The sequence below is a fragment of the Euprymna scolopes genome, chromosome 46 (assembly GCF_053919585.1).
Source record: "Euprymna scolopes isolate OS-2025 chromosome 46, ASM5391958v1, whole genome shotgun sequence".
Lineage (NCBI taxonomy): Eukaryota > Metazoa > Mollusca > Cephalopoda > Sepiida > Sepiolidae > Euprymna > Euprymna scolopes.
This window is the reverse complement of record NC_136527.1, coordinates 55,346,306-55,418,394: the sequence shown is the minus strand read 5'-3', so window position 1 is coordinate 55,418,394 and position 72,089 is coordinate 55,346,306. Positions and strand designations below refer to the sequence as shown.

Genomic DNA, 72,089 nt, shown 5'->3' with positions numbered 1-72,089 from the left:
AAACATGAGTTTATGAGTCCCTGTAGCTAGGAGAGCTTTATGTGATTCTACATGGGGTTAACATCATTAAAAGGCTTTTTTAAATATTCATTGTTAAACATGAGTTTATGAGTCCCTGTAGCTAGAAGAGCTTTATGTGATTCCACATGGGGTTAACATCATTAAAAAACTTTTTTAAATATTCGTTGTTAAACATGAGTTTATGAGTCCCTGTAGCTAGGAGAGCTTTATGTGATTCCACATGGGGTTAACATCATTAAAAAACTTTTTTAAATATTCATTGTTAAACATGAGTTTATGAGTCCCTGTAGCTAGGAGAGCTTTATGTGATTCCACATGGGGTTAACATCATTAAAAGGCTTTTTTAAATATTCATTGTTAAACATGAGTTTATGAGTCCCTGTAGCTAGGAGAGCTTTATGTGATTCCACATGGGGTTAACATTATTAAAAAACTTTTTTTAAATATTCATTGTTAAACAGTAGTTTATGAGTCCCTGTAGCTAGGAGAGCTTTATGTGATTCCACATGGGGTTAACATCATTAAAAAGCTTTTTTAAATATTCATTGTTAAACATGAGTTTATGAGTCCCTGTAGCTAGGAGAGCTTTATGTGATTCCACATGGGGTTAACATCATTAAAAAACTTTTTTAAATATGCATTGTTTAACATGAGTTTATGAGTCCCTGTAGCTAGGAGAGCTTTATGTGATTCCACATGGGGTTAACATCATTAAAAGGCTTTTTTAAATATTCATTGTTAAACATGAGTTTATGAGTCCCTGTAGCTAGGAGAGCTTTATGTGATTCCACATGGGGTTAACATCATTAAAAGGCTTTTTTAAATATTCATTGTTAAACATGAGTGTATGAGTCCCTGTAGCTAGGAGAGCTTTATGTGATTCCACATGGGGTTAACATCATTAAAAGGCTTTTTTAAATATTCATTGTTAAACCTGAGTTTATGAGTCCCTGTAGCTAGGAGAGCTTTATGTGATTCCACATGGGGTTAACATCATTAAAAGGCTTTTTTTAAATATTCATTGTTAAACATGAGTTTATGAGTCCCTGTAGCTAGGAGAGCTTTATGTGATTCCACATGGGGTTAACATCATTAAAAGGCTTTTTTTAAATATTCATTGTTAAACATGAGTTTATGAGTCCCTGTAGCTAGGAGAGCTTTATGTGATTCCACATGGGGTTAACATCATTAAAAGGCTTTTTTTAAATATTCATTGTTAAACATGAGTTTATGAGTCCCTGTAGCTAGGAGAGCTTTATGTGATTCCACATTGGGGTTAACATCATTAAAAGGCTTTTTTAAATATTCATTGTTAAACATGAGTTTATGAGTCCCTGTAGCTAGGAGAGCTTTATGTGATTCCACATGGGGTTAACATCATTAAAAAACTTTTTTAAATATTCATTGTTAAACATGAGTTTATGAGTCCCTGTAGCTAGGGGAGCTGTATGTGATTCCACATGGGGTTAACATCATTAAAAAACTTTTTTAAATATTCATTGTTAAACATGAGTTTATGAGTCCCTGTAGCTAGGAGAGCTGTATGTGATTCCACATGGGGTTAACATCATTAAAAAACTTTTTTAAATATTCATTGTTAAACATGAGTTTATGAGTCCCTGTAGCTAGGAGAGCTTTATGTGATTCCACATGGGGTTAACATCATTAAAAGGCTTTTTTAAATATTCATTGTTAAACATGAGTTTATGAGTCCCTGTAGCAAGGAGAGCTTTATGTGATTCCACATGGGGTTAACATCATTAAAAGGCTTTTTTAAATATTCATTGTTAAACATGAGTTTATGAGTCCCTGTAGCTAGGAGAGCTATATGTGATTCCACATGGGGTTAACATCATTAAAAGGCTTTTTTAAATATTCATTGTTAAACATGAGTTTATGAGTCCCTGTAGCTAGGACAGCTTTATGTGATTCCACATGGTGTTAACATCATTAAAAGGCTTTTTTAAATATTCATTGTTAAACATGAGTTTATGAGTCCCTGTAGCTAGGAGAGCTTTATGTGATTCCACATGGGGTTAACATCATTAAATGCTTTTTTAAATATTCATTGTTAAACATGAGTTTATGAGTCCCTGTAGCTAGGAGAGCTATATGTGATTCCACATGGGGTTAACATCATTAAAAGGCTTTTTTAAATATTCATTGTTAAACATGAGTTTATGAGTCCCTGTAGCTAGGAGAGCTTTATGTGATCCACATGGGGTTAACATCATTAAAAGGCTTTTTTTAAATATTCATTGTTAAACATGAGTTTATGAGTCCCTGTAGCTAGGAGAGCTTTATGTGATTCCACATGGGGTTAACATCATTAAAAGGCTTTTTTTTAATATTCATTGTTAAACATGAGTTTATGAGTCCCTGTAGCTAGGAGAGCTTTATGTGATTCCACATGGGGTTAACATCATTAAAAGGCTTTTTTAAATATTCATTGTTAAACATGAGTTTATGAGTCCCTGTAGCTAGGAGAGCTATATGTTATTCCACATGGGGTTAACATCATTAAAAGACTCTTATAACACCCTAAATATTTCTTGATATCTTTTAAGTATCAGTGTGTTCCTACAACACAGAGTAAAAGTTATATGTACTGCAAAAATCATGTTAATTTGGAAAATTATGCAAATGTAAGTCATGTCACACATTATGAGTAAGGTTAGAAAAACACTGAAACGCTGTAATATGTGGAGTGATTGAAAAATCAGTTTTGGCAGAATATAGATGAATGGAAAAGGGAAACCAGCTACATTTATATGGGATGAAGTAAGAATTGTAGATAAAGAAGAACAGTGAAGAATAAAATGATTTAAAGAACATCACATAATCTGCTGATGATCAACTACTAAGCATACATAGTATAGTGTTTAACATGATATGGCAACCTTAATTATTAATAATAGATTATATATTACTGAATGTATTAAATGAAGGTTTTATTCATAATTCTGGATAGATTTCTGAGTTCAAGAGAAAGGTTGGCAAGTTCGAGAAAATACACCTGAATAAGATCGGAGGTAACACAAAAACGCTGTGAAAATAAACCCAAGATAAGAACAGTATTCCAAAGAGTTAAATAATATGAATCCTCATCTCTAAATTGAAGAAACGTAAAGATTTTTAGCTAAATATTTGAAAAAAAATTTGTTACGTAGCATTATTTCAAAAACTATTGTCATTTTATTTTGAATTTCATTAACATAATTTTATTTGCCACATGTGATGTATTTTTTTCAAATTTATTTTGATTCCAGAATCTGCAATAATTAAAGGAATCCATTACTGGATAAAAAGGACCTTTTTCCATTGATGATTTAAAAAGGTTGAAATATAAATTTCTTCATATGAATTTTCTAAAGTTGAAACTTATTACTCGGCCTATCATCATACACTCCATTTCATACTTTTGTGGAATCAGATGCAAGCAAACATGGGAGACAAATCGCATTCTTGTGAAGTATGTGGTTTTTCTTTTACACGAAAGTCACATTTATTGAGTCATATGAACACACATACAGGAGAGAAACCACATTCTTGTGAAATATGTGGTTCTTCTTTTGCACAGAAGTCAAGTTTGTTGCGTCACATGAAAACACATACGGTAGAGAAATCACATTCTTGTGACGTATGTGGTTCTTCTTTTGCATCGAACTCAAATTTATTAACTCATATGAAAACACACATGGGAGAAAAACCACATTCTTGTAAAGTATGTTTTTGCTCTTTTGCAGAGAAGTCCAAATTGTTGCGTCATATGAAAAGACATACGGGAGACAAACCATATTCTTGTGATGTATGTGGTTTTTCTTTTGCATGGAAATCGAATTTGCGGCGTCATATCAGAACACACACGGGAGAAAAACCACATTCTTGTGAAGTATGTTGTTCTTCTTTTGCAATTAAGTCAACTTTGTTAAGTCATGTAAAAACGCATACGGGAGAGAAACCACATTCTTGTGAAGTATGTAGTTCATCTTTTGCATGTAAGTCAAGTTTACTGAGTCATGTAAAAACACATACAGGGGAGAAATCATATACTTGTGACGTATGTGGTTCTTCTTTTGCATGGAAGTCAAATTTAGTGACTCATATAAGAACACACACGGGAGAGAAACCACATTCTTGTGACATATGTGATTCTTCTTTTGCACAGAAGTCAAGTTTGTTACGCCATATGAAAATACATGTGGAAGCCTTACATAGAAATATAGGACAAGTAGGAAAATGTGGCAACCCTAGTTGAAGTAAGCGTCCCTAATGATGCTGGCCTTAACAGAGTAGAGAGGGAGAAAATAACAAAATACCAAAGATTATGTTCGACATGAAAAGAAACTAAAATCTTAAGAAGGTGTCAATCTTGCCAGCAATTATAGGAGCAACCGGGCTAATGAAAAAGAATTTCAAAAACTTTCTGCAAAAGAAATACAAACAATAGCCCTTTAAATTAAATCGTTTGAATAAACTAAACTGATGGGAGAATGATTGGCATCCAGTATAATGCCCCATCCCCAGAAAAAACAAATTGATCAGAAAATCAAAACAAAAGAGACAAACCACATTCTTATGAAGTACGTGGTTCCTTTGGACAGAAGTCAGATTTATTGTGTCATATTCTGATAATCTTCCGAATTCCAAACCTTAAAGTTGTATACCAGCATCATGAAGCAAGAGTCAGTAGGACAACCTCTATCACATAGTCAGCAAATTATTTTTTACAAGACCATCTTACAAATATGATAGAATCAGAAAACAAGTCTGCTATGGAAATCACCAAAACGAGTCTTTTAAAATATTCCAGAACTTTCATTACAGAAAATTGGTATAATGACCCAAACAAGAGCATGACAAACAAACTTATTCACCCAGCACTTTATAAATAAGGAATGTTTTATAGACTAGCTTAAAAGAGGATAGTGCCACAATTAAAAACGGAGCAATTAAAGCTGACATAAAAAAATGAGATAAGAAGGAAAAATAATCAATGTTAGAAGTTGATTCCCCCAATATTATTTGGTTAAACAGAGAAGAAATATAAGGAAATACCGGGGTTTTATGTACGACATAGAAAAAAACTGTAATCTTTAGAAAATCTGTATTCCAGTAATTATAGGAGGACCTTAAATCAGACAAAAGAATTTTAAAAACTACCTGGCAAATATACCTGGTGTACCAAGTGCAAGAGAGATTTGCATAGAAGGAGTATTTATTTTGTCATATACAAAAATATAATGAATACAAAAGAACTTTAATAGAATATGCAAATATCTATGTATCTCTCATAAAGTTAGAGTGTGAGCCCTAGGTAGGGAACCTTTAATTTTTTAGTACTTCGCCTTATCAGGTTAATTTGACACTCTGTTTTTAAAACGTCCAATTCAAAAAGTTAACATTCTGTTATCAAAATTTCCAACTCCAGAACTTACACTTTGTTTTCAAAATGTCCAAATCCACAAGATACTCTGTTGTCATAACTGTTAACTCTGCAACTCGACATTCTGTTGTCAACACGTCCAACTCCAAAACTCAACACTTTTCAAGTTTACTTGCACATGCCTACATACGTAGAACATTTTCTTTTAACTTGTCCTCTATTCGGTACATGTCTTTTTTTAATTCATCTTTTTCTTTTGCATGGAAATGTCGACATTCTGCAGCGATGTCATGACCGTTACCCATAAAACTAATTTTGTTTACTTTAGTTAAAATAATGAAAATTTATATTCTAATATTTTGTTCGTTTATTTCATGTTTTTGCTATGGCTTACACAAAGCATGGGGGGGCTAAAACTGATGGCAAGCGCATCGAGGACATACAGGTGGAACTAAGTGCGTCCTCTGTGTAAAACAGAAAAAACAATCTCAAGATAATGTAGAAACACAATCTTTTTCATCTGCTAAGTGTTGTCCACTAGCCGATTCTACTAATTGGGAACTCCTAGAAATAGGCTGATGATCTCGGGTGTAATGTGGCAAATGCTAAGCGATTCTAACCTGAAGACGCTGGGACGTCTTATCTATATAGACGGCACCACAGTGACATTGAAATTTATAAACAATATTGCTTGACTGTTAGATAGGCAAGACGTCCTCAGTTCCACCTGTCTGTCCTCAAGGCGTTTTCCATCAGTTTTAGCCCCCCCCTTACTTTGTGTAAGCAGAGAAACCTTCGGTTACAGTTGGAACTATTTGGCGGAACACATCCCATCTAAGGTTCTTTGTTTTTCGTGTTTGTCCCTTTCACTTATTATTACGAAAAAAAAATCTTTTCCTTCTTACAGAGGTTTATCCTTGAAAAGTCTGTCAGACGAAACGCACTTCGGGTCTTGTTCTTTTGCGTTTCATGATTTATTTTATAACATTTTTTCTTGGGTTTTATTGCATTTCGTGATTTTTTTTAATGGACTCTGTTGTCATAACTATTAACTCTGCAAATTGACATTCTGTTGTCAAAACCATTAACTTCGCAATTCGGCATTCTGTTGCCAACACGTCCAACTCCAAAACTCAACACATTTCAAGTTTACTTGCACATGCCTACATACGTAGAACATTTTCTTTTAACTTGTCCTCTATTCGGTACATGTCTTTTTTTTTATTCATCTGTTTCTTTTACATGGAAATGTCAACATTCTGCAGCGATGTCATGACCGTTACCCATAAAACTAATTTTGTTTACTTTAGTTAAAATAATGAAAATGTCTATTCTAATATTTTGTTCGTTTATTTCATATTTTCGCTATGGCTTACACAAAGTAGCTGGGGGGCTAAAACAGATGGCAAGCGCCCCGAGGACATACAGGTGGAACTTAGTGCGTCCCCTGTGTAAAACAGAAAAAAAACAGTCCGAAGAGAATGTAGAAGCACAATCTTTTACATCTAGTGTTGTCCAATAGCCGATTCTACTTATTGGGAACTCTTGGAAATAGTCTGATGATGTAATGCGGCAAATGCTGAGCGAGACTAACCTGAAGATGCTGGGACGTCTTATCTATATAGACGGCACCACACTGACATTGAAATTTATAAACAATTTTGCTTGACTGTTAGACGTCCTCAGTTCCACCTGTCTGTCCTCAAGGCGTTTGCCATCAGTTTTAGCCCCCTTACTTTGTATAAGCAGAGAAACCTTCGGTTGCAGTTGGAACTATTTGGCGGGACACATTCCATCTAAGGTTCTTTGTTTTTCGTGTTTGTTCCTTTCACTTATTATTACGAAAAAAATTTCTTTTCCTTCTTACAGAGGTTTATCCTTGAAAAGTCTGTCAGACGAAACGCACTTCGGGTCTTGTTCTTTTGCGTTTCATGATTTATTTTATAACATTTTTTCTTGGGTTTTATTGCATTTCGTGATTTTTTTTAATCGACGTATGTATTTTTTAACGTTCGATTATGGTTCATTTCTTTTTCATCATATATATATATATATATATATATATATATATATATATATATATATATATATATATGTGTGTGTGTGTGTAAGGGGGTGGAGTATATGGGGTGTCGGACAATTAATAGCATTAGTGAATGAGGAGATGGAGGATTGCATTATATCCAGGGTAGAAATTAATATTATAATTGGTGAGGTAAATTTAACTAAATTGAACAACACACATATGACACACGATAATTGTAGGTGTGTCAGAAGTTTTGGTAATTTTTGACACCTAACACAAAACTGCGAATACAATATAAAATACTCGTAATTTCTCTTATCAAAGTTGTTTATTTTCTTTATATAATATACTTCAAAAATAAACTATTATCAAAGTGGGTTGTTTATTTTCTTTATATAATATACTTCAAAAAAAAACTATTAAAGTCGTTTAAAAAATAATAAAAATATTATTTTTTACTTTATAAAAACAGTCTACAAAGTGCCTGCTCGTATTCAGTCAGCCATTTTGTTTACGTAATGAAATCAATTGAATTTTATGAGTTTTTCAATTTTTTTCACTTTAAAAATATATCAAAATTTTTCTATTGGTTTAATTTTTCGATATTTTCAGGTTCAATGTGAAATTTTATGATCTTTCCAATAAACCGAATATAATATTCTAGATAAGTGTTTTTTAAAATTCACTCACTCCCCCACCATTTATAAATGTATATTCAAATGAAAATAATTAATTTTCTCACCTCAAATTTATATATCACAAATTGAAGATAAAAGATCAATAAATAAAATAAGCTAATTTAAAACAAAAAAATACAGTTATTTGCAAATTTAACTGTAAAGTCCAAAGTTTAAAACCATAAAAAACACATTGAATTTTGTTTAAGTGAAACCTTCTAATCTTATTATATTGCACAGAAAGTTTCGTTTAATTATGACAATTATTTCTATTTCATTCAATGTTTTTTTAGATATTAGAAAAAAGTCACTCCATAAAGAAGAAATAAAATATATTTAAAAAAACCCATGTATTTTTTAGAGAGAAAAAAAATCAAAATTTCGTCAACTTGTTTTCCTATAATCGACGAAAAATAATAACTGAAATGTGAGCCGATTTTTATGTACGGTAACCCATCGGGACCAACTTCAAAAATGTCATAATAATTACAAAGGGGAGATGAGTCACATGTCATAAAGCAAAGATCAGCCAACCAAAATTAATTCTTATTTCTTTTAAGCAAAGCGAACAAGCCACCACGCACGGACAGTGTTTTGAATTTCATTCTCTGCTTTTCGTATTACAATTTATACAAGTTTTATATATATCAATATTTTCATTTGATATATTTTGACTCTGAGTCAAGACGACGACGACGGTGGTGTTTCGTTTTTTTTTTATCCTTCAAAATGTCTGCTGGCAAATTTTAATTATTTTCTTGTTAAAAAAATATTGAAAACTTCTTATCCTGAATTTTTAATCCGTCCAAGAAAATTTAGATTTTCTTATTTTCTTGTTTAAAAAAAGATGTATTTAAAACCTTTTATTCCGAATTCAAAATGCCTGCTGGAAATTGTAATTATATTCTGTTTTTAAAGGAATTTTCAAACTTATCTTAATTTTGTTCCTGAATTTAAATTAAAATCAATTTATTTTTTTTAATTTCAATGAATTTAAATTAAAGTCGATTTTAATTTAAATTTATTGAATTTTTTTAAACAAGAAAATAAGAAAAGCTATGTATATTACGCTCACCAAGTGCTAATTAAAAACGTAAACAGAATTTTTGACATGAAAAACTGAAGGAAACAAAATTTATAGCAAAACATGTTTATATCAACAATTTTCTAAGAATACAAGTTATTTTCAATAAGTAAAGGTTCTTTATTAAAAGTCGTGTTTGATACAGAAAGCAAAGTAATCACAGATCTTAGAGATGTATAAGTTAATATGTTCATAGTGTGAATAATATGCACATGTAAATAATATATGTATGTGAGTGCATGCTACATTATATGTGTGTGTATTTACCGTGTTCTTTTTAGTTCGTTACATTTATTAAGCCATGTATTCCGATAGTCTGTGAAATAATCATAGTGTGAATAATATGCACATGTAAATAATATATGTGTATGAGTGCATGACACTGGGTATTTACCTTGTTCTGTTTGCTTCGTCACATTTGTTAAGCCATGTATTCCGATAGTCTGTGAAATAATTATTTGAGGTGATGTATCATCTGATTTTTACCTCAGCAATTTGTTTTTGAAAGCGTTTTCAGATGATACGGCTTGATTAATGAATGTCTGCGTTTTCTACAAAAACGGTCTCCAGAGATGCATTAAACTATGCGAGAAATATGAAACTCTGTGATGTTATCTGGAAAAAACTAATAACTGTGCTAATTTTCGTCGTTCTACTTATATGAGAAATTAGACGAGGTCGTTACGAAACCGATCGTGTGAACGATCTTATTCGAGTCACCAACGATATGACATTTGGTGTTAAATCATTTCTTTAGCTCTTTCTTTTGTTGAAGGAACGAAAACATGAAATAAACTTAACAAAATGTTAGACATTTTCATTAATTACACTTTGGATTAAATAGTTTTATTTTGCACTTGTTATTTTTTCATGTACACACGTAATTTGCAATTAAAAATATGTTTTTCTTCAATGACAATTGTAGATTGGTTGTGACGTGCACATTTGCTATAAAAGAAATCAATTAAACACTACTGTATATTACGCTCACCAGTTAGCAAGTGCTAATTAAAAACGTAAACAGAATTTTTGACATGGAAAAACTGAAGGAAACAAAATTTATAACAAAACATGTTCATATCTACAATTTTCTAAGAATACAAGTCATTTTCTATAAGTAAAGGTTCTTTATTAAAAGTCGTGTTTGATACAGAAAGCAAAGTAATCACAAAACTTAGAGATGTATAAGTTAATATGTTCATAGTGTGAATAATATGCACATGTAAATAATATATGTGTATGAGTGCATGACACTGGATATTTACCTTGTTCTGTTTGCTTCGTCACATTTGTTAAGCCATGTATTCCTATAGTCTGTGAAATAATCATTTGAGGTGATGAATCCACGAGCGTTTATGAACTGTTGAAAAGCCTGGGCCGCATTTCTCAATCTGACAGGCATTCTAATGCATTAAAAAAATCTGAATGGAGTTGGGATGGCGGTCTTGAGGATGTCTTCAGGGTCAAGAGGCCGATTTGTGAGAAAATTGATTTTCCGTTGAGCGAATTGAAAAATCATGCAAGTGAGGTATCTGATAGTTATCCGGTACTTTCGGCTGTTATTGCTCTATAATCACCACAAGGGCGTCAATCAACCAAAGTGTTCTTAGGAAAAATGTGAACCACTTGCTTTGTGACAGACTAATGATGCCTAAATCCAGCATGTGTTGGGACTCTTGTTTTGCTCTCTTTAAGTGATTTGGTCAGAGTCTGCACAGGCAGGCGCTTATGGGCGGACCTTGCGTTTGTATATACTATGTATATGATGAGTGACGTCATGATTGACAGTATCGTCCATGGGGACACGCTGCGTAATGTTTGGAAAATGTTAAAGTATTTTTAGTGCATGTGTCGTTTGCGTTTTTTAGATACGACGGCTTATTTTTCGCTGATCCTGCCTTGCACTGATAGTCTAGTATTGTTATTTATTCTACCGCATTTGACGTCGACAAGTATACCACAACAGTGTAGGAAATCTGACTCTAGAATCGTAAATGGGATCTTTGCCACTGTAAATATCCATTGATATGTGCCTTTCAAACATTATCGATTTGTGACCGTATGTTGGAATGGGGGAGTGGTTCCCAGCTTGTAAAAGGACCGGTGTCTGTCTGTGTGTTGTTTCTTTATTAGTTTGCTTGCGATAACGCTCACTTCTGTTCCTGTATCGATGAGAAAATGTATGCTGTAATTCCTGTCAGTGACGTAGAAAGTCCAACGCATACAAAGCCAAACGTGTCAGTATCTCTTAGCCATGCTGGTTCCTGTTGATTTAGATGTTTGTGTAAAAAGGATTTTTGTCGACTCAGCGTCTGATTTCTAAACTCCTCTATGAGTTTAACTTTATTTTAAACATCTCTTTGACGTCCGTGTTGTCTTTATCGACTTCAGGTAAGAGGAATTGGCGGGGTTTGAGGTTGGTTGACTGAGAAGAATGACGCTGTGACTTCTATTATTTTCTCAGCAAGGTTGACCAAGCCTTTGACCGGTGTTGTCTCCTGAGTGGGCGTGAGTATCATTTGAACTGCAGGCGGCAATCTATTGATAATTAGTTGCTTCAAAATATCCGTTCAAGTGGGTTTTCGCCTAATAGATGCTTCGTTGTTTTTAAGAGTTGAGACAGCTTCTTATCGCCTTGGTCCTATTCCAGAGACGCTTTTGTTGTCAATCCGACTTTCATTTAATCAATTGTACCTTAAAAATGTCGTATGTAACTAATCCAGGTGGGACCACGATTAAGTCGCGCACTTCAGACAGTACCTTTTTGTGATAGTGAAAACATGATGTGCTTGAGCTTGGTAAAGCATGCAGCAAAAACATGAAGCATTTATAAGAAGTTGTGCAAAAAGCAGGCAGAAATGGCTGCATGGAGAGGGGCAGAGACAACGTGCTGGTGCAAAACCTTGTATAACGACGGAGACGCAGAACAAGAAGTTACAACACAGTGCCAAGACACTCCAAGTTGAAGTTTCGCCTCCTTTAGGCATGGAGTCAAGAAAAAGAATCAAATGGCCGCCTGCCAACAAGGAAGCGTTGCCAAATTTGGACAATGATATTTGCGAATTATTGCAACTAACCGGGTAAGGAAGCGTTCAAAATCAGTTAAAATATATAAACACAATTATAACTAACATGGCATCTGAAAGTTTTGGTTATGTACTTTAACTTTAGTAATTTAAAAGTCATCCGTTACTTATGATAGTTTTGTTGTAGTTTAACTTTAAGTTAAAATCCACCAGTCCAATACGACAGTTTTAACTTTTTATATATTTTTGTTTTAATCAATTTAGTTAAATGACGCAATAAAAGTATCAACTCGATAAGAACATATTTTATTTATTCGAAAACAAGATTGCTTTTCCTTCGCTGACTGACAAATAGCAAGAAGAACAGAAATTTTAAATTCTGCCAAGAGAACAGTAGTACAAATCTTTACAAGGACTTGTAAGATTGTAGGATGAAAGGTCGGGATGACGATCTGATGAGTAAGAATCCGAAATCAGTATTTGAATGTATTTTGAGAAACCAGATTCGATAAATATTGAGTTTAATATGAAACAATTTAAAGATTATACTTGTAGTTAAACTATGCGTATATATTAGTTTACAGTGGAATTGGTTTACAATATCCCGGCTTGCATAAATAAAAAAATATATTAATAAACGTGAAGTTGAACACCCTTAAATAAGTGAAATATAACCTTTAATTTTGTTTAGTTAAAAATCATAAAATAAAATTAATCAATAAAATGAAAATTAAGAAATCTCTCATATTTAGATAAGTATACACAATTTTGATATTTCAGGATGACATCACAAATGATGAAGATCTGAAATACACAGATTGGTAGAACTAAGTAAACGGAATATTTACAGTCACATAACATAACAAGTATAGCTGTGGTACATATTTCCCTATCTCCCCCAAATCATTAGTACAATCCCCGAGGGATGGAACAAGGACTGATTGTAGATGACTGTCAATATACGTAGGTGAACACACAAAAAATTCACATTGCAGGAGATAGTTTGGTGTCCTTATCCTAAATGTTCCTGTGTTGCATGCTGGGATGCATCAGTGTTGAGTTCTCATTATGAACCAGTATTACCAGTGAGCAGTCGTTTGACGGTTTTGACACCAATCCAAGGCCAACAATTGCTGTGTGGGAAAGCAACGAATGATAGGCAATGTACATCCCAATTTTGTAGGAATTGCTTGGTGAACTCGGATATTTCTATCAGAAGACACCTCGTCCGGTATACCAAATGTGACGAATGTTCGAGAGAGTCTATTAGACTATAAGTCACACCTGCGGTTCTTTCAACTATGGGCCAATTGGAGTATTTGTAAACAATGACTAAGTAGCTGATACCTTTAAAAGTGGAAGACGTCAGCACATACACACCGAAATTGGCTGGATAGATACGTGGTGTCGGTTCTATAATGGGTCGAGAGGGCCCCATCTGGTTGCAGTAATTACAGTTGTTTCGGGTGGTCATGACAGCAGGGGGTGATCATCCTGTGACAGAATATGTATGCTTCATAGATGAGGTTCCTTGCATCGAGGACGTCCGGTCTCGGATCAGAGGGGACGGTAATATGCTGCAACAACAGCTGATTTAAGCTGAGAAATGAGAGTTGGGCAAAATCCGAGATGTTCATAATCGTCAAGGGGGACTTATGTCGTGATGTTCATAAATGGTTGAGATTGTAAATTTTTTTCGGTCAACACGTTGTAGATGGTTCAAGGTCAAATTTGCGTGTGTTGTGGTGTCAAATATAGCTTTATTCCACACAAAGGATGTCAAAAAACGGCTGCTTCATGTTCTATGCATGTTTTTACGATGTTTGTTGTTGCCGGTGATTTCCGTTTTTGTTCAGGCATGTAGTGATCTTTACGAACACATTCTTTGCATCACATGACTGTAAGTTGGACATTCTTTTCTTCAGACACTTGCAAAGGATTTTTTGCCATGTTCAGTCTTTCCACAGTAATCGCATGTTTTGGAGCTGTTTGTCGTATTAGTGTTATGGATAGCAACACTGTTCTGTCGCCCGTAAGTACTGGCAGCAGCTGCAGCACCATGAGAATCATGTAGTCGGGATGCTGAGCACTTTCCGACTCCTTTAGCTTTGACGAATTGAAAAACCTTCTCTAGAGACTGACTTGGGTTTTTGTCACCAAAGTGGTCCAGCTGAATACCTGTATTCTCAAGGGCACGAAAGAGTACATCTCGGAGGAGGGTTTTCATGTAGTTCACCTCTTCACCAAACACACGTGTAGTTCAACTTTTCATCAAACACTTAATGACAAATTTGCACACTTCAGCTTGTCCTTGTAGATGATTAACAAAGAAGCAGATGATTTCGTCATGATCCTGGTACATGTTGTGTAGAGTAACACGTGACACCATGGTGTTCTCCTCTGACTACAAAAAGTCGTATAACTTTCAGCACATCAGCTTCTCATTTATCAGTTAATTACTCGTCTGCAGTGTGAGTCAAGTCTTTGCGTATGGATTATTAGCAGTTGAACAATTAGGTACTTTCCTGTGATTTTGGTTGACGCGATATAGTTTCTCAATCTAGTGATGAAGCAGGACCAGTCTTCATTTGAATGATCTAGGGATACAGTAGGCCACTTCACTTTCTCGACGCTTGCAGCCTGCAATAGGGCATTGTGCCAGTTCATTGTACCACAAGCATTGTGTGATCGGTATACTGGTTGATGCGAAGGAGTTTGTAGGATGGCTCTGCACTTAGAATCAGGCCAAGTCAATCTTCATCATCGATAAGTATAAACTATTTTGATATTGTTTCAGGATGAGATCACAAATGATGAAAATCAGAAATACAGATTGGTAGAACTAAGTAAACGTAATAATTGTAGTCACATAACATAACCAGTATAGCTATGGTACATATTTCTCTCATATTAAAAAAAACATCAACACACACACAAACATATATATATATATATATATATATATATATATATATATATATATATATATAGAGAGAGAGAGAGAGAGAGAATATGATAAAAATGGCACATTTATAAAGTATATTGTTCACTTAATAATCGATAAAAACGTCACATTGATTAGATAATTACCTAATTTTTGGTAGATTTTTAAAGAAATACTCCGTCAAAACAAACCTTTTGTCCCTCGCTGAACTAAATAAATTTAAAATAAAAACCTAATAATTTGTGCACGTTTTCATCGTTCCTTATTTCTATTCATTATTATGAGTATTCGTTTATTAAATGTACTTATCTCCTTTGTATTTTTACGTATTCATCAAAACATGTCCTTTGTTTTTAGTTTGAGAAAAATATGTTTGACTTAACCATTATATATGATGCGTTTTCTTGTTCGGTGAAGTGTGTGAGGGAAAAGGGCTGCTAAACTCAGGTACGTGTAAAATGAATGGCCGATCCCCAAAATGCATAAACATTTGATCCTTTCATTTTTAAATTCACCAAAATTCAGAAAATGAACCAATTTTTATGAAATTTTCAGTATTTATTAACCATCATAAAATATACTTTTACAAAAGTTAAAATTTTAAAACTAAATAAAACTAAATAAAAATGACTTAACTCTAGAGGTTATTTAGGAAACAAAACCTATACTTCTTCATCGTTCAATGAAGGAGAAATCTTTCTACTGGAGCAATTTTAATTTTTATTCTGATTTAAAGTGCCTCTATTTGGGGAGCCTATGCATATATATATATATATATATATATATATATATATATATATATTGCTTATGAAAAAAAAAACACTTGCAAAATTCATTGTGCACTTAAAAATCAACGTTAAAACACATTGAAATTTACGAGACTAAAAAACAATTTATGCCTGTCGAGTCTACCATACTTTGTTCAAGTTATCATCAAAATGTCATTTGGCCACGATAAATGATTGAATATGGATAAAAGATGCAATCATTTGAAATGCAGGTACTTATATTATAGTTTTTTTTGTATATCTTTATAGCAAATAATCCTAAATCTTATTTATACAAAAACAAAAAATAATAAACAAATTTATTGCTCGAAAAACCTTTAAAAACAAATATTTAATTATGTTATCGCTCTAGACAAAAATGTCGGCTTTTGTACTTTTGAGGAACATAAAAATTTTAAATTCTATTAAATATAGTAGAAATATTTTACATTTTCTGGGGGAAAAAAGTTACTCATAAATAAATGATTTTAATAAATTTAATTTCGTTTTAAAAAACGACAACTTGTCTATACTAAAATGTTGGTGAGGGGGATGCTATTTAATTTTTTTATGCACAAACAAGTGTATTTTTTAAATTCAATATCTTAAGATTATACTTTACTAACTATCTTTGAAATAGTCTCAGAAAACTAATATTTATCTTTCAGTGAATTTAGATGAATGTGTCAGTTTCATTTCTCCTAAACTGCACAAGCACCAGATTAACTTTAGGCTTTAATCTTTCAAGCACAATTAAAAAATAACCAGGAATTTTAAGTAAATAAATAAATAAAAATACGAACATGCGGCTTAAAAAACTATCAGTTTCCGCCATTAAATTGCACGCGAATTAAAGAAATAATAAAGATGAAACTTGTAATCTGTTCTCTCTCATGTAAATATTAAAATGTTAAATAAAATAAAACTAATTTTATCTGTGATATTCAGTAAATATAAACCTTGATTCCAGTAAAGCAACTGGCCCTGATGGTATTCCAATTATAGTACTCAAAAAACTTCAACCTGAACTAGCGCCCATACTTACAAAACTGTTTAAACGTTGTCTTAAGGAGAATAGTTTCCCATCTCCCTGGAAAATCTCATCAGTATGCCCTGTATTTAAGAATTCAGGTGATCGCTCATCCCCCTCTCAGTACAGGCCAATAAGTCTCCTGTGCGTCATGAGTAAGTTGCTAGAATCTGTATTAAATACAGAAGTAATCAAACATCTCAACAAAAATAACCTTCTTAGTGACACTCAATATGGTTTCCGTTCTGCTAGATCTACAGCAGATGTCCTTACAGTTATATCGCATAGGATTAGCAAATCTCTCGACGGTGGCAATCTTTCTAGGGCAATTGCTCTTGACATATCTAAAGCCTTTGATAGGGTATGGCATAAAGGTTTACTTCATAAGATCGCTAGCTATGGTATAGCTGGAAAAGTCTTCTCAATTATTAAATCATTTCTTTCTGATAGATTCATAAGAGTAGTAGTTGAGGGGCAAAAATCAGAAGCTCACAATATTAATGCCGGTGTCCCTCAGGGATCCATCCTGGGCCCAACTCTTTTCCTGATCTACATTAATGATCTTCCAAATCATATCCTTACATCATTTGTAGACATTTATGCTGACGACACTACCATTTATGGTACCACATCTAAGACAGTAAACGAGCAAGTTCTCTCCAATTCTCTCTCCTCTGATCTTGAGCACGTAGTACAATGGGGAAAGGAGTGGCTGGTTACTTTTAATGCATCTAAAACCAAGCTTCTCTCTTTACATCATCAACATTCTAATCCACATTTGTCATCAATTGAAATGAATGGCTCTCGTCTTCAGGAGGCCTCAAGTTTTGACAAGCTTCTGGGCTTGACCATTACTCCTGATCTTAAATGGAACACGTATATCAAATCTGTTGCCAAGGCCGCTGGAAAAATGGTGGGATCTTTCTATCGATCCAGTAGATATCTCACTGCTGATGCTATTCTCTATCTATATAAGAGCCAGGTACGTCCAAGGATGGAATACTGTTGCCACATCTGGGCAGGAGCTGCTAGAAAGAACTTGTCCTGCCTTGATAGAGTTCAAAATAGACTTCGTAGCCTCGTAGGAGATGTCCTTTTCTCCTCCTTGCAACCTCTATCTCACAGAAGAGATGTTGCGAGTTTGTCTCTGATGTATCGTTATTTTCATGGAAAGTGTTCAACTGAGCTTCAATCTATGGTCCCCCCTCGCCAAACTTTCACAAGAAACACTCGTCTAGCTGTAAACACTATCAATAATTTCCCCCACTCTTTATCTGTGCCTAAACCTAAACGTAGATTCCATGAACAAAGCTTCTTTCTTAGAACTGCACGCCTGTGGAATTGTCTTCCGTTTTCCTGCTTTCCGGCTGACTACAATATGGTTTTGTTCAAGTCTAAAGTAAATAAGTTCTTGATGAGCCGTTCCATATAAGTTATTAAATTTACCAAATTTTCATTACTAATGATTACTATATTGACCAACTTCTACTGTACACTCTTTAACCCTTATACTTGAGTGGCCTCTGGGCCTTGATAATGTGGTGATGCCTTTGTAAAAAAAAAAAAAAAAAAAAAAAAAAAATATCGGCTCTATTTCGAAATGATTTTTTTTATTTTTGCTCTTCAAATTTTTTTTCCCCTCTTCAATTTTGTTTTCTGCGAACTTGCTCTTCCGTTCGTCATCTTGAATGTTAACTTGAGCTTGTAAAGTCAATCACATTTGAAAAATCGTTTCCTTTATAAAAGCAGATAAAGTAAATCGAAAGCAGATTATAAAGCAAAAATGTAAGTATTACTACATGAACTTAGTATCGATTTTTCACATTTGCAGAATACGTTAAAAATGTAAGGGAGATAACTACATTTACTGAGCGAATAATCCTGAAATTTTGGTAAATTTATACAAACACCGTGACAGCGAATTAACCCTAACCCTAACCCTAACCCTAAACCCTAACCCTAACCCTAACCCTAAACCCTAACCCTAACGCTGTCACGGTGTTTGTATAATGGTAAATTTATACAATATATATTTCGGTGTTGATTGTTTTTTTGTTATCAATATTGACTTAAACATTTAAAAAAAAAACATAAAAAGACAACGGCCAATGTCTAGAATACCTTTAAACGTTTTGGTAAATTATTACTTACTTTCCATAATCGTTAGGCACTTCCAAACGACTGGGAAGAATGGAACACATAATCCCGTAAAGTCAAACTTGTCTTAACTATACGAAATATGGAACAGCAGAAGCGACTTCATGATTTTTAAAACCTTTGTTTATCTTCTTCAAACTGCAATTAATAATTAATCTTTTTTATAATTTTGTTAGGTTTTAAGATTTACACAGTTTAACGATTAATAATATTTTAAACATTTTATATTAAATATAAAATACGGTTTTACTAAATATGTACGACTGTTCATTTGGTTAATTTTTTTTATTCTTTATTTGGTAAAATGAGACAAACTAGATTGGTCTACAAAATGTTTATTTTTTTGCAATAATATTTTTCAATCGGTTTTAATCTTGCCATAAAATAGTTGGCAAGAGGCATGTTTATATTATAATTTTATATTAAAAAAAAATTAAACACCGTTAATTAAAAGTCTATGTTGTAACCGAACATTTTATAAGAATGGAATTGTAATAGTTTTATTTTTTTTATTATTAAGTTTAAGGTAGTTTGTTTTTCTTGGTAATTCAACTTATAATAGTAGATATTAATTAACGACGCTGTAAAAACAATTTTCAGAATATATATTTTTTTTTAATTTAGGCAATATCTTCATTTTTAATGTGTTTTGTAAACTGCACAAGCATCAGATTTACTTTAGTCTTAAATCTTTCAAACACAAAAAAAAAAAATAACCAGGAGTCTTAAATAAATAAATAAATGAATAAATAAGAAAAGGCGGCTTAAAAAACTATCAGTTTCCGCTATTAAATTGCACGTACAACCAATAAGAGAATTAATAAAGATGAAACTTGTAATTTGTTCTCTCTCATGTAAATATTAAAATGTTAAATAAAATAATATTAATTTTATCCGTGATATTCACTAAATAGATGTTAACTCGAGCTTGTAAAGTCAATCACATTTGAAAAATCGTTTCCTTTATAAAAGCAGATAAATTTAATCGAAAACAGATTATAAAGCAAAAACGTAAGTATTATTGCTACATGAATTTAGTACCAATTTTTGCGCATTTGCAGAATACGTTAAAAATGTAAGGGAGATAACTACATTTCCTACACGAATAATCTTGAAATGTTGATTTAGTCTTGAAATATTTTCAGTGTTGATTGTTTTTTGTTATCAATATTGACTTTAACATTAAAAAATAAAACATTAAAAAAAAAACAACGGTCAGTGTCTAGAATTACCGTTTTGGTAAATTATGACTTATTTTCCATCTTTATAATCGTTAGGCACGTCCAAACAATTGGGGAGAACGGAGCAAATAATCCCATGACGTCAAACTTATATATGGGGCAGCAGAAGCGACTTAATGATTTTTAAACTGCAGTTAATAATTAATCTTTGTTATAATTTTGTTTGGTTTTAAGATTTACACAGTTAAATGATTAATAATATTAGAAACATTTGTATATTAAATATGAAATACAGTTTTACGAAATATGTACGACTGTTAATTTGGTTAATTTTTGTATTCTTTATTTGGTAAAATGGGATAAACTAGATTGGTCTAAAAGATGTTTATTAAAAGTCTATGTTGTAACGGAACATTTTAAAATAATGGAATTTTTATGTTTTTAATCTTTTAAAAATGAATTAATTTTTAGGAAGTTTCTTTTTCTTGGCAATTCAACTGATAATAGTATATATTGATTAGAAAAAAAACCGCGATTTAAAAAGAAATATAGTAATATAAAATTTATATCAATTTTTTATTGCAACTTCAAGTTTTTGTTCAGTACGAATTTATCGTTTACCAAAGAAAAAATAATTTTATAAATTTTAAATACTTTAAACTAATGTTCTTTATAGTTTACAAAAAGAAAAAATAATTTTATAAATTTAAAATACTTTAAACTAATGTTCTTTATAGTTTACAAAAAGAAAAAATAATTTTATAAATTTGAAATACTTTAAACTAATGTTCTTTATAGTTTACAAAAAGAAAAAATAATTTTATAAATTTTAAATACTTTAAACTAATGTTCTTTATAGTTTACAAAAAAAATATAAATCTTAAATGTTTTTCATTGTTTAATGATTTTTATTTTCATCTTTTTTCAATTTTCTCAGTGGATTATTAATCTATTATTTTATTTTCAATACTTAAACATAAAAAACAATGATCAATGCCTAGAACCTGACGTAAAGCAAAAAAAAAAAACTCCATCAAAATCTTTACAATGAAACTTTTATAGTCTTTTGGGAAATGAATATATACTTCAAAAGTGGCACAGAGAATTATATTTCATGATATGATGAAATTACTTTTGCCAAAAGTGGGGATCATTTTTTTTTAATAAATTTGATGTAAAATGAGCGGTACCGGTGCATGTATTGATCCATGCTGAAATATTTTTAGAAAGTCATTCTTAACATGGGAAGAGGAGGGTGTTTTGTTCCTATTCTGTACTTTAACCTTAGAATTTAATAAAAACATATCAAAAAACTTTAATTAAACTTGAAAAAACTAATTTATAATAAAAAGTGATACCCCACTTTTCAAAAAGAATATTTTTCATATCATGAAAACGATTTCTTTGCACCACTGTTAAAGCATATATTCGTTTTCAGCACCCCTGAAAACTTATAACAGTGGTAATCGTACAAGTTTTTTTTTGGGGGGGGGGCAAAGAATCTAGACATTGACCAGAACAACTTTATAGTTTACCATGAAAAAAAAATATGAATATTAAATGATTTCCACTGGTTTAAAGTAAAAACAAAATGTTCGACGCATGCATGGAAGTGGTATGCTCATGTGTACTTGTCACTAATCTAACAGATTTTCCAAAAACAGATTTCAATATTTACAATTTTTAAGTTGTGTTCTGTTTCTAATACAAAGTTCTCGTAAATCGATCCCCCCTTTTGGAAACATCGACTTTTTCAACCAATTTTGTGAATTTAGCCTTTTTTTTATTTTTTAGCCTATTTGATATTTAGTCGTTTTCTCTTTTCTTTAATTAAATGTTTGCATTCTTGACTAGTGCTTTCAATCTGAGGGTTCGATGTATCAGAAACTGTGTACACATGTAAGTATACCAAAGAGTTTTCCTGTTAATTAATTTGGAAATGTAGTTATCAAATTTTATTTTCGTTTGTTTTAAGAATGCTGATAATTAAAAAAATTTTGTTGTATTTTTAAGTTCCCTCAAAAATACTTTCAACAGACCTTACAAATAACTTTGACTAAATTAAAAAATAATCATGATTTTTAAACAAATTACAATATTACGGTTCTGAATTTTTTTAGATGAGGAATGATTCTTTGCGTTGTTTAGATTATTAAGACTACTTTTCTCATTTTATGTATTATTTATTGTGCAAACATTGTAAAAATAACACTTAAGATGAGAACAATAGTCCAAATAATTCAAATGATACGAACAAATCACAATATATATATATTTTTCTTTACATGTATTTTTTACATGTTGAAAACTTGTTTTTGTTTTTCCTTGCAATAATTGAGATTCCATAATTACTGGATTGTGATATGACCCTTTAATTTTAATTCTGTTTTGAAAAGTGAAGATAACATAAAATTAATTTATTTTGTATTTTGGGGACATAAACTTTGACAGATGAAAAGGAAGTTATTATAAATGGGGCTTTCATAAGTAGATGTTCTGAATTTGTGTATGGAAAATCGTAACTTACTTGGCTAGCATGTGTGTGTTTCAAATGCTTGGTCATGTTACAGAAGAGAAATGAAAGAAACAAAGCCTAAAATGGTTGAGGGTCACTTGTGCAATGCAGACGGTTTTTATTTTTGAATAAAAACGTGCTAAAAGGGGCATTGTTTCTCAGATTAGCATGAGGAGAAGCTGATCATTTTCTGACATGTGCAAAATCATTAAACTGGTTTCTGCTCCCCTCCAAGTTTCCCTTCAAATCATAAGAAACTAACAAAAATTCTTTCTTTTCCCTTCCTCTTTCCACAGCCAACTTTATGTCTGCTTAAAAAATGAAGAACAAGAGAAAGAAGAGAAAATTAAGAATATGCAATCAAGAATGCAAATTGGACAATTCTCTTGCAGTAGGTCAATCATTATGAAATTGAGTTACTCACTGAATGTCATGGAAGCTACATGATTGATTATGGTTGGAGTCTAATGGTATATGAAACGTGTTGAGGTTATTGTTGGACTCTAAGGGTATATGAGACGTGTTGAGGTTATGGATGGAGTCTAATGGTATATGAAACGTGTTAAGGTTGTGGTTGGAGTCTAAGGGTATATGAAACATGTCAGTGTAGGCAAATATTGTTTACTTTCATATTTTACCTCTCTTAGCCATCACCAAAATTATGTGATTAAAAACAAGAAAATACATTAAGACGATTCTAATTAAAATACATGACTACTTTTACAAAACTTTAAAATTGACGTCCACTGTGGTTATTGGTGATTAGTCCTAGAGTGATATGATCACTGTTAAAATGGACCAATATTCTATAAGATATGTTATTGATATTCTTAACCAACACAATAGCATTCAAATTAGCTCCTATAGAATAAGGGAATACAGAAGAGATTTATTCGGTTTAATATTCAATCAAAATGACCGAGTAGTGTGCTAGGGGGAAATAGAAAATGATTTTGGTGCATTGCTACCATTGATCATAAATAATGTTTTAGTTTAAATTTTGAACAAAAATAAAAGAGAATTGCAATCCTTTCTCACCAGAGTTTCTGCTGAAGACTAATGCAAGGAATGCCGAAAAGATTGCAGGCTGTCAAATTACAGAAGGGCTATACTACTAAATATTCATTGTGTTTGTGTTGTATTTGTGTTACACTAATGATCTTAATTTATAATAAAATACAATTTTTCATAGTGCGGAGTTTTTAAATTGATGTGAACACTAGGATACTTTCAATTTAGCTTCACTTTGCAGCTTTTGATAAAAACGATGAGTACGGACTTTTTGTGTTTTCACTATATATATATATATATACATATGTGTGTGTGTGTGTGTGTGTGTGTGCGCGCGTGTGTGTAGTGATAACATCCAGAAACAAAAATGTTCATTCACTTTCTACTAGGATTGTCTGCCAGGCCCGTAGTGCTATGGTTAAAGTATTTGGTTGAAATCAGTTGTAACTTACATACTTCTGAATGTTTCAGTTTCACTTTTCAGTGAGATTTAAAATATATTATTGTTTAAGGCTTTTAAGCCAGTCATCAACACGAAAGCATGTTACTCGCATGTACTAAATAAAGGGTGCTATTCAAAATTCAGTACAGATTTCTGCATTCAAGAGAAATGTTACCCAGATCGACAAAGTACACCTGAATAAGATCGGAGGTAACGTATGAACGTTGTGAAAATAACACCCAAGATGACACTCAAGATGAGAACAGTATTCTGAAGAATCTAAATAATATGAATAATCAATCCTCATCTCTAAAAAATGTAAAGATTTTAGTTAAATATGTGGAAATAAAAACACATTAATTTTATTAACTAACCAGTATTGCATAAAACTCTACTCATTTTTTACTTTCATTAATAATAGATGTTTTTGATCTTTTTAATAAAAAATATAAGAAATTTAAGTTAACTACATGAAATATAATTTTTAAAATTTATTTTATATTTTCAGAATTTACAGTAATGAAAAAAAAATTAATGGATAAGGAGGACCTTTCTTTATTGGTGATTTAAAAAAGGTATTAAATAATTTTACTTTTTTTCATATAAATTTTCTAAAGTTAAAATTTACTAGCCTGCCTATGATCATAAACTACATTGTATATACATTTTTTTCATCATAGGAGGGACTAGGCTTATGAAAAAGGATTTAAAAAGTACATAGCAATCATACTCAGTGAACCAAGTGCAAGTGAAATACAAACGATTGCACTGAAAGGGACGGCTAGAATCCTGAAAAGATCTCTTGGTTGGACTCACTAAAATAGGGGTAAATGTCAGACATCTGGTTGGATGTCCCATCCCCTAGAAGAAAAAGTTTAAGAAAAATGAAAACAAGAGAAAAACCACATTCTTGTGAAGTATGTGGTTCATCTTTTGCACGAAAGGCCAATTTGTCGTGTCATATTCTAACACATACAGGGGAGAAACTACATTCTTGTGAAGTATGTGGTTTTTCTTTTGCACTTAAGTCAACTTTGTTGCGTCATATGCTAACACATACAGGAGACAAGCCACATTCATGTGAAGTATGTGGTTCGTCTTTTGCACAGAAGTCAACTTTGTTGCATCATATGCTAACACATACGGGAGACAAACCACATTCTTGTGAAGTATGTGGTTCTTCTTTTGCACAGAAGTCAAATTTGTTGAGTCATATGACAACACATACAGGAGACAAACCACATTCTTGTGAAGTATGTGGTTCTTCTTTTGCACGGAAGTCGACTTTGTTGCGTCATAGGCTAACACATACGGGAGAGAAACCACATTCCTGTGAAATATGTGGTTCTTCTTTTGCACTAAAGGCATCTTTGTCATGTCATATGCTAACACATACGGGTGACAAACCACATTCTTGTGAAGTATGTGGTTCTTCGTTTGCACTAAAGGCAAATTTGTCGAGGCATATGACCACACATACAGGAGACAAACCACATTCCAATGTAGTATGTACTTCTTTTGAAGTGAAGTCAAATTTATAGTGAGGATGCTAAAAAGAGCTCTCGGTCGGTTTCAGTAAAAAGCATGGAAATATTTGGAGCTAGTTTCCCTGCCTCGTATCCAGCATTTGAAAGAAAGAAAATAAAAAAGAGAAAAACCAACATTTTTGTGAAGTATGTTGTTCTACTTTTTCATGGAAGTCAAATTTGTTTCATAATATGAAACCAAATGAGAAAATGACAAAATATCAAGGAATTTTGTATGACATAAAAATGAAACTGGAATCTTACAAATGCATCAATCATACAAGTTATTATAGAAACTGGACTAATGAAAAAGAATTTCAAAAAATATCTAGCAAATATACCTGGTGAACCAAGAGCAAGAGAAATACAAACAGGTAAAGGGACAGAATCTTAAAAAGATATCTTGGTTAGAGTAACTAAACCAATGGAAGAATGTTTTGCATCCGGCAGAATGTTCCATCCCCAGCAAAAACAAAGTGATAAAATTATGGCAAAAGAGAGAGAAAGAGACAAGCCACATTCTTCCTGTTGAGGCATATGACAACAACTTGACTGCCTACTAGACACTATTCTCGAGTCTCTCTGTACAGGGGTTTGAGGTTACTTTCCTAGAAATAAATGCTGACCAAATATTCAACATTCTATTCCAGCTTCATTAAACAAGAAACAGCAGAACAACCTCTATCACGCAAGTGGCCAACCATTTTAATCAAGACTGTATTACAAATATGACAGAATTAGAAAACAAGTCTGCTACAGAAATCACCCAAAAGAAACTTGGTTAATGAAAAAGAATTATAAAAACTATCTGGCAAATATGGGGAACTAAGAGAAATACAAACAGGTAAAGGGACAGAATCTTAAAAAAACTAAACCAATGGAAGAATGTTTTGCATCCGGTAGAATGTTCCATCCCCAGCAAAAACAAAGTGATAAAATTATGGCAAAAGAGAGAGAAAGAGACAAGCCACATTCTTCCTTTGCACAAGAGTCACATCTGTTGAGGCATATGACAACAACTTGACTGCCTACTAGACACTATTCTCGAGTGTCTAAGGTCTCTCTGTACAGGGGTTTGCCAAAACAACCTGGTCTGAAGTTACTTTCCCTAGAAATAAACGATGACCAAATATTCAAAATCACATTTTGTATTCACTGGCCAAATAAGATCTTCTCCCTATGGCTAACCCACATTAGCTTTTACGAGGAATGGTGAACCTTCTCCAAGTGATGTTACCTCAAGTTATAGCACAAAGCTGGATACTCCACCAGACTAGACAAATGCTTGTCCTAGAATCCAGAAAGACCAAGAGACCAAAATGAAAGTGTACTACAATGTATGAAAATGGTAAATTGGAGAGAGGAAAATTATGTTCTCACTTTATTTACTAATCCAGTGATTGAGAGATAAGGAAGTTTAATAGAACATTCGAATATCTGTCTCATATAGAGTTCAAGTGTTAGCCCCAAACAAGGGCAATCGCCACTTTGGTGTAGGGGGTTACTATCAGGGGAACAACTACTGGGGTACTATGTAGGGATTTGGGCAGCAATATGTCGGTTAACGTTAAACTTGAACTTCTGCACGTCAGTACTGTTGGGGAAGCAGGGACCTGGAATGGAATTCCAGAGTCTAGCGGTTCTGGGGAAGAAACTATTGAAGTTAAAAGATCTTTTACATCTAGGGATCTCTACAGTGTGGGGGTGGGATTTAGCAGCCTGTCGGTTTTGTCGAGGGTGCTCATTTTATGAAATTTTCAGTATGTATTAACCATCATAAAATATACTTTTTAAGTTTTAGTGAAAATGTATTATTTTTTGTAAACAGAAACACTTTTCCTAAAGTTAAAATTTTTAAACTAAAAAAAAATAAATAAAATACCTTAACTCTAGAAGTTATTTAGGCAACAAAACCTATACTTCTTCATCGTTCAATGAAGGAGAAATCTTTCTACTGGAGCAATTTTAATTTTTATTCTGATTTAATGTGCCCCTATTTGGGGAGCCTGATTATATATATATATATATATATATATATATATATATATATATATATATATATATATATATATATATAATTAAATATTTGTTTTTAAAAGGTTTTTCGAGCAATAAATTTGTTTATTATTTTTTGTTTTTGTATAAATAAGACTTAGGATGATTATGCATATATATATATATATATATATATATATATATATATATATATATTGCTTATGAAAAAAATTAAACATTTGCAAAATTCATTGTGCACTTTTAAACCAACGTTAAAATACATTGAAATTTACGAGACTAACAAACAATTTAGGCCTGTCGAGTCTACCATACTTTGTTCAAGTTATCATCAAAATGTCATTTGGCCACGATAAATGATTGAATCTGGATAAAAGATCGAATCATTTGAAATGCATGTACTTATATTATAGTTTTTATTGTATATCTTTATAGCAAATAATCCTAAATCTTATTTATACAAAAACAAAAAATAATAAACAAATTTATTGTTCGAAAAACCTTTTAAAACAAATATTTAATTATGTTATCGCTCTAGACAAAAATGTCATTCTAAATCTTATTTATACAAAAACAAAAAATAATAAACAAATTCATTGTACGAAAAAACTTTTAAAACAAATATTTAATTATGTTATCGCTCTAGACAAAAATGTCATTCTAAATCTTATTTATACAAAAACAAAAAAATAATAAACAAATTTATTGCTCGAAAAACCTTATAAAACAAATATTTAATTATGTTATCGCTCTAGACAAAAATGTCATTCTAAATCTTATTTATACAAAACAAAAAAATAATAAACAAATTTTTTGCTCGAAAAACCTTTAAAAACAAATATTTAATTATGTTATCGCTCTAGACAAAAATGTCGGCTTTTGTACTTTTGAGGAACATAAAAATTTTAAATTCTATTAAATATAGTAGAAATATTTTACATTTTCTGGGGAAAAAAGTTACTCATAAATAAATGATTTTAATAAATTTAATTTCGTTTTAAAAAACGACAACTTGCCTATACTAAAATGTAGGTGAGGGAGGTGCTATTTAATTTTTTTGGCACAAACAAGGTGTATTTTTTTAAATTCAATATCTTAAGATTATACTTTACTAACTATCTTTGAAATAGTCTCAGAAAACTAATATTTATCTTTCAGGGGATTTAGATGAATGTGTCAGTTTCATTTCTCCTAAACTGCACAAGCACCAGATTAACTTTAGGCTTTAATCTTTCAAGCACAATTAAAAAATAACCAGGAATTTTAAGTAAATAAATAAATAAAAATACGAAAATGCGGCTTAAAAAACTATCAGTTTCCGCCATTAAATTGCACGCGAAGTAAAGAAATAATAAAGATGAAACTTGTAATCTGTTATCTCTCATGTAAATATTAAAATGTTAAATAAAATAATACTAATTTTATCCGTGATATTCACCAAATAGATCGGCTCTATTTCGAAATAATTTATTTTTTTATTTTTCCTCTTCAATTTTGTTTTCTGCGAACTTGCTCTTCCCTTCGTCATCTTGAATGTTAACTTGAGCTTGTAAAGTGAATCACATTTGAAAAATCGTTGCCTTTATAAAAAAAAAACAGATAAAGTTAATCGAAAGCAGATTATAAAACAAAAACGTAAGTATTACTACATGAACTTAGTATCGATTTTTCACATTTGCAGAATACGTTAAAAATGTAAGGGAGGTAACTATATTTACTAAGCGAATAATCCTTAAATGTTGATATATCGTGGAAACTTTTTCGGTGTTGATTGTTTTTTTTTTTGTTATCAATATTGACTTAAACATTAAAAAAAAATAAATAAATAAATAAAAAGACAACGGTCAATGCCTAGAAAACCTTTAAACGTTTTCGTAAATTATTACTTACTTTCCATAATCGTTAGGCACTTCCAAACGATTGGGAAGAACGGAACACATAATCCCGTGACGTCAACCTTGTCTTAATGATACGAAATATTGAACAGCAGAAGCGACTTCATGATTTTTAAGACCTTTGTTTATCTTCTTCAAACTGCAATTAATAATTAATCTTTGTTATAATTTTGTTAGATTTCAAGATTTACACAGTTTAATAATTAGTAATATTATAAACATTCTTATATTAAATATGAAATACAGTTTTACTAAATATGTACGACTGTTCATTTGGTTAATTTTTTTTATTCTTTCTTTGGTAAAACAAAACAAACTAGATTGGTCTACAAAATGTTTTTTTTTTGCAATAATATTTTTCAATCTGTTTGAATCTGGCGATAAAATAGTTGGCAAGAGTAATCTTTATATTATAATTTTATATTAAAAAAAATAAACACCGTTAATTAAAAATCAATGTGGTAACCGATTATTTTATAATAATGGAATTTTAATAGTTTTAATTTTTTTTTATTAAGTTTAAGGTAGTTTGTTTTTCTTGGTAATTCAACTTATAATAGTAGATATTAATTAGAAAAAAAACGCTATTTAAAAAGAAACATAGTAATTAAAAATTGATATATATTTGTCAGTTTCATTTGTCCGTTTCTAACGACGCCGTAAAAACAATTTTCAGAATAACTTTTTTTTTAATTTAGGCACGTAGTTCTTTTTCAATATCTTAATTTTTAATGTGTTTTGTAAACTGCACAAGCAACAGATTAACTTTAGTCTTAAAATTTTCAAACACAATAAAAAATAAATAAAAATACGAAAAGGCGGCTTAAAAAAACTATCAGTTTCCGCTATTAAATTGCACGTGCAACCAATAAGAGAATTAATAAAGATGAAACTTGTAATCTGTTCTCTCTCATGTAAATATTAAAATGTTAAATAAAATAATACTTATTTTATCCGTGATATTCACCAAATAGATCGGCTCTATTTTTAAATGATTTATTTTTTCCTCTTCAGTTTTGTTTTCTGCGAACTTGCTCTTCCGTTCGTCATCTTGAATGTTAAGTAGAACTTGTAAAGTAAATCACATTTGAAAAATCGTTTCCTTTATAAAAGCAGATAAAGTTAAAAAAAAAACGTAAGTATTACTACATTAATTTAGTATCGATTTTTCACATTTACAGAATTCGTTAAAAATGTAAGGGAGATAACTACATTTACTAAACGAATAATCTTGAAATGTTGATTTATTCTTGAAAAATTTTCAGATTTGATTGTTTTTTGTTATCAATATTGACTTTAACATTAAAAAATAAAACATTAAAAAAAAAACAACGGTCAGTGTCTAGAATTACCGTTTTGGTAAATTATGACTTATTTTCCATCTTTATAATCGTTAGGCACATCCAAACAATTGGGGAGAACGGAGCACATAATCCCATGACGTCAAACTTATATATGGGGCAGCAGAAGCGACTTAATGATTTTTAAACTGCAGTAAATAATTAATCTTTGTTATAATTTTGTTTGTTTTTAAGATTTACACAGTTAAATGATTAATAATATTAGAAAAATTTGTATATTAAATATGAAATACAGTTTTACGAAATATGTACGACTGTTCATTTGGTTAATTTTGTTATTCTCTATTTGGTAAAATGAGATAAACTAGATTGGTCTAAAAAATGTTTATTTTTTGTGCAATAATATTTTTCAATCAGTTTTAATCTGGCCATAAAATAGTTGGCAAGAGTCATGTTTATATTATAATTTTATATTAAAAAAAATTAAACACTGTTAATTAAAAGTCTATGTTGTAACGGGACATTTTAAAATAATGGAATTTTTATCTTTTTAATCTTTTAAAAATGAATTAATTTTTAGGAAGTTTCTTTTTTCTTGGCAATTCAACTGATAATAGTATATATTGATTAGAGAAAAAAAAACGCGATTTAAAAAGAAATATAGTAATATAAAATTTATATCAATTTTTTATTGCAACTTCAAGTTTTTGTTCAGTACGAATTTATCGTTTACCAAAGAAAAAATAATTTTATAAATTTTAAATACTTTAAACTAATGTTCTTTATAGTTTACAAAAAGAAAAAATAATTTTATAAATTTTAAATACTTTAAACTAATGTTCTTTATAGTTTACAAAAAGAAAAAATAATTTTATAAATTTTAAATACTTTAAACTAATGTTCTTTATAGTTTACAAAAAGAAAAAATAATTTTATAAATTTTAAATACTTTAAACTAATGTTCTTTATAGTTTACAAAAAGAAAAAATAATTTTATAAATTTTAAATACTTTAAACTAATGTTCTTTATAGTTTACAAAAAGAAAAAATAATTTTATAAATTTTAAATACTTTAAACTAATGTTCTTTATAGTTTACAAAAAGAAAAAATAATTTTATAAATTTTAAATACTTTAAACTAATGTTCTTTATAGTTTACAAAAAGAAAAAATAATTTTATAAATTTTAAATACTTTAAACTAATGTTCTTTATAGTTTACAAAAAGAAAAAATAATTTTATAAATTTTAAATACTTTAAACTAATGTTCTTTATAGTTTACAAAAAGAAAAAAATATAAATCTTAAATGTTTTTCAGTGTTTAATGGTTTTTTTTCATCTTTTTTCAATTTTCTCAGTGGATTATTATCATTAATCTATTATTTTATTTTCAATACTTAAACATAAAAAACAACGATCAATGCCTTGAATCTGACGTAAAGCAAAAAAAAAAAAAACTCCATCAAAATCTTTACAATGAAACTTTTATAGTTGGAGTCTAATGGTATATGAAACGTGTTAAGGTTGTGGTTGGAGTCTAATGGTATATGAAACATGTCAGTGGAGGCAAATATTGTTTACTTTCATATTTTACCTCTCTTAGCCATCACCAAAATTATGTGATTTAAAACAAGAAAATACATTAAGACGATTCTAATTAAAATACATGACTACTTTTACAAAACTTTAAAATTGACGTCCACTGTGGTTATTGGTGATTAGTCCTAGAGTGATATGATCACTGTTAAAATGGACCAATATTCTATAAGATATGCTATTGATATTCTTAACCAACACAATAGCATTCAAATTAGCTCCTATAGAATAAGTGAATACAGAAGAGATTTATTCGGTTTAATATTCAATCAAAATGACCGAGTAGTGTGCTAGGGGGAAATAGAAAATGATTTTGGTGCATTGCTACCATTGATCATAAATAATGTTTTAGTTTAAATTTTGAACAAAAATAAAAGAGAATTGCAATGCTTTCTCACCAGAGTTTCTGCTGAAGACTAATGCAAGGAATGCCGAAAAGATTGCAGGCTGTCAAATTGCAGAAGGGCTATACTACTAAATATTCATTGTGTTTGTGTTGTATTTGTGTTACACTAATGGTCTTAATTTATGATAAAATACAATTTTTCATAGTGCGGAGTTTTTAAATTGATGTGAACACTAGGATACTTTCAATTAAGCTTCACTTTGCAGCTTTTGATAAAAACGATGAGTGCGGACTTTTTGTGTTTTCACTATATATATATATATATATATATATATATATATATATGTGTGTGTGTGTGTGTGTAGTGATAACATCCAGAAACAAAAATGTTCATTCACTTCCTACTAGGATTGTCTGCCAGGCCCGTAGTGCTATGGTTAAAGTATTTGGTTAAAATCAGTTGTAACTTACATACTTCTGAATGTTTCAGTTTCACTTTTCAGTGAGATTTAAAATAGATTATTCAAGAGAAAAGTTATCCAGATCGACAAAGTACACCTGAATAAGATCGGAGGTAACATATGAACGTTGTGGTAATAACACCCAAGATGACACTCAAGATGAGAACAGTATTCTGAAGAATCTAAATAATATGAGAAATTACAGTTAACCACATGAAATATAATTTTTTAAATTTATTTTATATTTTCAGAATTTACAGTAATGAAAAGAAATTAATGGATAAGGAGGACCTTTCTTTATTGGTGATTTAAAAAAGGTTTTAAATAATTTTACATTTTTTATATAAATTTTCAAAGTTAAAATTTACTAGCTTGCCTCTGATCATACACTACATTGTATATACATTTTGTGGAATCAGATGCAATCGAACATGGCTGATAAAGCATTTTCTTGTGAAGTATGTTGTTCTTCTTTTGGAGAGAAGTCAAGTTTGTGGCGTCATATGCTAACACATATGGCAGACAAGCCACATTCTTATGAAGTATGTGGTTCTTCCTTTCTAAGTAAGTCATATTTGTTGAGGCATATGATAACACATACTGGAGGAAATTAAAAGATGTTTCAATTATAGCAGTCATCATAGGAGCAACTGGGTTATGAAAAGGAACTTTAAAAAGTACATAGCAAGCATACCCGGTGAACCAAGTGCAAGTGAAATACAAACGATTGCACTGAAAGAGACGGCTAGAATCCTAAAAAGATCTCTTGATTGGACTCACTAAAATAGGGGTAAATGTCAGACATCTGGTTGGATGTCCCATCCCCTGGAAGAAATAGGTTAAGAAAAATGAAAAAAAGAGACAAAATACATTCTTGTGAAGTATGTGGTTCTTCTTTTGCATGTAAGTCAACTTTGTCGCGTCATATGCTAACACATACGGGAGACAAACCACATTCTTGTGAAGTATGTGGTTCTTCTTTTGCACAGAACTCAACTTTGTCGCATCATATGCTAACACATACGGGAGACAAACCACATTCTTGTGAAGTATGTGGTTCTTCTTTTGCACGTAAGTCAAATTTGTCGCGTCATATGAAAACACATACGGGAGACAAACCACATTTTTGTGAAGTATGTGGTTCTTCTTTTGCACAGAACTTAACTTTGTCGCATCATATGCTAACACATACGGGAGACAAACCACATTCTTGTGAAGTATGTGGTTTTTCTTTTGCACAGAAGTCACATTTGTTGAGTCATATGAAAACACATACAGGAGACAAACCACATTCTTGTGAAGTATGTGGTTCTTCTTTTGCACGGAAGTCAACTTTGTTGCGTCATAGGCTAACACATACGGGAGATAAACCACATTCTTGTGAAGTATGTGGTTCTTCATTTGCTCTGAAGTCAACTTTGGTGCGTCATATGATAACACATACGGGGGACAAACCACATTCTTGTGAGGTATGTGGTTCTTCTTTTGCACGGAAGTCATATTTGTTGATGCATATGACAATCCATACAGGAGACAAACCACATTCTTGTGAAGTATGTGGTTCTTCATTTGCACGGAAGTCAAATTTGTCGAGGCATATGACCACACATACAGGAGACAAACAACATTCCAATGTAGTATGTAATTCTTCTTTTGAAGTGGAGTCAAATTTATAGTGAGGATACTAAAAAGAGCTCTCGGTCGGTTTCAGTAAAAAGCATGGAAATATTTTGAGCTAGTTTCCCTGCCTCATATCCAGCATTTCAAAGAAAGGAAATAAAAAAGAGAAAAACCAACATTTTTCTGAAGTATGTTGTTCTACTTTTTCATGGAAATCAAATTTGTTTCATAATATGAAAACACATGAGGAGAAAATTACAAAATATCAAGGACTTTTGTATGACATAAAAATGAAACTGGAATCTTACAGATGCATCAATCATACAAGTTATTATAGAAACTGGGTTAATGAATGTGAATTTCAAAAACTATCTGGCAAATATACCTGGTGAACCAAGAGCAAGAGAAATACAAATAGGTAAAGGGACAGAATCTTAAAAAGATCTCTCGGTTAGAGTAACTAAACCAATGGAAGAATGTTTTGCATCCGGTAGAATGTTCCATCCCCAGCAAAAAAAGTGATAAAATTATGACAAAAGAGAGAGATAAAGAGACAAGCTACATTCTTCCTTTGCACAGAAGTCACATCTGTTGAGGCATATGACAACAACTTGACTGCCTACTAGACACTATTCTCGAGTGTCTAAGGACTCTCTGTACAGGGGTTTGCCAAAACAACCTGGTCTGAGGTTACTTTCCTAGAAATAAATGCCGACCAAATATTCAACATTCTATTCCAGCTTCATGAAACAAGAACCAGCAGAATAATTTCTATCACGCAAGTGGCCAACCATTTTGATCCAGACTGTTTTACAAATATGACAGAATTAGAAAACAAGTCTGCTACAGAAATCACCCAAAAGATTTATTAAAAATACTCCAGAAGTTCCATTACAGAATATTGGAAAAAATGGGGCAAGCAATATTTTGACAAGTATTTTCTGGATTCATTCATCTAGGACTTTATAAGTTTGAAATACACAGAAATAGTGAGGGTGAACCGTTTGACATCGAGTTGTCAGGTTCTTCTAGAGGATGGCTACTATGAAATAAAATAGAATGTATAAATATATCCACATGATGATCTATAACATGTTGAATATTGAATGCTGCAGCAAGTCATGAGAGCAGCAGTTGGACATGTTATACACCATCCGCTATGACTCTCCACAATTCTTAAAACTACATGCCTTGAAACGAGCTGTTAAACCTGACATAATTATATGAGAAAATAAGTAGAAAGTCACAACCTCAGAAGATAATGTCTTTAATAATACTAGGTTAAAAAGAGTGAGAGTAAAAAATAACAAAATACCAGGTTTCATGTACGACATGAAAAAAATTGGGATCTTTGGAAAATTTCTATTTCAGTAATTATAGGAGAAACTGAAATTAAACAAAAGAATTTTAAAAACTACCTGGCAATATACTTGGTGAACCAAGTGCAAGAGAGATTAAAAAATTGCCCAAAAAGAGATGTTAGAATCTTAATATGATTGTTCGGTGTAAATGTATAAAGGGTGAATGCCTAGCATCCGCTAGGATGCACCATCACCAGCTGAAACAAATCCATTAAATTAAAAAAAGACAAACCACATTCCTTTGACGTATGTGGTTCTTTGCATAGAAGGAACATTTGTTGTGCCAGATGCAAAAACATATGGAAGACAAAAGAACATTCAATATATATGCATTTCATATAGAGTAAAATGTGAGCCCTATGTAGGGAGCCCATTGATTTCTGAGAACTTCAACTGATCAAAATTGAAACAAAAGAGAATAGTGTATGAAATATACTAACTGGTTTAATGAAAAATCTTAAGAAATATTTCACACAATTCTTAAGACAAAAATCTTAAGAAATATTTACACACAATTATTAAGACAAAAATCTTAAGAAATATTTACACACAATTATTAAGACAAAAATCTATCTATAATTTACACACAATTAAAAAAAATCAAACTTTTGCAATGAAGCAATAACAGGGACAATAACTGTCTATAAATATCTATATATTCTAAAAAGTCACGTGTAAGTTACAGGAGAATCTCTTCAAACTAAAATATATAAGTAAACAAATAATTTACCAGGTAAATTTCTCAAAACTTCCAACTCAAAAACTACAGTCTTGTTTCAAAACATCCAGCTTAAAAACTCAACACTCATTCAAATTCAGTTTCACATGGCTACGTATATAGCATGCCTTCTTACACGTCCAACCACAGCCAGAACTAAAATGATAACATTTTTAAAAAGTAAAAAAAAAACATATTTACACACAATTCTGAAGACAAAAATCTTAAGAAATATTTATACACAATTCTTAAGACAAAAATCTTAAGAAATATTTACACACAATTAGAAAATCAAACTTTTACAATGAAGCAATAACAGGGACAATAACTCTATGATTATCTATATATTCTAAAAAATCACGTGTAAGTTACAGGAGAATCTCTTCAAACTAACTAAAATGTATAAGTAAACAAGATATTTACCAGGTAAATTTCTCAAAACTTCCAACTCAAAAACTACAGTCTTGTTTCAAAACATCCAGCTCAAAAACTGAACACTCTTTCAAGTTCAGTTTCACACAGTTGCGTATATAGCATGCCTTCTTACACGTCCATCCACAGCGAGAACTAAAATGATAAAATTTGTAAAAAGTAAAAAAACAAAACATATTCTTTTTATGTGTGTTGGTATTCTTGTGTTAAAAAAGTGTTATTCTCATGTAAACATCTGGGAAACGAATTCGATACTTTGCTTATGTTCATAATTTCCTTTTAAAAACAAAGATTTTATTCTCGTGTAAATCTTTAAAATCACCCAAAAGAACAAACGTAACATCTTAACAGTTTTTTACGTCTATTTTTAAATTCAATAAAACGTCTATTTTATATCGTGTATTTATGTTTAAATATCTACTTCATGTTTTAGCTTTTTATCATTTTTATCAGCATACATTTATTGTGCAAGATCTTTTTAATGCCATTGACGTTCAATAAGTAATGAGTCTGACCCACTTCCGCTTGTCTGAGCTAGTAAAAATGTTGCATATGCACTTAGGTCTGAATGCTCTCCATCTGTCATTGATGAGACAACTGTCGGCCATTTTGAGACAACCTTTTTTGAAGATCCATGCTTGACTATTTGCTAAAGGGGATGATTAGTGCAGGGTCTGTGGAAACTACCTGATGGATTCATAGGTTGCTGACAACTTTCCAAAAGCAAAACCGCATTGATTACCATAGTGTACCAAAGAAGTATTCACTCTAGGTGTCTTAACCCGGTATCCACAATGTACATACGATAAAGCAAGAGTGTTAAACAAAATCCAGTTACCATTTACTTTTGCAGCATCTTGATATCAATAAAAATTCAACAATTATAAACTAATTAGCCATATACAGCCTCGGCGTAGATAGTAAGTTGTGTAGCAGTTATATATCGTGTGGCTGTTTTATATTGTTTTAAATGTATTTCTTTTTTCCATGGACCATTGCTGGATTAGGTGAGGAAGAATACATTACGAAATGCTTATTTATTATAAAGAAAATAAATGAAGCATTAATGAATATTGCAGTTATCAGTTAGAAAGTGATAATTAAAATTATTGATTTTTTTAAATAAAAATTGCGGAAAGCGAAATTTTATAACAAAACATGTTTATATCAACAATTTTATAAGGATATAATAGTTATTTTCAATCAGTAAGATTTCTTTATTTAAAGTCGTGTTTGATACAGAAAGCAAAGTAATCACAAAGCTTTGTAGATGTGTGAGTTTATATGTTCATAGTGTGAATAATATTCACATGTATGTAATATATGTATGTGAGTGCATGGCATTGTGTATGTGTGTTGATTTATCTTGTTTTTTTTAGTTTGTCTATAGCTGTGATATACACATTTTGTGGTATTTCAGCCCAACCAGTTTGAGAAATCTGAAAAAATCCGATTTTGTTTCCCAGGGCATTAGTTATATAGAATTAGTTATATAAAATTAGTTTGCGTTTTACCTTGAAGCAATCAAGGTGTTTGTTTTATAGTCGATTTAAATATTGCCTCTCTTTTGCCGTTATATGAGTTAAACAAAATGGCTGCATGAATGCGCGCAGGCATTTTGTAAACACTGTTTTTTTAATAAAAAATATTTTTATTATTTTTTAAACGACTTTAATAGTTTATTTTGGAAGTATATTCCATAAAGAAAATAAACAACCCACGTTAAAAAGAGGAATTACGCGGTTTTTATATTTTATTCGCAGTTTTCTGTTAGGGGCGTCAAAAATTCACCCCAAATTCCGACACACCTAGTACTGCAAGTCTATGGGATTGAAACGCTTGTTTTAGCTGCAACGGTGGTCTATGATAGAATGCACCCACATATAGTAAGCTTGCAGATGGGGCAACTTGTGAGTTTCTGGTTGATTGCAAATGCCCAATCTTGGAAGTAAGAGAATTTCCAACACAAGAGCAGACGTATGATGCTGACGTGGCCATTACGTAGGAGAAAAAAGAAACAAAAATAGAATATATGCCGCTTTTACGTAAGAACATTAGACGTAAAATGCTGCAATATTGTGAATTGTGAAAGTGACCAAATTTTATAACTCAGAGCATGTATGTGGGATGTTCTTAGTTTGGTATTCTGAAGTGGAACATTGGGAGAAATCACACACCTTCGGGATATTAAAGGATTTAGTAAAGCGATTTGTACCATTGACCGCGAACGGGGTTAAGCTCACCTCATTTAAGGGGTTAGTTAAGAGAGGTGTTACGTTTTTCCATGGTTTGATTTGGAAGACTGAGGGATTCAGAGCTTGAAAGTCCGTGTGAATCCGTAAATAGAATTATGAAGTTAGCAGATACCTTGGAAAATTGAATGATGATCACGGAAACTTAAGTCTGTGAATTCTGAAGTTGACGTTTCCCCTAAGGTGACTGTCTGATGATTTTTTTTGTTCGTTAGTTAAGCCACTAGCATTTAGACGTTTTTGGCCTTGGTCACCTAGGTTTGGTTTGACCAGTTAATTGTTAGTAGAAAATGTGTCATATTTATTTATTATTAATGGCATTATTATTTAACTTTAAGGTATATATATATATATATATATATATATATATATATATATATAACAAGATGAAGGAGTACGTAAATGGTCAAACTGTTGGGGTACTTACGGTTTGTAAAATGGCGTCTCTGCGTGAATTATTTATTTGACCACGTGTCGTGTGAAGTTTTCTTTTCCTTCTGTTTGCCGGTTATTTTTAGTTATAGTTTTATTGTGTCGTTCGTATATATTTTTATGACTTATCTAATCCGATTGCTGCCACCATGATGTGGTACTTGTTAGTTGTTAGTAGGAAGAATAGAGCTGAACTGCGGATCAAGTTTTAGTAGCTTTATTAAGAATGATGTTTTCATTTGGTCCTAAGCGAGAATAGGTGAATATATCTGCAGTATTATAACGCTCTGCAAAAAAAAAGGATGCAATACCCGGAAGGAAAGACCATACAACGTTATCTAAAGCAAAGTGAAAACGGTTATTTTACTAAATTAATTCTATTCACATCGCTGGAATGTTGAATCTCTGTTTTGTAATTTCTTTAATTGAATGTGCTCTGATGGAATAACACTTGTAAATATTCAGTGTAATAGTTTTCCCTCAAACTTTGAACCATCTCCCCATGTGTTTTTATTCTCTGAGTGTACTGACATGCAACAGTTTTGATGTAATGTAAACAGGCATCTCACTGCTAAGCTCTCCACAATATCGTGTTAGACAGGATCCCAATTAGTAGCCCCTTATGCCCAAGTAAAAACGATGTCAAGCTATTAATGAAGAAAATTATGTCAAGATATTAATGAAGAAAATGATGTCAAGATATTCATTAAGAAAATGATGACAAGCTATTAATGAAGAAAATGATGACAAGCTATTAATGAAGAAAATGATGACAAGATATTCATGAAGAAAATGATGTCAAGCTATTAATGAAGAAAATGATGTCAAGCTACTAATGAAGAAAATGATGTCAAGCTATTAATGAAGAAAATGATGTCAAGCTATTAATGAAGAAAATGATGTCAAGCTATTAATGAAGAAAATGATGTCAAGATATTAATGAAGAAAATGATGTCAAGATATTCATGAAGAAACTGATGTCAAGATATTCATGAAGAAACTGATGTCAAGATATTCATGAAGAAAATGATGTCAAACTATTCATGAAGAAACTGATGGCAAGATATTCATAAAGAAAATGATGTCAAGATATTAATCAAGAAAACGATGTCAAGATATTCATGAAGAAAATGATGTCAAGATATTAATGAAACGAATGATGTCAAGATATTCATGAAGAAAATGATGTCAAGATATTAATGAAGAAAATGATGTCAAAATATTAACGAAGAAAATAATGTCAAGCTATTCATAAAGAAAATGATGTCAAGATATTCATGAAGAAAATGATGTCAAGATATTCATGAAGAAAATGATGTCAAAATATTAACGAAGAAAATAATGTCAAGCTATTCATGAAGAAAATGATGTCAAGATATTAATGAAGAAAACGATGTCAAGATATTCATGAAGAAAATGATGTCAAAATATTAACGAAGAAAATAATGTCAAGCTATTCATAAAGAAAATGATGTCAAGATATTCATGAAGAAAATGATGTCAAGATATTCATGAAGAAAATGTCAAGAAAAACCCCCAAAAAACTTGTTTATTCACCTAATACTTTACAGTTAAAAATATTCATCTTTTCTTGAAGAAAAAAGAAAAAAATTTTGCTGATAAATAATTTGCAAAAATTATTTTTTCAATCACTTTTTATTATTTCTTTGGTTTATGAAAACTACCAAATTTTCCGGTTTGTTCATTTTGAAATTAGTGTCTGTTACAACGTTCAGACTAAACCAATGATTGCTGGTCTTGCCTGATCCATGCTTGATGGGAATTTCCGAGAATTCAGGTCAAATTATGCAAGAGTACCGAATATTTCTTTCTCAAGCTTCGTTTCATGCATGAAACTGAAAAATGATTATATCTAACCGTTTGGACAGAGTATGTGAAGCGTTAGGATTGAGTTATGAAAAACGATTATTGGAAAGACAAAAGAAATGATTTGTTTATTAACACAACTATTAACTCAAGCAGTAACCACGCATGGGAGTAATCGAGTGTTATCTACTGGTGTTAATTTACCGTCAGATGATTTTCAACATGCATTGGGTGTTCCCATATTAAGACATTGACCCTTGGGTCATTTGTCGCCTATCGTCTTAGTGGTGTAACAACATAAATGTTGTTTTACCAGGTACTTCATTCATGTTTTGAAACTAACACCCCCACTGAAAAATGGTACAGTCTGGTGACATTATTGATTAATGAGTGAGATGACATGTCATTGTTGAAGAAATTTCATTGCTCATTGTGGGACAACCTGGACTCCAATACCACCTATTTACCCAGTGACAATGTCAGCTACCTCAGTCATCAATAAAGAACCAGACCATACCATTTTTCAGTGGGGGTGTTAGTTACATACACATGAATGAAGCACATCGTAAAACGACATTTCGTTACACTGCTAAGACAATAGGCCACATTATTGTCGTTAGACCAACCTAAAGGAATAACTGAGATGAAGGTTTCAAATGCACAAAGAATACAATTTGGTGTTGCGAATGTGGAGTCAGACTTTGTTGAAAATAATGCTTCCTGGCATACCGTTTATAATGGATGAGGACGTTTAGGGCTTAGGGACATTCTATAAGTGAAGAAAAGACAGTTTCCTAAAAGTAAAATGGGAATATTTAATTTTATTTTCGTATCTTAAAGCATTTTCAGGGTAAGTAACAGAATTCAAAACTTTTGGCCACCAAATTGGCAGGACCGACCAAAGAGTTAACCAACAAAAAAAGAAGCTTGCATTCAGCCGACAATCAACATAGCCCATGTGTGGCTCAATCCATACTAGCTAAGAATATCAATAACATATCTCATAGAATATTGGCCCATTTTAACAGTGATCATATTACTTTAGGACTGACCACCAATATCTATAATGGATGTCAATTTTAAAGTTTTGTAAAAGTACTCATGTATTTTTATTAGAACCGTCTTAATGTATATTTTTGTTTTTAATCACATAATTTTGGGGGACTGTTAAGAGAGGAGAAATATGAAAGCAATCAACATTTTCCTCCTGTAGCACGTTTCATATAGTTTTAGACTCCAACCAACACCTCATCACTTGGACCAATCATGCAACTACCAGGATTTTAAATAAGTAACTCGATTGCGAGATGATGACCTACCGCATGGTCAGGAGAATTGTTCATTTTGGCTTTTTTATTGCATATCTTAATTGTCTCTTCTTTCTCCTGTTCTTTCTATATGGATAGAGGAGAGTTTTACCTAAGCAGGTAGAGAGGAGAAGGAATTTTTGTTAGTTTCATATGATTGCAGGGAAAATATGTCAGGAAATGATCAGCTTTTTTCATGCTACTCTGAGAAATGAGTTCCTTTTAGCAACCAATGAAAATAAGGTGTCCTATATCCAAATTGAATCATTAGCAGTTTATCCTCTTTGACTTCAAGATGTGACAATCATTAGGAGTTTAGTTTCATATGGTTACAGGGAAAATATGTCAGGAAATGATCAGCTTTTTTCATGCTAATCTGAGAATGACCTCAAGATTAGGAAGGGATTAAAAGTTTATTTGCTTACATACTCCCAGATGATTATCACAGGTAACATTTGAAACGTATCCAAATTTCATAACAAACATATTGCTAGGGATCTAAAAGATAGATACACAAGTTATTTTACTCATAGTTGAAAGAAAAAGAAAATAATATATAAATAACAAGAGGGATATAATGGTTTCTTACTGAATTTCTATGGTCAATACCAATCAAAATAAATAATGGATCACATTTATAAAGAAACTAAAATAATATCAGTTTTTTACACAACTTTCAAAATACCTGGATTAAACAACTTTCCAGAAGGGTCTTACCAGCTGAAATAAATTATGAAAGAAATTAGAGATATAATACTCAGATTTTATTTAAATGCTGCATATATAATTTAACTTGCATAACGTGTATGATGATCATGTGAGAAAATCAGCAGCAGCTGTAGAATAGCTGACTAGTGAAAATATGAGAAGCCGCCATCTTAGTACATATGCAAAGCGTGTGCACACTGATGTCACGGGAAGGAGAAGAGAAAAAGACAGAAATAAGAACAACACATGATGAGAGACGACAGCAATCAGACGTGTTTTGACTCATATGCAGTGAAAAATGTGTTGCATGGTTGAAAAAGTGGAAACCCAGGTGGGGAAAATGATACACAAAAGGGGCATTTCTGACAGGCATGTGCAACGCGGGAGTGATACTTTTAAACACAGTGAAGTTCGTTGTTGGAAATTACTGGAATAGTTTTTTTTGTATCCACCTAAAAAATGCTAAATCCTATTTTAATGTCCTTCCTTCGTATTTTGTTCCTGCGATGGTATCAATGTGCAGGAGCGAGTTTTTTAATCACATTTTTATTTTATTTGTAATAATTAAAACTATTCAGTTATTTTTATACAAAAGCAGTGCCTCAAGGCTATATGGAAATCATTATTTCTATAGCAAAAGTTGCGACACCTCACGGTTTGAGATTTTGAAGATTTCGTTTGTAAGTTGTGATGATTGCAGCTAGAAGTCAACTATGACAATTAATGTCTCCAAAATACGAAATAGTTTAATTTTATGTCGCCTTTAGTTTTCAAAACAAAATCTAAGTAAAAGTGTACTATCACAATCCGGTAAGTAAATATTCGACACATGTTATTTTTACAATGTTTGCATAATAAATAACACTCAAGATGAGAACACTAGTCTTAAGAATCTAAGTAATACAAAGAATCATTCTTCATCTAAAAAATTCAGAATCGTAATACTATAATTGGTTAAATGTTGGAGACGCCCCTCCATGGGATTAATGGACTATCTCATGATGTCACTTCCCCTGGTGACGTCACTTCCGGTAACGAGTACCGGTGCCTAGCAGAGATTGGTACGTGGCCAAGGAAGTTGTGTGCAAACGCCCAACAGTTGAAGAATGGTATTGCTCAACCCGCCTTGCCTGTAATATATGTGAATACATGTTTGTTTCTAAAAGTCCTATGTTCCTTTCGTTTTATTACCATTTAACACTATAACATTTAAGAATCATGATTATTTTTTTAATTCATTAATTTTTAAGGTTTGTTGCTTTGGTCAACGTGTAGAATTCCCCCCCCCCCCAAAAAAAATAAACTCTTTACAATGACAACTTTTACAATTTTGTAATTCCTTATGTTATCGGTGGTGGCCAATTCTGTATGTGCAAGTGAATACTTAATTGGCCACCACTGATAACAAACAATTGCATTGTTTAATATCCAGATACTTTCTTGCTTGTACCAAATTTAAATGCGATATTCGTTTTCAGCATACCCGAAAACCTATCGAAGTTGTAATGTTAAAGATGATTGTTAAGGTGGAAAGTAAATAACAATTTACCAAATCGGCTTTCAGGCAGGCCAACAAAACAAATAAAAAAAATTATCACGTGGCCAGAAAGTGGGTGCTTATTTTACACTAGCAGGGCTACCCAGCGTTGCTTGGGATCATATAAACTATTACAAAATTGAAGTTGATTTTGAACATATCTGTTATTCTTAGGATAGAGGAATTTTTAATATCCATGTATCATTTGCTATTTCGAGCAAAAGAATTTTTACCTACCTAGAACATGTATGAAATAATTGTACCCTCCATAGAATAGGTAATTCACAGCATGTATATGAAATAATTTTACCTTTGTGAGGACGGGTAATGTACAACACATATTTAAAATAAGTTTTCCTATCCTCAGACGGGAAATTTATATGCATATATGAAACAATTTAACGTACTCTCGACAGGTATTGTGCAACATATATGAAATAATTTCACTTCCCACCAAGGCAACCATAATTTAAAAAAAAAATTTTTTAGATGGATCGTTATGATTTCCAAATTAATACATAAATACATTACCTTGGTTAATGATTAGACAACTGATATTCATAAAAAAATTCTAGTGGCCCCAAGCCCTGTCTCAAGCGATTATTATAAAACATTTTCAATGGCATGATGTCTTGTCTGGAACGATTTCCATAAGACATTTAAAGAGGCTTTGTGCCTTGTCTGGAGCGATTTCAATAAAAGCTTTCAAGTGGCTTCATGCTTTGTTTAGAGTAATTTCAAGAAAAACTTCCAACTGACTGGAGCGATTTTTAAAAAAACATTGCAAGCGTCGTCATGAGAAATTTCCAGTAGCTTTCTGCTTTGTCTAGAACGATTTCCATAAAAAAGTCTAGAGGTTTTTTACCTTGTCTGGAGCACTTCCCATAAAACATTTCAAGTTGCTTCATGTCTTGTCTGGAGCGAATTTCACAAAAAATTAAGTGGCTTTATGCCTTGTCTTGAGCGAATTTCATATAACATTTTCATGCTGTGTCTGGAGCGATTCTTATATAAAATTTCTATTACCTTTATGCCTTGTCTGAAGAGATTTCCATAAAAAAATTTAGTGGCTTCATATCGTGTGTGGAGCGATAGGTGTATCAGAATTTTGGGGGATTTTTGACATCCCTAACAGAAAATTGCGAATAAAATTTAAAAAAAACTCGTAATTTCTCTTTCTAAAGTGGGTTATTTATTTTCTTTATAGAACATACTTCCGAAATAAACTATTTAACTTGTTTAAAAAATAATAGAAGTATTATTTTTCATTTTTTAAAAAAGTGTTTACAAAGTGCGTGCGTGCGTTCAGGCAGCCATTTTTTACGTAATGAAATCAATTGATTTTTACGAGCTGAATATTTTTCAATTTTTAAACTTAAAAATCTATCAAAATTTTTCTATTCGTTCAATTTTTACGGTTGTTTCAGGGTGAATGTGAAATTTTATGCTCTTTCTAATAAACTGAATATAATACTTTAGACAAACATTGTTTTATAACTTACCCCCCATTTTGAAATGTCTATTAGAATTTTAATAATTAATTTTTGTGCACAAGTTTTATATATCACAAATTGAAGATAAAACATCAATAAAATAATCAAATTTAAAACAAAAAAAGAACATGTGTAAATTTACCTGTAAAGTCCAAAGTGTAAATCTTTTTTTTTTCGATAACCACGTTGTTTTTGTTTTTCTTTTAAGTGGAAGCTTATTTTTTGTTTAGAATTTTCCAGTCAATATGTTTCGGTCAGTGTATATTTTTATATTTAATTCCTGGTTTCCTTTTTTTTCGATATAAAAAAGACGATACTGAATAATACAGATTTATAGCATAATAAATCAAAAATTCAGGTATTTCTTTTGAGATACTAAAAAATATTACATTTACTATGCAAGAATTTTCTCGGAATAATGGTGAGTTTATTTTTTACCACACATATTTTTTTACTTTCTGTAACTGATGAGAAAGTTGTATTTAAATTTTATTTTTACTTTTTAAACTTTATTTGAGTAAAAAGAATATTAATTTTTCAGGTAATTTCTACACTTTATCGCCGAAACAGTTTTGGCGATAAAGTAAAAGTTACTACATTTGTATTATTACTGTATGTACACATAGATTAAAAAAAGTGGTCTAAAAACAAATTGCCCACTTGACGTTACATTATTATAGAAAAGTGACCCCTCACTTTCTGACCACTAACATTTCTCATCTTGGAAACTACTAGTTTTGTTTGCTGTATATATAAATGGTTATTTCCGTTTTCAGCGCCTCCGAAAACCTTTACAAGTGGAAAATTTGAAGGAATATAATCCCATATCGAGATTACTTACGTTTCTGAATTAGTGTTTTTTTTACACTTATAGGCTTCCGTAGAAAACAAAGTGAGAATCTTAACATCCGGTTTCTTTAATGGACAATAAACTAGTATTATCGATACGATTTACCGTGACATGTGGTTGAAAAATCCTTCCATTTAAAAAATACATGGATTATAATACATAAATATGAATAAATTCTCATACAGTAAGATTAAAAGAAAGTATATCTTAGTCATGGGGAACAGGTAAGTGATGTTTTGCCAGTTAAATAAATATCATAAGATTCAACTCGTGTTATTTGTTCGACATTCCGTGAAATGTTAAGTGAAAAAATCCAAGGAAAAAATAAATAAAATAAAAAGCTTTTATGATATTAAAATTTGGTCTTTGCTCGTTTTATTGAAATAAAATTTACGGGTTTAAATTATGTTTTCATATTGTTATAATCTGATAGACGTATAGGTGTCTATTCAAACAAATGTTTGTTATGGCGACTTGGCCAAAAATTCTGATACACCTAGTGGAGCGATTCCCATCAAACATTTCATGTGGCTCCATGCCATTTCTGGAACGATTCCTATCGAACATTTCAAGTTGTTTCATGCCATGTCTGGAGCGATTTTAATAAATAAATTAATTTTAAATGGCTTCATGACTTGTGTGGGGCGATTTCCATATAAAAAACATTTCAAGTCGCTTTATGCCTTGTCTGGAGCAATTTCCATAAAAACATATCAAGTGGTTTCATGCCTTGTCTGGATCGATTTTCATAAATTTCATTCAATCACGGCGACGCTGGGCCTTCTGCTAGTATATATTTCAATCAGTCTCATTTAATATATTAGATGACGTTATTATTTCAACACGGTCAGTATTCCGTATGTTCGTTTCTTAATTAACAACTTGTTAGGTGAAAGTACAGAACAGTTTTTAAAATACCTTCCTCTCCTCGTATTAAGAATGACATTCTAAATAATGTTAATACTTCAGCACAGTTCGTATTCCATATGTCAAATTTTTACTTCTAATATTGTTAGGTGAAAGTACAGAATAGTTTACAAAAATACTTTCCTTTCTCCATATTATGACTGGCTTTCTAAAGAATAACGTTATTATTTCAGCACGGTCTGTATCCTGCATGTCATTTTTTTCATTTATTAAATTCTTAGGTAGTTAAAAACATACGCTCACCATATTAAGGATACCTTTCTAAATAATAATGTTATTATTTCAGCATGGTTCGTATTCTGTATGGCATTTTTTTCATTTAATAAATTCTTAAAGGACAGTACAGATTAGTTAAAAATATACTCTCCCCATATTAAGAATGGCTTTCTAAATAATAACGGCATTATTGCAGCGCACTCCTTATTACGTACGTCATTTTTTTAATTTAAGTTGGTAGGTGAAAGTACATAATAGTTAAAAACATATACTCCTCATATTAAGAATGGTTATCTAAATAATAACCGTATTATTTCAGCACGGTCCGTAATCCATATTTCAGTTTTTTATTTATTAAATTGTAAGAATAGTTAAAGACAGACGCTTCCCATATTAGGAATGGCTCTCTAAATATTAATGATATTATTTCAAATCATATGAAGCATAGAATATTCAAAAGATACTTTCCCCATATTAAAAATGGCTTTCTAAATAATGTTATTACTTCAGCACGGTTCGTATTCCATATGCCAGTTTTTATTTATCAAATTGTTAGGTGAAAGTACAGAATAATTAAAAACATATCCTCCAAATATTAAGAATGGCTTTCTAAATAATAACGTTAATATTTCAGCATGCTTCGTATTTCGAATGTCAGTTTTTTATTTATAAAATTGGTAGGTGAAAGCATAGAATAGTTAAAAGACACTCTCCCCATATTAAAAATGGCTTTTTAAATAATGTTATTACTTCAGCACGGTTCCTATTCAATATGTCAGTTTTTTATTTATTAAATTGTTAGGTGGAAGTACAGAATGGTTTAAACATATCTTCCCCATATTAAGAATGGCTTTCTAACATTAGCGCTATTATTTAAGTATAGTCTGTAATACGCATGTCAGTTTTTTTATTTATTAAATTGTTAGGTGAATGTATAGAAAAGTTAAAAACATATGCCTTCCATATAAAAATGACTTTCTTAATAATAGCATTGAGACTGAAGACTTTGTATTTTGAATGAAATTAGATTGAGAAATGGATACTTATTGTTGACATGAAAACAATAATAAAACAAAAATAGAGATAAACATGAAAGGAATCTACCTGGCTTTTTCTAAGCAGTTCAGAGATCTCACCACCCCACATTTGTTTTTCAAGAAAATAAAGGATAGTAAAGAACATACCCTACCCTACAGTTCATATTCCGTATACTTGTTTCTTATTTAATAAATTGTAAGATCTCACCCCCCATTTGTTTTTCAAGGAGGAAATAATGCCTGGTAAAAAACTACTTGGTTACTTGGCTAAGATTACCGTGTAGTATCTGTTCTGATGCTCTGCTTCACTTTTTTCAGTTGGTGGAGAAGTTCTTCATGACTGAGACAATTATTTAAAATTGTTAGGAGAAAATACAGGATAGTAAAAAACATACCCTATCCTACCCATATAAAGAATGGCTTTCTAAATAATAACATTATTACTTCAACACAGTTCGTGTTCCGTATACATATTTCTTATTTAATAAATTGTTAGATGAAAGTACAGAATAGTTGAAAAATACCTTCCCTCCACATATTAAGAATGGCTTCCTAAATAATATTATTTCAGCACAGACCGTATTCAGTGTGTTATTTTCGATCCCCTCTGTCTTAAAAATATATTTGAAATAAAATAAATATGAAATCTTAAAAAGAAGGAATATAGGTTTGTCTTTGTACAAACAAATTCAAAACCGTGAGTAAAATTTACATATTATTTCATTTTTGAATACAAAGACATAAAAAAGGGGTTGTCATCAGCTAGAATAAAGTCAAAATATCTAGCGTTCCAGTTTAATATTGTTTTCTGTATTGTGTGCATAAACGCAAATAATGTCGGCTAGTGGTTAATGTACATTTTATAAGTGTAAATTCTGCCAATGTCTACATGTTATTCATGTATGTAAACAAAGATATAACTCACTATAAACCATCCTTGGTGCATGAATATTATTTCCTGAGAATTTCAGTGTTATGTTACCAGTAGTTTATGGGTTTACCTGTGAGATATTACACACATGTACTATTTTATTTATATATATAAGTATGTAAGGTTTCACAGCAGCATTTCTAAGATAGGTGGTTGTAGGGATTACATGATAGTAATGTATTGTATATAAGTACTTTCTAACTGTTCTTCCGGTTAATGTTCCCAGGACTATTTTATTTATATATATAAGTATGTAAGGTTTCACAGCAGCATTTCTAAGATAGGTGGTTGTAGGGATTACATGATAGTAATGTATGGTATATAAGTCATTTCCAACTGTTCTTCCGGTTAATGTTCCCAGGACTTGCTGCTACATTGAATGCTTAATTTTTTTCCCGTATGTGTTTTCATGAGTCAACAAACTTGACAAGAACCACATACTTCACAAGAATATGGTTTCTCTCCTGTATGAGTTTTCCTACAATTAAACAATGACAAGAATGTGCTTTCTCTCCTATATGTGTTTTCCTACAATTCAACATAGTTGACTTCCAAGGAAAATAAGAACAACATATTTAACAAAATGTGGTTTGTCTGCCGTATGTGTTTTCATATGACTCAACAAATTCGATTTATGTGCAATAGAAGAGCCACATACTTCACAAGCATGTCGTTTCTCCCACGTATGTGTTTTCATATGCCACAACAAATGTGACTTCTGTGCAAAAGAAGAACCACATGTTTCACAAGAATGTGGTTTTTCTCCCGTATGTGTTTTTATATGAGTCAATAAATTTGATTTCTGTGCAAAAGAAGAACCACATATTTCACAAGAATGTCGTTTCTCTCCCGTGTGTTTTCATATGACGCAACAAATGTGACCTCCGTGCAAAACCTGAAGCACATACTCTACAATAATGTGGTTTCTCTCCTGTGTGTGTTTTCATATGACTCAAGAAAGTTACCTTCCATGCAAAAGAAGAACCACATACTTCACAGGAATGTGGTTTCTCTCCCGTATGTGTTTTCATATGACTCAGCAAACATGACTTCCATGCAAATGAAGAACCACATACTTCACAAGAATGTGGTTTCTCTCCCGTATGTGTTTTCATATGACTCAACAAATTTGACTTCTGCACAAAAGAAGAACCACATACTTCACAAGAATATGGTTTCTCTCCTGTATGCGTTTTCATATGATTCAACAAAGTTGACTTCCATGCAAATGAAGAACCACATACTTCACAGGAATGAGGTTTCTCTCCCATATGTGTTTTCATATGATTCAACCAACTTGACCTCCATGCAAAAGAAGAACCACATACTTCACAAGAATGTGGTTTCTCTCCCGTATGTGTTTTCATATGATTCAACAAAGTTGATTTATGTGCAAATGAAGAACCACATACTTCACAAGAATGTGGTTTGTCTCCCGTATGTGTTTTCATATGTCTCAACAAACTTGACTTCTGTGCAAAAGTAGAACCACATACTTCACAAGAATGTGGTTTCTCTCCCGTATGTGTGTACATATGACTCGACAAAGTGTACTTATGTGCAAAAGAAGAACCACATACTTCACATGAATGTGGTTTCTCTCCCCTATGTGTTTTCATATGGCGCAACAAATGTGACTTCTTTGCAAAAGAAGAACCACATATTTCACAAGAATGTGGTTTATCTCCTGTATGTATTTTCATATGATGCAACAAAGTTGACTTCTGTGCAAAAGAAGAACCACATATTTCACAAGAATGTGGTTTCTCTCCCATATGTGTTTTCATATGGCGCAACAAATGTGACTTCCATGAAGTAGAAAAACAACATACTTTACATGAATGTGGTTTCTCTCCCGTATGTGTGTTCATATGACTCAACAAACTTGACTTCCGTGCAAAAGTAGAACCACATATTTCACAAGAATGTGGTTTTTCTCCCGTATGTGTTTTCATATGTCTCAACAAATTTGACTTGTGCGCAAAAGAACAACCACATACTTCACAACAATGTGGTTTCTCTACCATATGTGTTTTCATATGATGCAACAAATTTGACTTCTGCACAAAAGAAGAACCACATACTTCACAAGAATGGCGTTTCTCTCCCATATGTGTTTTCATATGCTGCAACAGATGTGACTTCCGTACAAAAGAAGAACCACATACTTCACAAGAATGTGGTTTCTCTCCAATATGTGTTTTCATATGATTCAATAAAGTTAACTTCTTTGCAAAAGAAGAACCACATATTTCACAAGAATGTAGTGTATCTCCCATGTTTGATTGCATTCCACAAAAAGTATATTGAGTTGAGTATATGAGAATAAGCACGCTAATAATTCTAAAAATTTATTTGAAGGAATTAAAACTGTTACATCACCAAGGAAGAAAAGGTCTTCTGATCTCTTAATGGATTTCTTTTCAGTGTTGCAAATTCTGAAAATATACAATAAATTTGAAAAAATAAAATTTTGTGATAAAATTTCATTTTTATTAAAATATATATAGCGTCCTATGTAATTTGAAGTAGCATCCTATGTAATTTTAAATTTTATTTTCAATATCACTAAAGATTGAAACTTCAGCATTCAGGAGTATTTAACTTACAACTGATTTTTACCAAGTACTCTAACCATAGCACTTTTTTAAGGATAGATTTTAAACTCTTCTAACTTAATGTTACTAATACTACAACATAAAAGGTTGTGGAAACAAAAAGGTGAATTCCAAAAATGTTATTTAAAATCTGCAGTTTTATTAAATTAGGCTTTTTACATATGATCAAAATTATAAGACCAAGGGTTTAAATTCTTAGATTTATGGTACTTCTAATGTTTTTAGTTCAGTTAGAGATTAGCAATCACTGTGTAAAGGTGTTACCATGCCTAAACCAAGAAAACTCACCGAAGTTGACTGCCCTCGAATTCTAGGATTCCATAAGCAAAGTTTGTCACAGCAAGTGATAGCAGTTAAGGTATATCGCAGTGCAACTGTTATTGTCAACTTTCTAAAGAACATTGAGAATTATGGAAAAGCAAAATCCTTTAGTATGCCCCCAAAATTTCTCCTGCATTGAGTAGGAAAATCAGACAGGTTGTTATGAATGACAGAGGACTTTCTTCGAGTCAAATTAAGTCGGTTACAGATGCTGATTACAGTCCAATCAGACGACACTTACAACAAAAAGGCATGGTAAATAAAAAGTGTAAACAAATTCCTCTATTGCTTCCACGTCACAAAGTGGAACGCTTAAGATTTGGTTGGGAATACCAAATCTGGGACGTTGTGAAGTGGAAGACAGTCTTGTTTTCTAATGAGAAAAATTCAATTTAGATGGTCCTTATGAGTTACAGCGATATTGACATGACAAAAGCATGTCTTTTGAAATTTTTTCCACGCATCATAGTGGTAGAGGGTCCATAATGGTATGAGGTGCCTTTTCTTACAGAGGATAAGAGGGAACCCCAGATGGTGCAGGATCGTCAGACAACAGCTGGTTATATTAGCGTGCTGTAAAAAGCATCTTTGATGACGGAGGGACATCATTTGTGTGGGGATGGAGTGTTATTCCAATAGGTTAATGCTGCAGTCCACAATGCAAGACGGACCTTGAACGTTCTACAAGAAAGTGGAGTCCATCTCTTGGGACATCCTTCATGCTCACCAGACTTGAACCCAATTGAAAATGTTTAAGGATGGATGAAAAAAGAGGTTTATCGAAACGGCAGACAATATTCAAGAAAAATGAACTTCGTTAAGTCATCTTCAGAAACTGGAGCAGGATCCCTCGCACCTTAATGGAAATACTTATTTTTAACATGCCCCCCAAAACTTTTGAAGTCATCAAAGGCAGTGGAGGTAGAACTCATTATTAAGTTTTATTGTTGAATGTTTTCATACACTTTTCGTACACTTTTTTACAATTTAATAGAATTTTTGTCTCTGGTCTTATAATTTTGATCATGTGTAAAAAGCCTAATTTCATAAAATGTAAATTTTAAAAATAAATCTTTAGAATGTAGCTTTTTGTTTCCATAACCTTTTAGATTGTAGTATCGGAAGAGTTTATAGAAACTTTTACTGCTTATTACTATATTATTCATAATTAATTGTTCCCATATCGTGTTAAATACTATAATAGGCTTAGTAATTGATCATCACCCAGAATATATATCGATTCCTTAAGCCAGATTACTCTTTATTGTTCATCTCCATTTATAATTTTTACGTCATCCCATAAGGGTAGATGGTTTGCCTTTTAAATCATATATTCTGCCATAACTGGTTTTCAATCCCTTCAATGTTTTTTTAATCTTACTGTAAGTGAGTGACATGGGTTACATTTGTATAACTTTCAACATTTACATGGAATCTCTTTGTCATGATTTTTCCATAAACCATTTGACATGCACTCTTTAATACTAACCTGACGTTTTAAAAATTACAAATTCTTTCATTTTTTCTGCCATGTCCTTTGTATATGATATACAAACTTTTATTCGTATAACATAATGGCAGTATTCAGAAGAGATTTGACTATCTTGCTTTCTGGTGGAGAGTTTTTCTTAAGCTTTCCACCTCATTTGAATATGTATTGTTATTAGTATATTAGTATATTTTTATTTGTATGTATTGATTTTGCTCGGTGTTTTAGGAAACAGACAGTTTCTTTACATTATAGATTGTGAGGATTGAACTGTTATACTGGCCACATATTTAAAGATAAATAGAGTGTTATTAGAGTCTTTTAATGATGTAAACCCCATGTGGCATGAGATGACTTGGAAAATAAGAGACAAGAGTTTGATTTGGAGTGGTATTATTATTTTGTTCTTTCGTCAGTAGCACTTTGTTGTTATAATGGAGTAGTATCTGTTTTCAAATTTTGTGCAGGGATTGAGTTCACTATTGAAAAATAAGGCAGTGGTGTCAGTAACAATATAAATAAGAGGGAGATCTCTTTTTAGGAAAATAGTGCTGTTGGGAAATAAAAGAGACAGTGGAAAAAAGGAGGTGGATTATTGATACCGTGTGGTATTTAAGGATGACCGGATTAGTGGATGAGGAAAAATGTCAGAAGGCCCTAGCAAAAGTTAAATGGAAGATCTGGCTCGACATAAGGAAGGAGTATGAAGAAAATCCCATGAAGGTTTTCCACATGAGACAGTGGATTCTAGTTGAGGCTATGGGTCCAGCCAGTCCCCAAAGATATGGAGACATAAAAGAGGAGTAAGGGACTAGTACATGAAGTAAAGAGAAGTAAATAGGCAGGTAGATAATTAGATATTAGTTATTGTGGCGAGCTGGGCCATATACAGAGATTCTGCAGGAAGCATATCCAAGAAAACAAGGGCGCTCCATTCCTTTGATGCCTTATAAACGGAACAAGGACATCAATGCACATAGTTGGTAATATGGGCGCATCAAATTCATTTTCAATAAGAATTCAGGGAAATAATTATAGAGCTCTGGTGAATAAGGGAGCAAATGTGTCAGTAATAATTTTTTAAAGCACTCAGACAGAGACATAACTATGCGATAAAAACATTAGTTTAAGAACAGCAAATGGGTGCCAATTAATTGTAGAAGGGATCTTTCGATTAAGATTAGGAATAGGAAGTCAGTCTATCCACGAGGACTTCTTTGTTACATAGAATCTCAGTACAAGTGTCATACTATACGACAACTTAAGAAAAATGGGTTAAGATGTACTTTGATTCAGAAGCAATAAGACTATTTGATGAGTATATCGCTCTGGAAGATGATGTCTATATTTCATCAATAGTTCAGTTAGCACAGAAAATTACATTAAAACACCAGCATCTGCATACATACTTGAGAAGGAGCTGCAAAATAACCAAGTGTAGTGTGACTGGTAACATTATCGAGATTACCATGAATGATGGACAAAAGAGAAAAAAATTGAAGGGAATAAAAATACCTCAAGAATTCAAGTTGGAAGTTGATATGTTGTTGAAGTAGAATAGAGATTTTTCTTGGACAGAACCGATATGCTGGAGAAGCATATCAATATTGGAAGGCATGAACTCATACTGAGACGCCCGTATTGAAAACCACTAAAGCAATAAAAGTTGGTAGACTTACAGAATAGACAAAATGATGCTGACAGGTGTGATTGAGACATTGAATAGCCCGTGGAGTTTTCTATTAGTGTTAGTAGAAAAGATTTTCTGTATATTTTCGGGCTTTAAAGAAAGTCTCAAAGAAGTATGCCTGAGCATTACTGGTTATTGACGATATACTAGCCTTGCTCGGGCCAGCAAAATATTTCTCAAAAATAGACCTAAAGTCAGGGTAATAGCAGCTTAAATTAAGTAAGGACAATAAAATGAAAGCTGCGTTCACCTGCCACCAGGGTTTATTTCAGTTTAACTTGATGCCACTCAGACTTGCAAATGTATCCAGGGTCTTCCCGGAATTAATGTCCATAGTTATACAGGTATAGCAAGATTATACATTACCGTATTGGGATGATATTTTAAGATTCTCAGATACGAACATATAAATAGGGTACTAGCCAGTTTATGCAATTTATTTAATTTTCTCAGATACGATGGAAAGTAACTTAGATCACATAGATAGGGTACAAGCCAATTTACATAAGCACAGCCTTAGGTTAAAAGCCATAATGTGTGAGATTTCTAGGAGAGAAGTACAGTATTTGTGGTTCAAAGTAAGTGAACAATGTATAACAAAGTCAAATCGATAAAATTAGAGATGTCTTCAATATCACGTCATATTATCAATGATTTATCAAAAGATTTTGTGAGACAAGTGAGCCGTTAGTTTACTTGATGAGGAAATATGAAAGGTTCCAATGGGACAACACATGCTAGTTTGCCTTTAATGTTTGCCTAAAAACGAAGTTTGCAGATATGGTTATATTGGTGTATTTTGATCCTGAAAAGGACAACCGGCTGTACACAGATGCATCCAATCATGTATTTGGGAAATATCTGTTGCAAATTGTCATATGATCAAAGAGAGAGCAAAGAGGCTGAAAAACCAATTTACTAGTTATCACATAAAGTTAATGATAAAATCGAATCATGTATTTGGGAAATATCTGTTGCAAATTGTCATATGATCAAAGAGAGAGCAAAGAGGCTGAAAAACCAATTTACTAGTCATCACATAAAGTTAATGAAAAAATTGAATCATTTGGAGCCAAACAAGTTTGCGTCATATAAAAGGGTTGAGTGTTCATCAGTATCGTCTGAATGTTCTATGATTTCGAGTGTAGATTTAAGAGGCAGATAGGGAAACTTTTAGATTTAAAGATGCGGATGAAGAATGGTAAATCATCTATAATGCAACAAAAATAATTCATAGTGAAAGACGAGATGATGTCGAAACTCAACGACAAACTATTGATAAGGTTATATGTACCGTCGCATCATAGAAAGACTGTTTGTGCAGTACGATGACAATAATGGTCACATGGGCGTGGAAAAGATATTTCACGCCAATAAGTGAAAGTATTTCTGTCCGTGTTCATTTAAGGAGGTGAATGAATACATAGGCAAATATATTTCATGCCAAACCAGAAACCTGAGAAAGCAACAACCTCAAATGCAGAAGTGTGGTTTGCCTCCTTTTCCTTTTGCAAAACTGATATTGGATATTTCCAGGCCCTACCCTACACTTTCAGGTAACTAGTACATAGTGATTTTCATCGATATGTATAGTGCTTGGCCAGAGGCTTTTGTGATCCCTAATAAGAAGGCAGAAATGGTGGTGCATCTGTTGTTGGATGAGATTTCCTCAAGATTCAAGGTAAAACTCTAGTTGTTAACAGATAATGGGTCCAAAACTGTTAACAAAGTGATGAAGAAGGCATGGGAGGACCTCAACATACATCATGTGACCACGTCATTTTATTTCCCCTAAAGTAACAGAAAATAGAAAGATTTCATAGGATGATGTATGACATTTTAGCGAACAATAAACAGTCATGGCATTTATACATAAACCAAATGTTGGCGACTGTCAGATTCCATGTGAGCGAAATAATGAAATTCTCACAATACTACTTTGTCTACAACAGAGACGTGATCCTGCCATTGGATAATATATTAATGCCTTGTAGAGTATGCTATGGGGACGAGCAACACGAGGTCGCTCTCAAAGATATGCATCGATCTTTTACTTTAGTAAGGGATAACATTCAGGAAGCTAGGAAAAAACTGGTAGAGAACTCTGATAAGAAAACAAAGTCAATGGATTTTAAGATTGAAGATCTGGTTTATTACGTTAGAAAACATTATGTGGTTATATAAGATTAAGTAGCATTTGATGGGCTCCATGACAAACGTGCATGTGTAACATCTGTGGACAACGGCAATCAAGGAATGGAAATTCCCAGCATGGAAAGACCGTTATGAAAGAGCGCATGAGTTGGATAGCAATTCAGGCATAATACAGGCTGTTATCTTAATATGGAGGAGTTAACATCAACAAGAAAGATCGGATCAAGAGTCTGATGTACCAATGATGAAGAGGAGAGTCATAACACAGAGCATAACGTCGAAAATTGCATATATTTTAGACATGAATTATCCCCTATTTTCATCAAATATGATATTAGGATCCATTTGAAAAGGCCTAAAGTAGGTTCAGTGTTTGGAAGTGGTTAGGGTTAGATGTCAAAGACGATATTAGGATCCGTTCAGAAAGGCCTAAAGTATTTTCAGTGTTTGGAAGTGGGGAAGAGTAACAAGTGAGGTGAAATTGTTTAGTTTGGGTAAGATCTATTTTCTGTTTTTAAAAGAATATTCCTTTCTAGGGTTCTTTCCATATATGATTAAAAAAAGTACAAAACAGATTATGAGAAAGAGAAAAGAAATTAATTGTAAACTTGATGAGAAAACAAAGCAATTGGATGAGTTTTGACTCATCTGCAGTGGGAGAGACAATGCGCTGCATGGTCAAAAAATGAAAAGGAAGGTGATGAAAAAGACAAAAAGGGCATTTCTGAGAAACATGTTTGACACCGAAGTTATATTTTGAAACACAGTAAAGTGCATTGTTGGAAATTACTGGAATAAATTCTTGTGAGATTCGAAACAAAGATCACAGTGACTGTGCCAATTGCACTATTACTGAGCCATAACTCAAAAGCATCACCTCAAGGCTAGGTGGAAACCATTATTTCTATAGCAGTAGCACCGACACCTGATGGTTTGAGATTTTGAATTTTTGGTTTATAAGCTGTGATGATTGCTGCTAGCAGTCAACTTCCTTTCTAGTTTACCAAATAAAAGGCCATTTCTCAGGCAAGCTGAGCACATGACAACATTCATGAAACGATTAAACTTGGCAATCCTCTCTTCCTTTCCAGCTGATGTAACTAATTTCCCTGTTTCATTGGCATAGAAATGGCGACAGTCTGCATTGCACAATTGACCATCAACAATAAAACCATCAGTTTTGCCATTTTAGCTTTTCTTTCCTTTATTTTTTGTTACACTACCAACTCTTCGAAGTACACACACACATGCTAGCCAAGTCAGTTACAATTTTCTCTACACAAATTCAGAACATCCACTTATGAAAGCCTCATTAATAATAACTCTAAACTTTTCATCTATCACAGTTAATTGCTTGGTTGGTGGAAAAATAGACCCATTCTACAATCCTTTTCTTATTTTCTACATTTTTACTAACGAATAAAATTAATAAAGTTGTTTTTAATGTTAGAATGAGACTTTGTCTTTTTATACTACAATCCTTCCAGCAATTTGATATATAAAATAGCAAGGCAGAAGCAGAAAATTATCTGTTGATCTATCTGTTTATCTAATTATCTCTGTATCTATCTGTCTATATAATTACCTATCTAGCAATGAGTTGACAATAGAGATTTGAAGTCATTTTCGATGACATGTTTTGTGTTCCAGTTTGTGCAAGCATAGCTGAAGTTGGATTAGAGACGCCGAGAAAGACAGATGGGATTAAATTAAGGAGGATTCTCAAATAGAAGCATAGAAGAAATCCTCAATCCAAAGATATAAAATCCTACACTGTCTTGGGTCCTGTCTTGAAGCGTTCCTTTTAACAGATTCGAGATTCCCAAGGACGTATGACAAACCTATCAGAATTAGCAGAAACCGGTATGACGTCATGTTATGTTATATATGTACATATGTTGACATGCAAGCACACACCAACACCTAGAAGAATCACAGGTCACTACAATAGATATTAAAGATCTGATGACAATAGTCCGTTACACAACAAACACAACATACATAGTAACACGTCTACAATAAAATCAACTGATATTTTAACCTTTCTTTTTTTTGTTACACAACTAACACTTTGAAGCACACACACGTGCTAGCCAAGTAAGTTATGATTTTCCCAACACAAATTCAGAACATTCACTTATGAAAGTCTCATTAATAATAACTCTGACCGTTTTCATCTATCACAGTTAATGTTCCATAAAATACAAAATAGTTTAATTTTATGTCGTCTTCACTTTTCAAAATGGAATTAAAGTTAAAGTGTCCTATCACAATCCGGTAAGTAAATATGGAATTTCCATTATTGCGATGAAAAACAAAAATAATTTTTCGACATGTAAAAAATGTAAAGAAAGAAAAATGTTAATCACAGTTAATGTTTCATAAAATACAAAATAATTTAATTTTATGTCATCATCACTTTTCAAAACGTTAAAGGGTACTATCACAATCCGGTAAGTAAATATGAAATTTCCATTATTGTGATGAAAAACAAAAACAAGTTTTCAACATGTAAAAAATGTAAAGAAAGAAAAATGTTATTGGTACGTATCATTTGGACTATTGTTCTCATCTTAAGTGTTATTTTACAATGTTTGCACAATAAATAACACTCAAGATGAGAACAGTAGTCTTAATAATTTAAATAATACAAAGAATCATTCCTCATCTAAAAACATTCAGAATCATAATATTATAATTTGTTTAAAAATCATGATTATTTTTTAATTTAGTCAAAGTTATTTGTAAGGTTTGTTGAATGTATTTTTGAGAAAACTTAAAAATACATAATAATAAGTTTCTTTAATTATCAGCATTCTTTAAACAAACGAACAGAAAATCTCATATTGAAACCACGAACAAGAATACAAACATTTAATTTTTAAAAAATGAGAAAACAATAACTTGCATGTCTAAAAGACTTTAAAATTTTGTGAAATTTGGCTAAAAAAGTCGATGTTTCCAAAATGGGGGTTCGATTTACTAGAGTGTTGTATTAGAAACAGAGTACACCTAAAAATGGTAAATATTGAATTCTTTTTTATATATAATCTGGTAGATTACTGAGTCGTTGAAAAGAGATAAAATAAAAAAGATGACAATAAAAAATATACACCGTTGGAGGGTACTGCTTCCATACGTGCATGCAAGCATGTTTTTTTAAATTTTTTTTTTTACTTTAAACAAAAGAATCAGTGAAAAACATTTAAATTTAAAAAATTGAAAAAAGGAAAAATTTATAAAATTTTACTTTTTCTTTAGTAAACAATAAATAGCTTGTTTTGGCCCACATCTAAAATCTTTGCAATCCTCAAAAAATATTTTACAATGGCGACTTTTTAAGGTTTCCAGGAGTTCTGAAAACGAATATATACTTTAAAAGTGGCGCAGAGAAATAGTTTTCATGATATAAAAATAAATAATACTTTTTCAAAAAGTGGGGGATAACTTTTCATTATAAATTTAATATAAAATGAGCACCTACTTTATGGCCACCTAGTAAGGCGGGCATTTTTTGTTTTTTGTTGTTTTTTTCTGATTTCATGTTTCAATAAAGACAAGAGGACATTAAAGAACAAAAATGAAGAAAAATGTTATCAATTCTGTACGTGAAAACGCATACAGAATTGGCCATAACATAAAGAATTACTTATTGACCATTATTTTTATGTTTAAGTCAGTATTGAAAACAAAATCTTACAGATTAGTGACCATTCGATAATAATACGATGAAAAAAAAAGATGAAAATAAAAAAATACACATACGTGACGTGCGCCATGTAGTAATACTTACGTTTTTGTTTTATAATCTGCTTTCGATTAACTTTATCTGCTTTTATAAAGGAAACGATTTTTCAAATGTGATTAACTTTACAAGCTCAACTTAACATTCAAGATGACGAACGGAAGAGCAAGTTCGCAGAAAACAAAATTGAAGAGGAAAAAAAAAAAAAAAAAAATTATTTCGAAATAGAGCCGATCTATTTGGTGAATATCACGGATAAAATTATCACTTTATTTAACATTTTAATATTTAGATGAGAAAGAACAGATTACAAGTTTAATTTTTTTTTAATTAATTCTCTAATTCGTTGCACGTGCAATTTAATGGCTGACACTGATTTAAAGCCGTATTTTCGTATCTTTATTTATCTATTTATTTTAGATTCCTAATTTTTTTTAATTGTGTTTGAAACATTTAAGCCTAAAGTTAATCTGATGCTTGTGCAGTTTACCAAACTCATTAAAAATGAAGATATTGGTGAACATTAGTTTATCATCTTTTTTTTTTTATATAGCTTTCCGGGTTTGTATTACTGTACACATAGATTCGAAAAAGTTGTCAAAAAACAAATATATAACAAATAAATGTTATTAAAGGCAAGATAAATTACTTTTCTACCAAACTGGATATAATTTTCGTGTTTTTATTCAATTTAACATGTTTATTCAGCTCGAAAATCAAACAGTGTTTACCGATATATTCGAAAGTTCAAAATGGCGGCCAACTCTCTCTTTAACACGGTAAGTTCGGAAAAAGGTGTAATAAATAATAAAATAGATAAAATACTGTTAGAAATTCGCTCAATATATGTTACCGTGACATAACTTGACATATATTCGGTGGCTTGTCGTGTTAAATCTCTAATTCGTTGCATGTGCAATTTAATGGCGGGAACAGATAGATGAACACATTTTTGAAAGCTTATATTTTTTAATCGTGTTTTAAAGATTAAAGCTTGAAGTTAATCGATAATATTGACTGGTTACTTACCACGTGTGTAATTCGTCTCAAGGAAATAATTTATCCCGAATTCTCCTAAGACAGCAAAACATCGAACCGGAAATGTAAATATGAATCGAAAAGTTTCGCCCCCCTCCCCATTTTTCTCAGTTTTTTATTATCGAAATGAAACGAAACAGCTTTATTTATTTTTTTTGTCTTTTTCTTTTTTTATCGAAATGAAATTTGTTTTCCTTTTATTTTTTATTTTTATTTTCTTTTAATTAGCTTTTGTTTGGGGGGGGGGGCTTCTATTTAAATAAACGTTCCACCCTCAAATTTAAATTTACTACTACGAAGGTTTTCCTGGCTGCTGAAAACGAAAACAACGTTTAAAATTTCGGTATTATTATACAAACACCGTGACAGCGAATTAGTAAAATCTTTTACGTAGTAGTCTGTTACGTTTCGGTGTGCTGAACACGAATCTGAAAACTGGGTTAGGGTTAGGGTTAGGGTTAGGGTACATTTTTTTCTACTAATTCGCTGTCACGGTATTTGTATAAATTTACCAAAATTTCTGGAAACAAATATTTTTTTCAGACATGAAAAAATTATCGTGTGAAAATGAGGAGGATCACCTTTTTATATTAATTTAATGTAAAATAAGCACCCTCTTTACGGCCACCCTTTTGGGGGAGGGGTAATTTTTTAAGGGGGTGTTTATTTGATAATTGTGACCAACCAACCAGCAAAAATGAGCGCTTGCGCTTACAGCAACGACCACTAGTTATTAAAAAAAAATTATACATGAAAAAAGTTGTAATGAAACTGACAAATTCAAATTTAGAAGTTAAATTTATCGTAAAACATCCCTTGAAAGATAAATATTAGTTTTCTGGTATTATTTAAAAGATAATTAATAAAATAAAGTCTTAAGATATTTATTGGATTAAAAAAAAGAGAAACACATTGTTTGTACAAAAAAAAACATTGCTTGTAAAAAAAAAAGACATTGCTTTTACAAAAAAGCTTAATTACTCCCCACCCCTCAAAGAAGAAGTTCGTAACAGATCCAGCTTTGCATAATCAAAACAAAAGATGACGCGTCGCTCATAAGTTCTACACAAGCCCCCCCCCCAAATGTCAGGAAGTCCATTTTATTTTATAACTAGGGCTGTGACAAGAGAATATTTTTATCATTGTTTTGACTCTCGCGTATATATCCGACACAGTTAATCAATCGTGAACCACATCACTCTATTGTTGGAATTTTTTTGTATCAATAATAGTGCACCCCCCCCACTGTTTATATTTATTATTTTTTATCTGGTTCTTGTATTTGATTTTTTTTGTATTTCGTATCCTTTATGATTCTTAGTTTCATACATTTTGGGTTTGTACAAAACTCCCTTTAATTTGAAAAAAAGGGAAATGCTAGCTCCTTGATGACGTCACGCGCCCAGCGTGGATTTCGGTCTCTTTTTTGGTTCCAGCAGCATGGAGAGTGGATGCAGGTTCATTGCCCGGCGCAGACAAGGAATTTTGGAGCCTCCTCCAAAGAAGAAAACCCGGCAAGAATACCCCAAATATGCGACAAGGCATGCTTCTGAAAATTATCTATGTGACTACGGTCTGCACGTATTTGGAAGGAGTATAATTTTTTAAAAGGTTTCTATTTTGTGTGGCTACGGTTTGCATGTAAATGGAAGGAAAGAAATTTCTAAAAAGACTTTAAACGAAAAAAACAAGAAAAGGGAATGTGCCTGACTGGCTTTCAATTTGTGAGTACGCTTGTAAAATTTATTTCATATGAGAGTGTGAATAGGAGATACTATTTTGAATCTTATTAATGTATTCGTTCATGGATACGACATCTTCCTTATTAGAACCAGTGTTATTTTTTTTCATTATATGTTACCTTGGCGTTTTTTTAATTTAATGTCTGCAAAGGGAAAAATTTGCAACTAATTTTATTGTAAATAAATTCTCTTCTTCGTTTTGAAACAAGACCTTTATATTTTATTCTTTACCCTCCCCCCACCCCCAACTTTATATTTCATGCTGTTATTTTTTTCAGGCTTGTTACTTTCGCATCGAATTTATCTGGAAACAAGATAAATTCACAACATTTTGCAAATTTTTTATTCCCTTTTTCGGAACACTTTTAAAATAAAGTGTATTCTTTTTTCATCGAGATACGTTTTAATTTTCTGTCTGTAAATGCATTTTACAAAATTTTGTCCCTTTATGTAAAATAGTTTGGGAAATTTCTGCTTTTATTTGAAAGCATTTGGCAAATTTTGTCCCTATATTAAATGCATTTAGCAAATTTTTCCCCCTATTAAATACATTTAGCAAATTTTTGTCCCTTATTTGGGACACTTTGAATATTAAGTGTACCCTTTTCTAATCGAGATAATTCTTTTTCTTTCAAGTTAGGATTAAATTTAACCTCTTGAAATTTCTGCTACCTCCGCTACCTGACACTATCAACTTGTCTCTTAGATTCGTTCGACTACTGTAAATTTCTTCCGTTATTTAAAGGCATTTTTCAAATTTATTTTCCCTTATTTAGAAGCATTTTGTAAGTTTACTGCTTTTATTTGAAGGAATTTTGTAAATTAATGTCCCTTATTTCAAATTATTTTTCAAATTAAGTATATCTTTCCTATGTCGAGACCCGTTTTATTCTCATTCTGTCAATGCGTTACTAAGCTAGGGTTAATACACTGGCCCACTTGTTGACTCTTTCTGTTACCCTCCGTACCCCACGCCTGTATTTAGAAACGGTCTGTATAGATATTTCAACTACTAAATTCCCTTCCCACTTAAGTTGTAACTTGGCGTGTATCTCAACGTCCCATTAAAAGACACGACGCCTACTATGTCCTTAGTTTAGAAAACGTGTAATGTAATTTTGTATGTTTCGAATATTTGACATTCGCTTAACAAAGATTCCCGAATTTAACATAGTACGTCTGTACAGGGACTGCAATGTTTAGTTTATTCCTGAATTTAGCATTTTTATGTACGTCTAATGTCTTTATTTATATCTGTCTAATATATTTTATGTATGCCTAGCACAGAGTTTTGCACATATTTTTACTTATAAAAAGAGATTAAGCAATACATATATACTTTCCTTTTACTACTTTTTAAAATTGAAGTTGTAACTTTCGTAACCATCTTTCGAAATATAATCTACATTTTAATTGCATTAGTTGAAATTCCACGGGTATTGCGATTTATGTTGGGAGAAACTATAGCATTTTCTTCCCTAGTCAGCGAATAGGAGATCCTGCTAGACTGAGGTAATTTTATTTTTCGTCCTAATTCAGCATGTTCCATATTTTTTGGAAGCTGGATTTTCCCCACTTTAAGAAACGACTTTTATCTAACTATACCCTCGCGGGGTGCCTAGTAAATAGAGATGCTGTGTCCGAAACCGAACGATAGTATCACAGATATTGTATTGTGTGTTGAAGTCTACTTTACCTAAAACTTGTTGCATTCGCATATGTGCGATTACTTTCGTATTTTATTGTAGAAAACGATTTCTTATATGTTGAAGATATTTAAAATTTTCAAGAGCGAGTTCATACCGATTTGTTTTGCGGACTGTGTTATTCTAAGAGTTTGTGAAAAAACAAGTTCCCCTTTCTTTACCTTGGCCCGTATTTGCATTTGGTTATTTGAATTCGTTTGAAGATGTACCCTCCCCCGACGTAGTATATTTAAACTCTCTTCCCACTTTTTTTCCTAGGTTAAATTTCAGTGAGGATATTGCTATAAAAGTGTTAAACGTTATTCATTTTCTAGTCAATTAACTTCCATATAGAAATTTGCATTTTAAATCCACTTAATTTTAATTTTGAGTCATAGTGACCCTTTTAATTTGTAACTGGGGATTGTATCCCTTGATATTTTCACGGCTCAGTATGCTGTATTCGTCTTGTTTTGTTTGTGCTATGAAGAAGGAACCTTATGCAAATACCTTTGTAACCATTGTATGTGCATTTTTGTGTAAAATATTTGAACGCCTATTTTTTGTATTTGTTTGGATTTAGTTTATATTTTTGAAAAAAAAAACGCTCCACTCGTGTTTTGGTCACTCGTTCTTCCAGATTCCTTGTAAGGAAACGAAAGTTTTATTTAGGGAAGATTATCGCCGTCTTAGATTTGTTGCGGTTGCAAAAGGAATTACCTAAGCCTTATTTTATGACAATGAAAGCCGATGTTGATGAATGGTTAGCATCGGTAGATAATATAACTGGGTTGTTTGGTGATCGTTTCTTGCGTGAGGACGTGGACTGTTCGCTTGTAGAAGCGGATGCTGTTAATGTTGTAGTGTTCTCGTCCCAGGTTCGATTCATTCTCTCGAGGTTGGCAGATGGTGTGGAGTGTGATTCCTTGTGCAACCCTGTGATATTCGAAACCCCTAGGGAGATTCTTGGCGAGTTACCGACTACTAGGCCCAAATGTCTAGACTCTGAAGACGGTTAGCTGAGTGCTGGCAAGTTTGGCTTGGAAAATGTTGCATCTCAGTCTGAAAGCAGTGTTGCAAGTTCCACTTCAGAGGATTTGCGTAATCAGGTGCTGAAGTTTGATTTTTCTGGCAGGCAGTTTTCCAGTAATATTTCAAAGAAAAATGTATTGGGAGTGAGATTCCCAGGTATCATGAATGATACCACTCGTGTCCACGACTTGTTAAGCGTGGGCATGAATATTGTGAAATTCATGGAGGGATTTCCATGGAATGTTGGAATTGTTTTACCCTCTAACCATGTGAGTTCGAAAACTTGCATGTGTGGTTATCTTCCACAACCTTGTCAGAATACTGAGGAACTTAGTCATGACGGTGAGATATTACTCAGGTCATGTAGTTCTGACGATAGCCAGTGTGTGAAAGTGCAAGTTTTGTGCACTTCTTTAAGTGCTAATGTTAGCACTGGGAGAGAAATTCTCCATCAAGGGTATAGAGCAGAAAGCACTATATCCACCTGTGAACGTGTAAAATCCAAGAGAAGAATGTTTTTTAAGAGTTACGTGATCTCAAGTTTGACTGGGGCGTCCAGATTCAGGTTGAGTGTAATTCGATAAAGAATCCCATGAGGGATCCTGTTTAATTTGCTGACTACATGGTGTGTAGTTCAGCTTGTCCAAGTTCCTATGAGAATGTAGGATATGTTGTGCAGACATTACTTGCAGAACCTTCATTCTGTGAAGTTGCTCCTTTAAGCATCACATTTCCTGCTTTTGAGTCACATGCAGGTGTTATTGTTTTTAAATGTTTTGTGAAGATCTGCCTCTACATAGATTACTGCAGTATTGCAAGAGCTATCGAAATCAAGCTCGATTTGTCCTAGGTTGTTTCTGAGGCGCTCAGGACCATCTTATACTTAGAAGTGAGTTTTCTAATGCTGAGATGTTTGTTTCAGTGCTGAACACAAGAAGATTGGATCTCTCCTTGATAGGGGTATCCCATAAGTATTACAACTCCAGTTGCCTAGGTGTTTCTGACACCTATACTCAACTTTGTTTGTTTGGCTATATATATATGGCTATGCAAACGTTTAAAACTGTAATTGCCTTAAATAATTTGTGCACAATTTGGGTTGAAGTTTTATTTCATTCCACCAAGTTGAAGAACTTATCAAAGCATAGAGTTGATTGGATTCGTCCCTCTTGTAGCACCGGTGTTGATCTCACTGGGCTCTTGTGGTTACGAGGGAGATATTTTGGTGTTCGCTAGAGATCCTATAGGGATGAAGAGGTTGGATGATAAATTATGTGAACTCCTCAAGCCTGAGATATTTTGGTGTAATTAAAGTAATTATTGCAGTACAATTGCAAAAAAAAAAAAAAAAAAAAAACATATAAAACTAATAAAACTTGGAATACGATTTTTAAAAACAGGGCGGAAGTTTTTTATTATAACTTTTTTTTTCACGTGTAATTTTTTTTACATTTAATCTCTTTAATTCATTTTTTCTTGTATAGATTTACTTTAGATTAATCTTTTAAACACAATCAAGAAATAATCGGAAATCTATATAAAAAATAAATAAATAAAAATACGAAAATACGGCTTTAAACACTATCAGTTTCCGCCATTAAATTGCACATGCAACGAATTAGAGAATTAATAAAGATGAAACTTGTAATCTGTTCTCTCTCATGTAAATATTAAAATGTTAAATAAAATAATAATTTATCCGTGATATTCACCAAATAGATCGGCTCTATTTCGAAATGATTTCTTTTTTTATTTTTCCTCTTCAATTTTGTTTTCTGCGAACTTGATCTTCCGTTCGTCATCTTGAATGTTAAGTTGCGCTTGTAAAGTCAATCACATTTGAAAAATCGTTTCCTTTATAAAAGTAGATAAAGTTAATCGAAAGCAGATTATAAAACAAAAAACGTAAGTATTACTACATGGCGCACGTATGTGTATTTTTTATTTTCAGTTTTTTTTTTCATTTTTCATCAGATTATTATCGAATGGTGACTAATCTATCAGATTTTGTTTTCAATACTGACTTAAACATAAAAAAAGGCCAATACGTAATTCTTTATGTTATCAGCGGTGGCTAATTCTGTATGCGTTTTCACGTACAGAATTGATAACATTTTCTTGATTTTTGTTCTTTAATGTCCCTGTGTCTTTATTGAAACATGAAATCAGAAAGAAAAAGCGAATAATCCCAATGAAAATGTTGATTTATCGTTGAAAATTTTTCGCTGTCGATTGTTTTGTTTTCTATATTGACTTAAACAAAAAAAAATAATAAAAATAACTTCTTTATCGTTTACCAAAACAAAACAAAAAATAATAATAATTTTATAAATTTTATGTTTTTAAATGTTTCACAAGTTTTAAAAAAATCAGATTTTGTTTTCACTAATGACTTAAACATAAAAAAAGGTCAATGTCTAAAATCTTTAAAAATTACAAATATTCTTTAGAATGACGACTTTTATAGGTTTTCAAGGATGCTGAAAATGAATAAATATTTCAAAAGAGGTGCAGAGAATTAGTGTCGATGACATGAAAAAAGTATTTTTTCTAAAAGTGAGAATCACTTTTTTATATAAATTTAATGTAAAATGAGCACCCACTTTTTGGCCACATGGTAATATTTGGGGGAGGGGCTGCCTGAAAACCGTTTGGTAAGTTGTTACTTACTTCCCACCTTAATAGTCATCTTTACCATGACGAATTTTATAGGTTTTCGGGTATGCTGAAAACGAATATCACATTTAAAATTGCCGCATACAAGTAGTTTTATGGATATTAAGCTAAGTAATTCTTTATATTATCAGTTGTAGCCACCATTCATAACATAAGGAATTACATTGCGTAATATTCGGAAAACTCGTTATTGTCTTTTTAACTCAACTTTTCTTTCCAAGAAAAGTTTCTCTTCTTTTGTAAAATGTTTTAATATGGGGAACACGTGATGCATGGTGAATACCATCTGATAATTTAAAATGAACATCGGTAGATGACACTTGATGACTTCCATGTTCGAGTTTATAAACAAGAAAAAAATCATTTCTTTTGTTTTTCTCATAATCTTTTCTTTCATAACTCATTCCTAACGCTTCGCATACTCTGTCTAAATTGTTAACCAAAATCATCTTCCAAAGTGTCACATATAAAACGAACCCCGAGAAAGGAATATTTTTTAAAAACAGAATAAAGATCTTACCAAACCTAAAGAATTCCTTCTCGCTGGTTCCTCTTCTCCACTTCCAAACTCCGAACCAACTCTAGGCCGTTTTGAATGGATCCTATTACTGTCTTTGACATCTGCAACATTGATGTTAACTCCTCCATATTGGGATATCTGCTTGTTCTGTGGCTCAATCACTATCCAACTCATTGGACTTTCCTCAATCAACGTTGCCCACAGGTGTTCCACATGCGCCTTCTGGTGGTTCTTATAAAAAACCAGATTTCCAATCTTAAAATCTACTGACTTTATTTTCTTATTCTTGTTCTCTATCGATTTTTTCTAACTTCCTGAATGTTATTC

The 72,089-nt window shown here is 31.9% G+C and overlaps 1 long non-coding RNA gene across 2 annotated transcripts; it reads left to right on the top strand.

Moving 5' to 3' along the window:
* The first annotated feature begins 18,644 nt into the window (after positions 1-18,644).
* LOC145270559 (uncharacterized) lies at positions 18,645-37,930 on the top strand. 2 transcript variants are annotated; one of them, XR_013865442.1, is made up of 2 exons: positions 18,645-18,746; positions 33,656-37,930. It is a non-coding gene; the product is annotated as an uncharacterized LOC145270559 (long non-coding RNA). The 2 variants fall into 2 exon arrangements; XR_013865443.1 differs by lacking the exon at positions 18,645-18,746 and adding an exon at positions 29,186-29,441.
* The last annotated feature ends 34,159 nt before the right edge of the window (positions 37,931-72,089 follow it).